Source organism: Lissotriton vulgaris, chromosome 1_1 (genome assembly GCF_964263255.1).
Source record: "Lissotriton vulgaris chromosome 1_1, aLisVul1.2, whole genome shotgun sequence".
Classification (NCBI taxonomy): domain Eukaryota; kingdom Metazoa; phylum Chordata; class Amphibia; order Caudata; family Salamandridae; genus Lissotriton; species Lissotriton vulgaris.
Window position 1 is genome coordinate 795,892,067 of NC_141685.1, and position 72,089 is coordinate 795,964,155.

The following is a 72,089-nucleotide window of genomic DNA, read 5'->3' on the forward strand; positions in this document are numbered from 1 at the left end:
CTCACCCCGAAGAACCAGAATGGCCGGCGCCACCGCCCCCGGTCGCCCCCGCCGAGACCCCCGACCATGGTGTCCCCCTCGAACTTGCCCAACCTTCCGACCTTGCTAATCTTGACCAGTGGGCTCAAGAAGGGGGACCCACACAAGAACAATTTCGTCAGGAGCAGAAGACCTGTCCCTCCCTTGAGGGACTCCGACAACAAGCGCTCGCCCAAAGCGCAGGGGATACCTCCGGAACTCATTGGGTCTACTGGGACAATGACCTATTGTACAGCGAGCAACGAATCGCCGAGCTGGGGGCCAACCGAGTACTAGTGGTGCCCCTCCGCTTTAGAGACTTCCTGCTAAATCTGGCCCACGATGTCCCCCTGGCAGGGCACCTGGGACAAGATAAAACCTACAGCCGCCTAGTGACCCACTTCTTCTGGCCGAAAATGAGAAACGATGTGCACCAGCATTGCCGATCTTGCCCCACGTGCCAAGCCAGTGGGAAGAGCGGCCGCAAATTAAAGGCCCCCCTGCAACCCTTTCCAGTAGTCACGACCCCATTTGAGAGGGTCGGAATAGACATTGTGGGACCCCTAGACCCGCGTACAAGACAAGGCCACCGCTTCATCCTGGTACTAGTGGACCACGCCACCCGCTACCCTGAGGCTATTCCTCTCCGGACCGTGACAGCCCCAGTGGTCGGCCGGGCCCTGATGGGGATCTTCTCCCGTGTGGGGTTCCCCCGAGAAGTCGTCAGTGATAGGGGCACAAACTTTATTTCCAAATATATGAAGTCCCTCTGGCAACAGTGTGGGGTCACCTACCGCTTCACGACCCCCTATCACCCCCAAGGAAACGGACTTGTTGAGCGGTTCAATCGCACGCTAAAAGGGATGATCGGGGGATTGGAAGAGCCCCTCCGTCGCCAGTGGGATGTGCTGCTACCGTGCCTCCTCTTCGCCTACCGGGAGGTCCCACAGAAGTCCCTAGGCTTCAGCCCATTCGAGCTGCTCTATGGGCACCCAGTACGGGGGCCACTCAGCCTGATCAAAGAAGGCTGGGAGATGCCTCCGGCCAAGAGTCCTCCCGATGTCTTCCGGTACCTCCTCACCCTCCGCAACCAGTCCCGACGGTTCAGAGACCTAGCAAAAGCCAACCTAGAGACTAGTCAAGAGGACATGAAGAAATGGTATGACCAGAACGCCTCATCCATTGAATTCGAGCCGGGGCAACAGGTCTGGGTAATGTCCCCCACAGAACCGTGCGCTCTCCAAGACAAATGGACGGGACCCTTCAAGGTAATCGAGCGCAAGGGTCCTGCCACCTATCTGATCGATATGGAGTCCACCCGGAATCCGCTCCGAGTCCTCCACACCAACAGACTGAAACCCCACTTTGCACGAACAGAACTCAGTCTCTTGATGGCCACAGACAATGGGGTTGAAGACGACTCCGAACCTCTCCCTGACCTCTTGCGGACCCAGGAGCAAGACGGCTCCGTGGATGGGGTCCGACTCTCGGAGACCCTCACCAGAGAACAACGCCACGAGTGCCAAGCCCTCCTATCACGATTTGCCAGTCTGTTCTCCCTCACCCCAGGTGTCACTTCCTGGTGTGTGCACGATGTGGACACCGGAGACAGCCCTCCTATCCGCCACCGGGCCTACCGCGTACCTGATCGGGTACGGGCCTGCATCCAGGCGGAAGTAGCTAAGATGCTCACGCTCGGGGTCATCGAGCCCTCAGACAGTCCATGGGCCAGCCCGGTCGTACTGGTCCCCAAAGCAGCCGCCCCCGGAACCACACCAGAACTCCGGTTCTGTGTCGACTACCGGGGCCTGAATGACGTCACCAGAACGGACGCACACCCCATCCCCCGGGCAGATGAACTGGTCGACCGAATGGGCGCTGCCCGCTACCTCAGCATCTTCGACCTGACGGCAGGTTATTGGCAGATCGGCCTCACATCCCGAGCACAAGAACGTTCTGCCTTCTCCACCCCCGATGGCCACTATCATTTTACGGTCATGCCCTTCGGCATGAAAAATGCCCCAGCGACTTTCCAACGGCTCGTCAACCAGGTCCTGGCGGGGCTCGAAGAGTTCAGCGCCGCCTACCTGGACGACATCGCTGTGTACAGCCCCCATTGGACCGAGCACCTCCACCACCTCCAAGCAGTACTACAAGCCCTTCAGCGAGCTGGCCTCACGATCAAGGCCAGCAAATGTCAAATTGGACAAGGGTCGGTGACCTACCTCGGACACCAGGTGGGAAGCGGCCTAGTGGCCCCTCTACAGCTGAAGATTGCCGCCATCCAGAACTGGCAACCCCCTATCACTCAAACTGAGGTGCGAGCCTTCCTGGGCCTCACGGGCTACTACCGAAGGTTCGTGAAAGACTATGGTACCATCGTGGGGCCTCTCACCGAACTCACATCAAAAAATCAGCCCAAGAAAGTGAACTGGACCCCAGAGTGTCAAGCGGCATTCGAACAGTTAAAGGCCGCCATGTGTTCCGCTCCTGTGCTCCAGGCCCCAGACTACAGCCGGGAGTTCGTCGTCCAGACGGACGCCTCCGACCAGGGCATTGGGGCGGTCCTGTCCCAAGTAAACACCGAAGGCCTTGATCAACCGGTGGCCTTCATCAGCCGGAGACTCCTACCACGGGAACAACGCTGGAGCACCATAGAAAGGGAAGCCTTCGCCGTGGTATGGGCCCTCAAGAAGCTCCGGCCCTACCTTTTTGGCACCCACTTTCGGGTGCAGACTGACCACCGACCCCTGCAGTGGTTGATGCATATGCGGGGGGAAAACCCAAAACTGCTACGCTGGTCCATCTCCTTGCAAGGTATGGACTTCACGGTTGAACACCGGCCTGGGTCCGACCACGCCAACGCGGATGGCCTGTCCCGGTTTTTCCGCCTCGACGAAGAGAGTCCCCAAGAGGATGGGTAACTCTCCCCGCCTTCAGCTGGGGGGGACGCATGTTGGACAGGCCACATGACGGGCCGCTCTCCCCCGGTTCGACCAGGCCCGAGCCCAGTCACGCCAGCACCACACACCACCATTGTACGTCCTACGTCCCCTCAGGGACACCTGCCCTCGAACATGATCACCTCATGGGCCCGATCCACTGCCGACCCATGCGCTCAGCCTGGGCCGCCATCTTGGACACCTCATCACGAGGCCGCTTGGCCCCCGATCGACCTCAACCCTGGGCCTAGCCCGGCCTCAGACATTCCGGCACCACCCTCCACCCAGGAGGTGAGCGAGCTACTTGGCAGGTCAATGGGAGAAAGAGGTGTCGATGGCTCTCCCCCGGCCAGTGCCGCTCGCCCATCGCCTCCCCGGGCGCTGGCTCCACCCCCCTGCTGGGTGTCTGGACTCCCTCATCCCGGACCTCCCGACCTCCAAGTGCGAGGGTCCGGACATCAAAGCACGCCAGCCCTATAACTGGGGCAGCTCCAGAGCAGGAAGGCAGTTGTATCTTGGAGTCGAGAGACGTAAAGAGGAACTCATCCTGGACGGACTACTGGCGCTGCCGTAGCTCTGTCCTGTGCACCATCGTCCTGCCTGTTGGCGCTGCCACAGCCGTCGTAACCTTCATCCTTCATCGTCGTCCGGATCTGCTGGCGAGGCCGCGGACCGTTGTAACCGTCATCTGCATCGGGACCTGCTTGGCTTCTCCACGGCCCGTCGACCACCCGTCATCCATCCCGGGACCTGCTTGGCTTCTCCACGGCCCGTCGATCATCCTTCGTCCGTCTCGGGACCGGCTTGGCTCCTCCACGGCCCGATCAGCAAACACGCCGAGCTCGAGGATTGAGAGCTATTTTACCCATTGGCAACTAAGACTGTCCCGCTACCCCTTTTCCTCAACCAGAGATCAGAACCGAGGGGACCCCTGAGTCCAGACCTCCTTGTATCATATCAACGTAACCTAAGAATTGCCTATAAAGTCTCGTTAACCTTCAATCTTGTGTGGTGTCCGTCTGTGGGGGGGGGAAGTTACTTATCTGTACAGTCGTTGGAGACGGCTCTCCCTGGAGACCTCTCCCCATAATCTCGGCCGACCCTCCCGGTCCGTCTAACAGAAAGTATGACAACTTGAACATCCAAATTGTTTGTACTTATCTTTTCATTGTCCTACATGGTAAACCACCAAATTATGGAGTTATTACGTTTGAAATATTGTGCTAGAAAAATACTGGAGCAAGAATATCAGCTTCAAAAATATTGTGAAATTACGTTTCTGTAGGTAAATATAGATTTCAGAAATACGCAGCAATTTACCTTAAAGATATGTGTATCTTTGAGGTACATCTATGTATAATTAATTATAGATATATATAGCATCAAGATACATCGATGTATAGATTTAAGAATTCATTGATGTACCTTGAAGTTCTACACATGCGTTTGCTATTCTTCACTACAATGTGTATTGAAGAATAGCACATTTCCACATACCTAAGTATATTTACCTTTTAATATTTTTTAGTCAGTATTCTAGGTACAATATCTTTGGCATCCCAATATTTGTGTCCTCGACATTCTGTCAGCCAAGCTTTTACGAATGCACATATATATATCTACATATTTACTGGTAGTAATTCATTCTCCTGCTTCCGGTATGTCATAGAGTCTACTTATAAAATGCATTTCTCTTCGCTCTTGCTTCCAAGATTTTATGGGGATCTACACAAACACACGCCCAACGATAAACAGGCAGACACACACACACACTCAAAATTATGATAGCAGAATCCCCACACACCCGTTGATATTTTACGCAAAGAAATCTCATCAGGCCCTCTTAGTTTTGCCATTTTTTCCTGCTTGCTTCTACTTCATAGAGAGAGGAAGGACTACCAAGGCACTTTCGCTGTCTTGGGCAACCCTGTTAACTGTACAGAGACCTCAGACAAGTTTTTATTCTTGATCTGTGATTTCATTAATCGTAAAAACATCACAAAATGAAGCTTAACGTCATTTATTGAGTTTCCTTCTTAACTGATGAACAAAAGAAAAGTAGGGTCACTTTGAAACTGGGGCAAGTTCGAGTCCGTAGGGGATGGATCATGGTTGGTAAGTTGAGAGGGGATAAACTAGTTCATGGGCCATACATGCGTGTGAAAGATATGGACGGTTGCCCTGAGCAGACCGCAATACGGCAGGCATATACTTCTTGCAATAAAGGGCATACCTCTTTCAGTGCGCCCATTTCATCTATTTTCAAGCCCTTATTCTGGGTTCACAGTGCGGGGTCTTGGGAGTCCACCTGTTGGTTTAGTGAACAGCAGCTTATTTCACTGTGCCAGTTAGAGGGGCACGCATTGTTTCGGCATTTGTTGAAGCACATTTGCCTTTCTCAGGGGTTCGTTCCCTGTGCATCCCTGCAAAGGTAATTTGCGAGATATGTGTAGTTCTCTGAGCTTGCCACAGTTGATGGGCCGAATAAAATAAGTGCAGTGCTCAGCAGGTCCTGGAAACGGCCTATTGCAGCGCTCGACACCCCTCTCTCTACAGCAGTGGTGCAACAAGGTGGCCAGAGGCCAAAGAAAACATGCCCCTCCACCCACTGCTTGAGTAGTGAAAGCCAGTTATACACAGGGCACAAGTCCTAAAAAAAGAAGTGGGGGGGACGCTGACGTCACGAGGAAGTGACATCATGAAAGGTGGCTTGCACCATCAGACGTATTGCCTCACCTGGCTCACCCCTAAGATGCGATTGCATCAGAGAAGCCAGCACGTGAGCAGCGCTCTGAATGAGCTCCGATCTCACCCTAGAGAGGCCAAAGAGTGAATGTGTGACTCTATTTGCTCCAGTTATCGAGCTACGGTAAAATAAGTGGGGGGACGCCTTCCACCCGCGTTGAGCCCTGGTTATAGCTAGGTATGTATGCCTGGACTGCTGTTGCCCTGGGCCTCGTGCCACTGTAACAGCTGTTCCATTGAATGAAGCGTCACTGCACGGCAAGTGTTTGAAAGTGTGAGTACCTGCACTTCCGCCCAGTGGCGTAACACAAAATGACAAGGCCCCTTGCAGAATTGGAAGAGAGGCAGTTTCCCATATTTCACAGATATTTATTGGCCTTGAGGTAAATAGGGTGGGGGTAGGAGGGTCCTTGAAATGTTTGGCTGGTTGGGCCAGCTTTATGTTCCTGCTTCTGCTACTCTGCGGCTGCCCACGGCCCCCGCAGGGGGCCACCCTAAATGGGCGGCCCCTTTAGTGCCATTTGGGCACTTCCCCGCCCCCACTATAATGCAGGACTCCAGGAGGAGTCCCCTTACCAGACGCGTCACTTAAGGCACGCATAGGAAATGGGGAGGTATTTATGCCTCCCCCAGCCATCTTAGCGTCCTTTTTGCACCGGACACGCCGTCTGCAGGTCGTCTCTTGGTTCTGCGTTGCGCTTGGATTGGAGACATAGTTGGAGTTTTACGGGTGAGCAGTTATTAGCCCTTCTTTGTACGGTCTTTGGTGCTAGATACCCCGGCTCCCCCCACCAAGTGTTACAATTGCGCTCTTGCCGCTGACCGCGTGACCCGCAGGGGAACATGGGCGGGGCAGCGCTTTAGTCCCACCCGGCTAGCTCGAGCCAACCTATGGGGCGCCCCTCCCCGCGTCCACCTCTCACCGGCCAGGGGGAGGGCTTACCTGTGGGAGGGGCGACCCTGCTACTTATACCTCGGCGGCCGTAGCTCGGCCTCTTTCCTTCCCTGTTTCACCCGCGGCTCTGCGCTGTTCCCACCCTGAACCCTGACCCAGCGGCTAGAGCGACGGAGCTAAGTTTTAGAATGTTGTAATGGTCTTCTTTGTGTTGCAGGGGGAGTTACAGGGCGATCTGGAAGCAGACAGGTACAGTAAGGGTACCTCTGCGGCAGAAGGGTACAGTAAGGGTACCTCTGCCTGGCACAGTAAGGGTGCCTGAGCCAAGGACCAGGAGCCGAAGGAGGTTCCGGGAAACCGCGACGGTGCCCCGTTAGTCCTTCGGGCAGTCGGGGGGCTTGAACCGATCGGGGGAGTGCCACACCGCTCCGCCCTGACAGGGGGGGGCGGGAGTATAACGAAGATGGTAATGTGCTGCACCGTCAGAGCATCGACTCGCCGTGCAAGATGGCTCCTTAGGCATGTGGGACAGCGAGGGGCTGCCTGCTTTGGATCGCCCGTAAGATGACCCACCATAAACGTCATACCTGTGTTGTATGAAATAAACCTGCAGCAGTTCTTTCCCACAAATATGTCTCCTGAGTTTCCTTTGGGTGGGAATTGTAATTGTGTATTGTACAAACGGGCGGGAGCGCATGGTGGTGTGGGCACTATGCTGTGTGGCGCGGTACGCCCCCCTTAGTGGAGTAAGGTTGCTTGGGTGCCGGTTGAACATATGTCAAGCGTGGGGGGACCTTGGAGCGTCCGGAGTTGTTTTGCAGACTGGTGTGTTTGTGGGATTGTTGCTGCTATATCACCAACTACCCATACTAAATAGGGTGCTGGTGGCCTTAAAGAGAATCACAGGCCCTGGTGTTGTTTGCCATGTCTGGAGGGACGTGCCCCCGCTACCACGGACATCGTTGCGGTAACATGGGAAACTGTCAAACATTGTGAGCTCTAACGATGGCTGTCCTTGAAAGTAGGTGCATGTCTTGCCTGGCTTCCGGTGCCCTCTTTACGAGGGGCAGCAGCTCCTGGCTCAGTCTAGCGTGTGTGCAAGCTGGGCACGGACAACGCCGCCTGAGCAGGTTAGCTGGGGTTGTCCTCGTCGCGTCGTCGAATTCGGCTGGGAGTGTTGGCCTGAAGAGTCCAGGAAGCGACCTTTGTCTGGGCCGGCCAGGCCCCTTGTTTTGGATCTGGTGGTTGAGAATGCCTAGTTTTCGGGTCAGATCATATGCAGGAGTTGGGGTCAGCCGGGGATTGGGGCCGCCGGATTGACTCTGGTTCTGCCTGCGATGAGACAGGAGAGCTACATGTACTTGGGCCCAGGCCCTACTTGTTTGTGGGAGGCCTGGGCGGACTGCTGAGGTGGAGCTGGTGCCCCGTAAGAAGGGTATCTGGGGGCTCATGCCTTGACAGGGGCCTCAGAGGCTATTGTAGCGTTTCTGGGAGCTTGCGCTATACCTAGCGGCCCCGCGGCGCTAATGAATACAGGAGCCGGTGTTTGAGTTTACACGTGGCTCCGACTGCCGTCCGGTAGCTCCGCCTCTTTATTTATATTCCCCGGTGCACTACGGCAGCGCGGGTAAGCTAGAATGCTACCACGCGCACTGGAACACTACATTCCTTCTAACCTTTATTAAACATAAAAATATCAGAGACATAATAAAAGAACAACAATGAATCTGTTACCAGTCTGCCAGTGTCCACACTCGGGATTGTCACACCAGATAATCGGCTAGCTGGGAGGAGGGTGCGGGGTTTCTTCGCAACCCATATCTGGATTGACCTCCTCGTGATGGAACCACCTCCGGCGTCATTCAGATTGGGGTGTTGTCTCCCGCCGCTGGTGAGAGAGAGCTTGGCCACCCCCCACGGGGTGGTGGGCAGGGATTGAGTGTCTTGATCCACTTGGTTCTCATCTTCTGAGAGACACAGGGTTGTCTCTTCTTCCTCACTCGGCAGATTGGGGCTGGCCCGCTCGGGGGCCCGCCATGGATGAGTTGGTGTACTGGGGTGTGCTTTCTTAAAGAACAAAACGTCTCTGGTGACGGTTTTGGCTCCTCTCTGGGCAGACACCATGGTGCCCGTCCGTCGAGTGACTGTCCACGGTTGGTGTTCGAACGGGAGTCGGAATTTGCTTCCTGGGTAACGATCTCTAACGTACACCTGGTCTCTGGATTGTATGTTGGATTCTCGGGCTCCTCGCCGTTTGCTGGCTTGGTCATTAGAGCGAGCTTGGTTCGCTAGGGTCCTCCCTTCATCGGCTTGTGCCGGCTTCCACGTTGGGTGGTTTGGAATTGTGTCATTCACTATCCTGCCCATTGTTGCGGTTCCTGGCGCTGCCTCCGTCGTGACATGTGGGGTCATCCTGTACTCCCTCAGGAAGCGGTAAATAGCTCTTTCCAGTGGTGACCCGTCTGCCACCGCTATACAAATGGTCTTATTGAGGGTGCGCATGAACCTTTACACTTCCCCATTTGCATGGGCCCAGCGGGGTGTTATTTTGCGAAGGTGGATTCCCCAGCTCTTTAGATATTCAGCAAACTCTTGACCCTGAAACGGGGGCCCATTGTCCGTCTTGACAACTTCGAAGATGCCATGGGTGGCGATAGTCTTTTCGAATTTGGCAATCACTTCCGTGGCTGTCTGGCTCCCTGCGATCTCTACTTCCGGATACTTCGTGAAATCGTCAATGATCACCAAGGCATAGCGTCCATCAGGGAGATGCCCAAAGTCGGAGCTCACACATTCCCACGGTCTCTGAGGGTTATCTTCAGTCGCAACGGGGTGAGGACGATCTGACGGCCCCGCCGCTTGACACCAGTTACAGGTTCTGATGGTTTGCTCGACTATGACGTTTATCCCGGGGAACCACACCTTGGCTCTCAACCTGCTCTTGGTTTTCACCATGCCCTGGTGTCCTCGGTGCGCCAGTTCCACGGCCTGGTGTGTTAGGCTAGCGGGCATAACGAGTCGGGGCCTCGTAGCAGGCATCCTTAACTGTCGAGGGACAGTTCTTCCTTGATTTGCAGGATAGACAATTCGGGCTTGCGGGGTCCGCCTGCTTAGAGAGTCTTGGATGTGACGCCAATTGCCTGACCGGACTGCATCTGTGACTAGTTGAAGGCACTCATCGCCTCGGGAGGCTTCAATGATGGCGGCTAAGCTCATGGGTAGGGGTCGCGATCTTTCTGTTACTAGCCGGACGTATTCCTCGGTGTCCTCAGCCTCCTCCCTCTCTTTTGGTGTGGCTTCTCGGTGGTGCCTCGACAGGTAGTCCGCCGGATTCGTTTACCCTGGCTTGTATTCCACTCGTTAATCGTACCCTTGTAATTGGAGTATCCACTTCTCGATTCTGGGTGGCGGCTTTGACACTGAGCCCTGGAACAGGGGTATGAGGGGCTTGTGGTCCGTGGATATCGTGAAGGAATGGCCATACACATACACATGAAAATGTCGGCAGGCCCAATGGATGGCGATCGTCTCTCTCTCGATCTTCGAGTACCTCTGCTCCATGTCGGTCAAGGAACGGCTCTCATAGGCGATGGGCGCCCATTCTCCGTTGCTCTGAAGTTGAGCTAGCACCGCTCCTAAGCCGTATGGGCTGGCATCCACGGCTACATTAGTGAGCTTGGACGGGTCGAAGTAGGATAGGGTGGTGTCCGCTGACAAAGCTGCCTTCGTGTCTCGGAATGCTTTCTTTTGTTCCGGGCCCCATTGCCATGTGGTGGCGGATTTTGTCAGCTCCCTGAAGGGTTTGGTGAGGTTGGACAGGTCAGGGATGAAGCGCCCACAGAAGTTCACCATACCCAAGAAGCTTCTCGCTGCCGAGACATTCGTTGGGGCCGGGGCTCCCTGGACATCCTTCACTTTGTCTGGGTCAGGTGCCACTCCTTGGCTCGAGAATGTATACCCGAAGAAGCTGATTTTGTTCTGCAAGAATTGGCACTTCTCTCGGTGGAGGGTTAGGCCGGATTCTTTAATCCTTTGGAGGACTTCTCTCAGCCTCTGGTGGTGTTCCTCAATTGACGAGGCGTAAATTAGCAGGTCATCGCTCACGTTTAGGACTACTGGAAGTCCACTGAGGACCTCTCAGATGGTATTTTGAAATACTTCTGCGGCACTCGATATTCCAAAGTTGAGGCGCCAATATCGTCTGAGGCCGACGTGTGTGGAGAAGGTGGTTATGTACCTCGAGTCGGGGTGGAGCGGTAGCTGATGATAGCCAGAACGAAGATCCACCTTTGAGAACCATTTTGCTCCGTTGAGTTCCCCTAGGATATCGTCTATTGTGGGGGTCAGGTGTCGCTCTCTCTTTACTGCCGCATTAGGGAGACGCATGTCCACACAGATGGGGACCTGTCCCAGCTGTTTTGGTTTCCGGGCGACTACGATTGGGGATACCCAGGGGGTGGGTCCACTGACTTTCTCTATGATACCTTGTCTCTCCAGTTCGTCCAATTCCTCCTCGACTTTCTTCCTCAAGTGGAATGCAATGCACCTGTGCCTCAGCGCAACGGGTTGGACCGACGGGTCGATGTGGAGGGATACTTCTTTCCCTTTTAGGCATCCAATGCCTTTGAATACTTCGTCAAATTCCTCCATGATGGTGTCTAACTCTTCCTCCAACACTGCCATGGCAAAAGAGATGAGCTTCAGATCTTCGGCTGCCTGTCGACAGATTAAACCCAGATCTTTTGACTGGGTGTGAGTGTTTGATTGATTCAGATGCTCCGTCCATCACCACCCCCTTTTGTCCACTCAAAAGCATGCCGCTGCCTTCTTTCGTGACGTAGACGGTGGTGGGTACCGTAGACTCTTGGTGTTGCAGTTCCATCTTGAAACACCCTATCAGGGGAATGGGTGTCTTCTGTCCATACGCGAATACTCGGATCTTTGCCTCGCGTAGGGGAGGTCTTTCGCGTAGTTGGTTGTACAGGTTCGCGGCCATCAGCTCAATGGACGCCCCTGTGTCGCTACTGGCTCTTACTTCTTGTTGGTGAATTTTGATGCGGCACTTCGGGAGGCGGCGTTTTTTCCTTTGTGGCTGGTCGATGGCGAACACATAATGCACTGGGTAGTCTTCTGTGTTGTCGTCCATGTCTTCACTGTCCCGTTCATCCTGTACCGCGTGCGCAGCCTTTTTCTTGGCTTTCATGGACCTGCATACTGCTGCGAAGTGGTTCATCCACCCGCATGAGCTGCATTTCCTTCCTTTCGCCAGGCAATCCTGCATGCGGTGTGCCTGGCCTCCACAATATCCACACTCCTTCTTCTTGTCTGCTGCCTTTTTCCTCCGCTTGGCCTCGCTCTGGGCCTTACTACATTCGCCTTCTCCTCCGTATTGACTTGTTCTGTTTTGATGGGGCGGTGTAGGGCTGCTTCCATGTGGGAGGCTCTCACTTGAGACAGTTCCTTGGAGAGGCCTAGTTTCAGTATGACCTCGAGGGGCTTGTAATCTTCTTGGAGGATGGCGACTCGGAGTTTGGATGAGAAACAGCCTTGGATGATCTGTTCTCGGATTTCCTCTTGTTCGTCCCGGTATCTACACGAGCTGGCCAGTTCCTTCAGCCTGCCATGGAATGCATCTAAAGACTCTTCGGCTTCTTGCTTTGCTTGGCGGAAAATGAACCGCTCATAGTCCTTGCTCGCCATTGGCTCAAAGTGTGCATTCAGTGCAGTGAGTATTGTGTGATATGTCTTTGGCGTTGCTTCTACTAATGTCTTGTAGATGCAGTGGATGTCCTTACCACCTAGGTGGAGCAGTAGGGCCATGCGCCTCTCCCGGGATATTCCTGCCCCCTCAAAATATATTTGGAGGCGATTGACCCAGTCCTTCCAGCGTGGAGCCAGGGACGATGGGGTTCCATCGACGACGAATGGTTCAAGGGCGGGAATTGACGCCATCTTGGCACGTGTTAAGCGAGCCGCGCGGGCTATTCGACAGTCTCCTCTTTCGTGGGACGGTAGTGGCCTTCCTTTGTGTTGCCCATCTTCCTGTCTTCTCCTGAGCACTAACTGCCAACCAGGCGCCTGACCTCGGAGTCAGGATAGCTTGACGTGCTTCCGAGGTCTGTGCTGCCTCGTGGCGTGGTGTGACCGCGTCTTGCGCAGTTCGCACTCCCCCTTTTACCTGGGGTGAGCATTGCTGCAGTCTAGCGAGCGTTGCTTCAGCTCACCACAGGGTCCCTTCCCCACCGTAGGGCCTCTGAGGACTGTTGCCAGCCTGAGCACTGTTGACCCCTGTGACCAAACGTCTGCCGAGTAGTGGGGCTCGTGCATGCAGCAGGGTGGGCTCTGATAGACCCTCGTCGCCAGTGTAGCGTTTCTGGGAGCTTGCGCTATTCCTAGCGGCCCTGCAGCGCTAATGAATACAGGAGCCGGTGTTTGAGTTTACACGTGGCTCCGACTGCCGTCCGGTAGCCCCGCCTCTTTATTCATATTCCCCGGCGTCTGACGTCACACGTCAGCGCCGGCATACTCCGGCAGCGCGGGTAAGCTAGAATGCTACCACGCAAGCCGGAACCCTACAGCTATGCTGCCGAATAGGGAGGCATTGTATTGTAAGTGTCTGCATTGCTGGCTATCCTCGTAGCACCGCTTGGTAGCGGTTAAGCAGCCAGGCCCCAAAGGGGGGCAATGGATGGTACCATGTGGCCAGGAACGCAAAGCGGCACTCACCCCCTAAGTCTGCGATGGTTTGTACGATGACTTCCCAAGATTACTAGGGACGCTCCCCTTGCATCGCCATCTGATCAGTAGATGTGTCCCGGCTGAGCTGGGTCGTGTGTTGTGGATGCTTGGCCCCCCGAGTCAGCCCGGTCTTGAGCGTGGACCCCCACTGGTGTCGCGGACGTTCAAAGTCCAGGTTGTTTTGGGACCGCGGCCTGCCTGGTTGGCCGTGGGTTGTAGGACTTCCCATGTCTCGTTTGGTGGGTTGCCTGCGGAATTTGTGGGGGAAGAGTTACAGTGCGCAAGGGATGGGCTGGGCCGACTAGCACTAGCCTTGAACTGGCTTGGAGTTGGGCTCTGCTCAAGACAGAGTGGTTCTGTACTGGGGGCATTCTGGTGTTGGCTGCCTGCGCATTCCTGGACCTTCTCCCTCACTACCCCATCCCTTTCCCTAGCTACCGCCCGGCGGGTGCCCGTGGCTTCAGAGCATTGTCCACGATTGTTCCGGGTACACGCTACGGGCAGTATGGCGAGTCGGTGTGTCGAGGGCCAATGTAGGGGAGCAGGCCTTGGGGTGGGTTGCCTTCATTGCTGGAGGAGGTTTTCGGCACTAGACCGACCTGCCATCGCGAGGCCGTAGGCAGATGATCTCTGTTGGGCAAGTGTGCGCATGGTCCTGATCACGGGTACCCCTTTGTAGTGGCACTTAGTTTGGGCAGGAGCCTAAGTGGCAGGCGGGCAACTAGAGCCACATTTCGGGGCGGCTGAAAATATATTTTGGGGGGCTAATTCTTCAAACCAGAGACAGAGGGGCTGTAAGAAGGGGTGACCACACAACAAAAGCCCCATTTACATGTAAATGGTCTTTAAAGACCTGTTCAGTACTCGGTGCGGCTGCAATTTAGATGGTCGCCAGCCCGCGAAGCTGTGTCAGCTGGGGCTGACACACACGACGGGGGGGGGCTGAAGCCCCGTGAGCCCAATGGGTGTTGCGCGCCTGCTAAGTGGACACCATCCATCTTAAGTCAGTAGCCATCTTGGGGTGTATGAGCATGCAGTCGGGGTTTGGGCACCTCCCCTCCCAGCAACAGCTGGTTCAGGCCAGCCGTGAGTTTCTGAGGCACAAAGCAGTGTCAGCGACGCCTTAGTCCAGCACATGGTGCTACAGGCCTGCGTGCGTTGTTGTTATTGTGCAGAACGGGTCTGGCGGGGGCACGTCCCAAGAGCAGGGATCCGGACTGAGCGTCGGCTGCCTTTCAGATTCATTGCTCCGGATCGGGTACATGCCGGAGTTCAGAGTTTCATCTGTGCCTCAAGGGAGCAGAGTGTTCGCAACCTGCCTGAAGATATCAGACTCAGTTTAGTGACCTGGCACTATGTTTGGTGCAGACCCCCTGCAACTAGGCCAATGGTAATCATCCAAGCATTACCTCCCAGCCAGATGCGGACCCAGGTGCCGGCCTGCATTGAGTAATGTCTATAAATGTATTTGGGATATGGCAGGAAGCCTGCCTAGTTCAATTGGCCAGTTAGATCTAGGTTTACATACTGCCATAGCGTGGGCCCTTCTGGAATGAACAGATTTATTAGAGGGTCCCGGGAGATTGGACTCATTGAGGAGGCAATAGTTTTCATGGAATGGGGCATTATGCACCCCGGCTTGGCACAGACTGTGCGCATTGGTCCTGGCACTCCAACACGGTGTCAGCAGCTTGGCTGATGGGAGGCGGATACGTTCTGTTAAATTCAGCACTCTCCGCTGGCCCCCCTTCTTAAATAATGTAAGGGGGAGAGGGTGGTCCAAGCAGATTGGTCATTGCAGCATTTAATATTGTGGACCCCTGGGCGCAGCACGTTGTCTGCTATGTGTGGTAGCTCCAGGCAAGGGTTTGATTCATTAGGCGAATGGTGTTACTTTCGCAGAGCAGTGTGGTGCCTGGACAATATTTTGACCATCCTACCTACCCTTTCTGGTGTGAGCTGGCTGCCCCAATCTCAGTGTGAAGTTCGTCAGTTGTTTATTACATTACGGTTTCAATTGCACACAGTAAGAAAATGACAGTGCGTTCCTTTCTACACTTTACCATGGATAGAGCTTCGCATTGTAAATTCCAGCTAGAGGTATCCCTAGGTATCATAGCTGAGTCAAATAGTAGATAGGAGTGTCTTTAAGCACCCTCCCACCTGAACTCGACAATTATGTTCATTCTTTTATTTTCAGAGACGAGTTTCAAGCCATTGTAGATAGGGTGAACCTCTTTACCACTTAATTTCAAACAAGCATTGTGCAGTGCCTAGGGGCCAGTATGCCATTGGCTGCATGGAGGGAGTTGCGGTTTAGACTGTGGTTTGTACTGTGGCGGTCAGGAGGACCCGTAGCCCTCCTGCAGTGCCACAGGACAGGGGCTGTACGACACATGGCCCAAGCGGCGCATGGCGATGCTATGCGGGCATACCAGGATTGGTAATCGGAGCACTGTGGGTACGGTACTGCGCCTGGCATGGTGCAAATATGTTGCATGTGCTCTGCCTCCCTGTCCTCGTCAGGGGTGCGCGCACTTAATTGGAGCCAAAATCAGTTTGGCCTTGGGCCCGGTGGATGCATGCTGCGGTTTGTGCAGCACAGTTTTGTGTTACGGTGTTCAAGCGCAGCAGATTGTTGGCTCCGCCATACAAGAAGAAGAGTGCCAGGCACAAGGTTACACCTTTGATTTAGAGAAGATAATGGTTGGGCGGAATTCTATTGTGGAGAATGCGGCTGGGGTACAGATGGAGTCACGGTTTTCCTCCCGTTTCGTAATCTTACTCTGAGGTTTATTTTGTACATGCCCTTCACACGGTGCCAGAGCCCAATTCCAGGAGCCTCAGGGGAGAGTTCTGGAGTAATTACATCGGTGCCCCGTTAGTCCTTCAGGCGGTTGTGGGCCTGAACAACTGTGATATTGCCTTGCTACGCCCTGCCCTGAAAGGGGTGTGAGTAATAACCGACCAATGTGTCACATGATCCAGTAAGGTGAGCGCAAAAGGCCCCCCCACTAGGATAACAAATGGGATGGGGTGGATGGGGATGGAGTGGAGAAGGGTGACTGTGGCAGGCACCAGATTTTGGTTTGCCCGGGTCGCTGTCATCAAGAAAGGCCGCTGCACAACAGTGCGGCTTAATGAGACAGTGAGTCAATAAAACTCTTAGGTGCTGGATTGTAGAGACATTGATTGATTTCAGTACCTCTTTGCATGAACTGTGATACAGCCCTTGTTAGACGGACCGGGAGGGTCGGCCGAGGATAAGGGGAGAGGTATCCGGGGAGAGCCGTCTCCAGCGATCGTACAGACAAGTAACTTCCCCCCCACAGACGGACACCACACCAGGATAAGGTTTAACGATACTTTATAAGCAATTCTTGAAGTACGGTGAAATGGTACAAGGAGGTCTGGACTCAGGGGTCCCCTCGATTCTGGTCTCTGGATTTGGGAAAAGGGTAGCGGGACAGTCTTGTTACCAATAGATGGAATAGCTCTCAATCCTCGAGCTCGGCGTTCTAGATGGACGGGCCGCGGCGGAGCCAGCAGGTCCCGAGATGGATGAAGGAAGTGACAGTCCGCGGCGGAGCCAGCAGGTCCCGATGAAGATGGTGGTTACAAACGGTCCGCGGCCACGCCAGCAGGTCCCGACGACGATGAAGGTTTACGAAGGTTGCGGCAGCGCCAACAGGCAGGACGATAGTTCGCAAGGCAGAGCTACGGCAGCGCCAATAGCCCGTCAAGGATGAGTTCTTCTCTGCGTCTCTCGACTCTAGGATACAACTGCCCTCCTGCTCTGGAGCTGCCCCAGTTATAGGGCTGGTGCCCTTTGATGTCCGGACCCTCGCACTTGGAGGTCGGGGGGTCCGGGATGGAGGAGTCCAGACACCCAGCAGGGGGGTGGAGCCAGCGCCCGGGGAGGTTGTGGGCGAGCGGTACCTGGCGGGGGAGAGCCATCGACACCTCTTTCTCCCATTGACCTGCCAAGTAGTCCGCTCACCTCCTGGGTGGATGGTGGTGCCGGGATGTCTGAGGCCTGGCCAGGCCCAGGGTTGGGGTCGATCGGGAGCCACGCGGCCTCGTGGTGGAGGGTCCAAGATGGCGCCCAGGCTGGGGGCGCGGGCCGGTAGTGGATCGGGCCCACGAGGTCGATATGTTCAGAGGCAAGGGTCCCGGAGGGGACGGAAAACGTGAAGTGGTGGTGTGTGACACTTGAGGGGCCGGGCTCGGGCCCGGTCGGGCAGAGGGGGAGCGGCCCTTCACGTGGCCTGTCCAACAGGCGTCCCCCCCAGCTGAAGGCGGGGAGAGTCACCCATCCTCTTGGGGACTCTCCTCGTCGAGGCGGAAAAAGCGGGACAGGCCATCCGCGTTGGCGTGATCTGGCCCAGGCCGGTGTTCAACAGTGAAGTCCATCCCTTGTAGGGAGATGGACCAACGTAGTAGTTTTGGGTTCTCCCCCCGCATCTGCATCAGCCACTGCAGGGGTCGGTGGTCGGTCTGCACCCGGAAGTGTGTGCCAAAGAGGTAGGGCCGGAGCTTCTTGAGGGCCCATACCACAGCGAAGGCCTCCCTCTCGATGGTGCTCCAGCGTTGTTCTCGAGGTAGGAGTCGCCTGCTGATGAAGGCCACTGGCTGATCAAGGCCTTCGGTGTTCAATTGAGACAGGACCGCCCCAATGCCGTGGTCGGAGGCATCCGTCTGGACGACGAATTCCCGGCTGTAGTCGGGGGCCTGGAGCACAGGGGCGGAGCACATGGCGGCCTTCAGTTGTTCGAAGGCTGTTTGACAATCTGGGGTCCAGTTGACCTTCTTGGGTTGATTTTTGGACGTGAGTTCGGTGAGGGGCCCCACTATGGTACCATAGTCTTTCACGAACCGTCTGTAATAGCCCGTGAGTCCCAGAAAGGCGCGTACCTCGGTCTGGGTGATGGGGGGCTGCCAGGACTGGATGGCGGCAATCTTGAGCTGCAGAGGGGCCACCAGGCCGCTTCCCACCTGGTGTCCGAGGTAGGTTACGGACCCCTGGCCAATTTGGCATTTGCTGGCCTTGATCGTGAGGCCAGCTCGCTGAAGGGCCTGTAGCACCGCTCGGAGGTGGTGGAGGTGGTCGGACCAATGGTGGCTGTACACAGCGATGTCGTCTAGGTAGGCGGCGCTGAATCCTTCGAGCCCGGCCAAGACCTGATTGACGAGCCGCTGAAATGTTGCTGGAGCATTCTTCATGCCAAAGGGCATGACCTTGAAATGATAATGGCCATCAGGAGTGGAAAATGCAGATCGTTCTTGGGCCCGGGGTGTGAGGCCGATCTGCCAATAGCCCGCCGTCAGGTCGAAAATACTGAGGTAGCGGGCAGCTCCCATGCGGTCGATTAGCTCGTCTGCCCGGGGGATGGGGTGTGCGTCCGTTTTAGTGACCGCATTCAAGCCCCGGTAGTCGACGCAGAACCGGAGTTCCGGTGTGGTGCCGGGAGGGGCTGCTTTGGGGACCAGTACTACTGGGCTGGCCCAGGGGCTGTCTGAGGGCTCAATGACCCCGAGCGTGAGCATTTTGGTTATTTCTTCCTGGATGCAGGCCCGTACCCGATCTGGTACGCGGTAGGCTCGGTGGCGGATAGGGGGGCTGTCCCCCGTGTCCACGTCGTGCACACACCAGGAAGTGACACCTGGGGTGAGGGAAAACAGGCCGGCGAACTGCAACAGAAGGTCTCGACATTCTTGGCGTTGTTCCAGGGTGAGGGCCTCCGAGAGTCGGACCCCATCCACAGAGCCATCTTTCTCCCGAGTCCGTAGGAGGTCAGGGAGGGGTTCGGAGTCCCTTTCGGCTCCATTGTCTGTGGCCATCAGGAGGCTGAGTTCTGAACGTACAAAGTGGGGTTTCAGTCTGTTAGCGTGGAGGACTCGGAGGGGGTTTCGTGAAGATTCCATATCGATGAGATAGGTGACGGGACCCTTGCGCTCGACCACTTTGAAGGGCCCCGTCCACCTGTCTTGCAAGGCGCATGGTTCGGTGGGGGACATCACCCATACTTGTTGGCCGGGTTCAAATTCGATGGAGGAGGCATTTTGGTCATACCACTTTTTCATGTCCTCTTGACTGGCCTCCAAGTTTGCTTTCGCCAGCTCTCTGAACCGTCGGGTCTGGTTGCGGAGGGTGAGGAGGTATTTGAAGACATCTGGAGGGTTCTTTAGAGGGGGCATTTCCCAGCCTTCCTTGACTAGGCTGAGCGGCCCCCGTACGGGGTGTCCATACAACAGTTCAAACGGGCTGAAGCCGAGGGACTTCTGGGGGACTTCTCGATATGCGAAGAGGAGGCACGGCAGTAGCACATCCCACTGGCGACGGAGGGGCTCTTCCAACCCCCCAATCATCCCTTTGAGCGTGCGGTTGAACCGCTCAACGAGTCCGTTTCCTTGAGGGTGATAGGGGGTCGTGAATCGGTAGGTGACCCCACACTGTTGCCAGAGGGACTTCATATATTTAGAAATAAAGTTCGTGCCTCTGTCGCTGACGACTTCTCGGGGGAAGCCCACACGGGAGAAGATCCCCATCAGGGCCCGGCCGACTACCGGGGCTGTCACAGTTCGCAGGGGAACAGCCTCGGGGTAGCGGGTGGCGTGGTCCACCAGTACTAGGATGAACCGATGTCCTTGTGCTGTGCGGGGGTCCAGGGGCCCCACAATGTCTATCCCGACCCTCTCGAACGGGGTGGTGACCACGGGAAATGGTTGCAGGGGGGCTTTTAGTTTGCGGCCGCTCTTCCCACTGGCTTGGCACGTGGGGCAAGATCGGCAATGCTGGAGTACATCATTCCTCATTTTAGGCCAGAAGAAGTGGGTCACTAGGCGGCTGTAGGTTTTATCTTGACCCAGGTGTCCAGCCAGGGGGACATCGTGGGCCAGGTTTAGCAAGAAGTCTCTAAAACGGAGGGGTACCACTAGCACTCGGCTGGCCCCCAGCTCCGCGATCCTTTGCTCACTGTATAGCAGATCATTGTCCCAGTAAATCCAATGCGTTCCGGAGGTATCCCCTGCGCTCTGGGCGAGGGCTTGTTGGCGGAGTCCCTCGAGGGAGGGGCAGGTCTTCTGCTCTTGTCGAAACTGCTCCTGAGTGGGCCCCCCCTCTTGATGCCACTGGTCGAGGCCAGCGAGGTCCGGAGGTTGAGCTGGTTCTGGGGGGACGGCACGGTCGGTGTCTTCGACTGGGGCGACTGGGGGAGGAGGCGCCGGCCATTCGGGTTCCTCTGGTCGGGGATTGGCACGGGTGGCCATGGACCGGGTGGTGACGCACGCCCAGTCCGGAATGCCCAACATCCCCAGGTGTTCTCTTCGTTCTACGGCTGCCCACGGAGAGCTTTCAAGGTCATTTCCCAGGAGGCAGTCCACGGGGGCATCATCCCGGACCGTCACTTTCAACATGCCGGAGACCCCTCCCCATTCGAAAGGGACGCAGGCCATCCGGCACAGACTTTCCGAGTTATCGGCTGAACGGACAGGGCAGAGAATGTTTGGTAGGAACTGTTCTGGGGTCACCAGGTGACAGCGGACGGCTGTTACACTGGCCCCGGTGTCGCGGAGAGCTTCGGCCTGGCGTCCATTGATGCTCACCCATTGGCTGTACTTCCGGGTGTTAGCGGGTAGGGGGACCCGCGGGACCATGTCTTTCCCCCCTAAGCATGCTAGAGCCATGGCGGCTGGCTCCCATTCTTGATGCTCTTGCTCATATTCTTCCTGTTCCTCGGAGATCTGTTCTTCCCCCAGAGCAGCAGCGGCCACTTGGCGGGGTCTTGGGCTCTGGTACTGCGGGCAATTTGGGTCGTTTGCATAGTGGCCGACTCGTTGGCATCGGTGACACGTGACATTGGCTCTGTATCCCGGTCGCGCCGGGGTGCTGCCCCGGTTGGCCGGGGGGGTGGTGCTGGTAGCGGGGGCGACCGGAGCGTTGTCTCTTCCTCGTCCTTGGCCCCCTCCTCCTCCTCGGGGACGGTGCTGACCGTTGTTGTTCCGGTTCTGTTCATAGGATCCATTTCGACCCACTCTGGTGATTTCCCACCGGTCAGCCTCGGCTGCGAACTGCCGTGGATCAGTCAATTTGCTGTCGAGGAGGTGCTGCCGGAGCTCAATGAAGCAATTGTTTGATAGATGCTCCCACACCATGAGATTGAATAGTTGTTCGTAAGTTGTGACATTGCTTCCTTTGATCCAGCCCTCGAAGGCTCGGCTAAAATAGTTCACGTAGTCCACCCAAGTTGTACCCGGGATGCGGGTGCAGTCTCGGAACCTCTGACGGTACATCTCGGGTGTGAGCCCATAGCGGGTGAGGAGGGCAGCTTTCATGTGGTCATAGGAGGTCATCTGGTGGTCCGGGAGCTGTAGCAGGGCATCGCGGCCCTCATTGAGGAATCTCCCCCATAGACCGGCTCCCCAGTCGCTTCGATCGATCCGGTGGGCGGTCATAGCGATTTCGTAGGCCTTGAACCATTGCTGGATGTCGTCCTCTCGGAAGTATTCTCGGACGACATCCTTGGGGATGTGTACCTTCTTATCTGTTGTCCCTGGGGTGGGGGGTTGCTCGGGCACCCCTAATTCTTTGTTCTGCTTGCGTAAGTCTATCTCAGCTAACTTGCGCTCGTGCTCATATGCCAGTCTCTTTTCCTCGAGCTCCCTTTGTCTCTGTTTTTCCTCTCTTTCTTCTCGGAGACGCAGGTGCTCTAAGCTCAGTTTTTGTTCGGCCAACTTAAGTTCAACATCCATTTTGAGCCGGGCCATTTCTAGCTCATGTAGCCGTGTTTTTTCTCGTTCCTGGATCTCGTCTTGCGAGAGACCCTTTCTTTGCTCCTCGGGGGCCGTGGTGTTTTTTTCTACTGCTGCGATGCTTTGGTCGGTGGTTCCGACGGCCCCGGTTTCTGCCCAGGACTCTAGGGCATGCTTGAAATCGTCTTTGGTACTTAGACCGGTGGTAGCGATACCTAGTTCGATGCAGAATTGTTTTAATTCACGATGGCTGTACTCGTCCAATTTCTCCATCTGAAATTTCTCGGTGGATCCGCTTTCTTTGGTTGTCATCGTGATTTCGTCGTGGGGTGAGCTACTTTCTGTACGATTATGCGGTGATTCGGATCGCGCCGCTGGCCACCAATGTTAGACGGACCGGGAGGGTCCGCCGAGGATAAGGGGAGAGGTCTCCGGGGAGAGCCGTCTCCAGCGATCGTACAGACAAGTAACTTCCCCCCCACAGACGGACACCACACCAGGATAAGGTTTAACGATACTTTATAAGCAATTCTTGAAGTACGGTGAAATGGTACAAGGAGGTCTGGACTCAGGGGTCCCCTCGATTCTGGTCTCTGGATTTGGGAAAAGGGTAGCGGGACAGTCTTGTTACCAATAGATGGAATAGCTCTCAATCCTCGAGCTCGGCGTTCTAGATGGACGGGCCGCGGCGGAGCCAGCAGGTCCCGATGAAGATGGTGGTTACAAACGGTCCGCGGCCACGCCAGCAGGTCCCGACGACGATGAAGGTTTACGAAGGTTGCGGCAGCGCCAACAGGCAGGACGATAGTTCGCAAGGCAGAGCTACGGCAGCGCCAATAGCCCGTCAAGGATGAGTTCTTCTCTGTGTCTCTCGACTCCAGGATACAACTGCCCTCCTGCTCTGGAGCTGCCCCAGTTATAGGGCTGGTGCCCTTTGATGTCCGGACCCTCGCACTTGGAGGTCGGGGGGTCCGGGATGGAGGAGTCCAGACACCCAGCAGGGGGGTGGAGCCAGCGCCCGGGGAGGTTGTGGGCGAGCGGTACCTGGCGGGGGAGAGCCATCGACACCTCTTTCTCCCATTGACCTGCCAAGTAGTCCGCTCACCTCCTGGGTGGATGGTGGTGCCGGGATGTCTGAGGCCTGGCCAGGCCCAGGGTTGGGGTCGATCGGGAGCCACGCGGCCTCGTGGTGGAGGGTCCAAGATGGCGCCCAGGCTGGGGGCGCGGGCCGGTAGTGGATCGGGCCCACGAGGTCGATATGTTCAGAGGCAAGGGTCCCGGAGGGGACGGAAAACGTGAAGTGGTGGTGTGTGACACTTGAGGGGCCGGGCTCGGGCCCGGTCGGGCAGAGGGGGAGCGGCCCTTCACGTGGCCTGTCCAACAGCCCTGGAAACGCAACTTATGCTCCAGCTGTTAGGACACAAGTCACTCGTTCCCCCCTTCTTGCTAGTGGTGAAGACCTCAGGTCAACGTGGCATGCATAGCAGGAAAGGGGTCAGAGGTGGGCAGGAAGAGAAGCCGGTGCTGATTAGTCACCAGTAAAGCCACTTAGCCCAACATAGCCCTAGGGTGCGTTCTTTAACTTTGGGCTCCGTCCTAATTGCTTCGAGTGCACTCTAACACACAGCACATCCACCCCCAGCAGGAGCACTCTCACACAAGCGTTGTCACTCCCTGCAGTCTCATACCCAGTGCTTTAAATGGGCCGGTAGAATGTATGACGTTACAACGCATGCATTTACAATGCATGCCTTTACAACACAGTTTTTACATCGCAACATCCTTTACAACGCATTCTTTTACATAGCATGCTATTACATTGCATTTTCAGAAACTACCTTTACAACACATTCCATTGCATCGCATTATACCTTTGCAATGCATACCATTGCAATGCATACCTTTACATTGCATTTAAGGTAAGTGTTGGATAGCATAGCGGTAATAATTACTATTCTAACCGCAGTGAGTGCAACAGTAGGGTAAGTGTTGGATAGTGTATGGGGTAAAAATTACTGTTCTAACTCCAGTGAGTGCAACAGTAAGGTAAGTGTTGGATAGTGTAGGGGTAAAAATTACTATTCTAACTCCAGTGAGTGCAACAGTAGGGTAAGTGTCGGATAGTGTAAGGGCACTATGTGTTGTAATGGTATGCGTTGTAATTACTTGCGATGTAATGCCTGCATTGTAGTGACATGCATTGTAATGACGTGTTGTAGTGACGTGTAATGTAATGGCTGCGTTGTAATGACATGCGATGTAAAGGATGTTGCGATGTAATGACTGCTATGTAATGGTAGTGCGATGTAATGAATGTGTTGTAAACGTAGTTTCCCGGGCCGGTACTCTCGGGTACGGGGTACCAGCACTTTTTTATTTTGAGAGGGAGAGTACCAGCACTTCTCAAGAGAGATGTAATACTTTTAATTGGAGAGTACCGGCACTTCTCAGAAACAAGCAGGTACTCTGGTATACACAAAACCAAATCAGCTATTTGCCCTCAGACTAATTTTTCAAATAATTATACTGTCATTTCTCGGTAGTACAAGCGCAATAACTGTAAAGAAAAATGAGGAGTCGATTAAGTATGAACTGATTTCACCACTTGTATTGAGATGATGAATACTCTTGCAATGTTTAAAATAGATATTAAAAAAATGAGCGGTTGATATAGAGTGTATTAATTGAGCAAGGGAAGAAAGGCATGTCTCATTTGAGGCAAAAGAATTTTAGTTTTTGTCATTTGTGGATTACAATTCTGTTCGGGTTACTTTGGATTAGAACTGCTTTGATGTATGGACTTTTGTATAAATAATACAAGCTAGGAAACGGAAACAGATTATAAACTTTTGTACTTTGACGATCTATCAAGTAAGAATTAAGTACTTTTGGTCATTATTATTATAACTGTTTAAATTGTCAATACCCATGTCATTAGGGAATGAAATTGTTACCTTTAACTTAGAAAAGTATGTATATTAGGTTCAAATTGCAATTAGAATATGGCCGATTCCATAACAAATGAGAAGTGCTGCACACTGTTTTGTTGTCCACTTTTTATGTTTCCCACTGTGCACATTGTACGTAACTTTGAAAGTTTATGTAATCATTAGAAAATGTGCTAAAATTACCCGTGATCAAGGCGATTTATGCCGAAACGCATTGGGTTTTCCGCCTTGGTACCGTGAATTAAACTGTTCCCAAGCACTTTGTAATTGTGCCTTACTTTGCAGAAGGAGTGTGCGTGTGCAAGTGTTTGCGTGGTGAGTTGGAATTCAGTCGGGGCTGCCTTGGACCCTGGCGTGCACCGCTGCTGTGGTGTCCTGGCTCACGAGGATGTGGAAAGGTGATTGATAAATATATATATATATATATATATATATTCAAAACAGGTTGCCACAAGTTAGGGGGCAACTGCTGAGGATATCTTCTGCCAACACGGGTTCCACAACACTCTGCCTTTCACCATCCGTCTTAATATATGGCTTTACGCGTTTCAAGTTTCCCCTTGTTCACAAGCCTTGCAGTAGAACACAGCCACCTTTGATTGGAAACACCTGCTTTATTTAAAAGATTCCGCCCCCAATGGGCGTCTCTTAGCGTCATACTCAGCATGTGCTCGATGATGTATTATGGTAATGGTAGTCCAATCGATACTTTTTACCCCAGTGGGTTGGTAACAATGTTCAAATTATGTACTATGAACACCCCAGTGGGTTGACGTGAGGTTAAAACCAGAATCCGTGGAAATTCATAACCCCTGTGCTTTTGAAGAACTCAGCTCCACAATGGCACAAAGAAGTCCAGTGCCGGGATCCGCAACCATGAGGCGGACCTCCTCGCCACCGGCAAAGACCGCTCAAAATATTCATAACAGGTTGCCACAAGTGAGGGGGCCACTGCTGAGGATATCTTCTGCCAGCACGGGTTCCACAACACTCTGCCTTTCACCATCCGTCTTAATATACAGCTCTACGCGTTTCAGGTTTCCCCTTGTTCATGAGCCTTGCAGTAAAACACAGCCACCTTTGATTGGAAACACCTGCTTTATTTAAAAGATACCGCCCCCAATGGGCGTGTCTTAGTGTCATACTCAGCATGTGCTCGATGATGCATTATGGTAATGGTAGTCCAAACGATACTTTTTACCCCAGTGGGTTGGTGACAATGTTCCTCTTATTTAAGGTTTTTAGCCCATCTGAAGGTTACAAACACCCACAAGTAACCTTCAGACGGGCTAAAAACCTTAAAGATAGACTAGTACATAGTCATCATCAAGATCATACCAAGAAAAAGAAAGGAATTCAATGGATGAAAACAAAAGGTTTTATCAAATGCCAGCACTGTAAGGTGTGCCAGATAGCAGTAAACAAAAAGGAAGTACTGATGCCAAACAACAAAAAATGGAAAATCAAGGAATTGATCACATGTTTAAGTACTCATGTGGTATATGTGTTAGAATGTCCATGTCTTCTCAAATACATCGGAAGTACCAAGAATGAATTAAAAAAGAGAATTCTAGAGCATGTAAGAGCGACAGTAAATAAGGACAGAAGTAATGCTGTCGCGAAACACATGGAGACCACTCACAACGGGGATTGGACATTGTTGAAATTTTATGCCTTAGAAACAATTATCCCACATGAAAGGGGTGGAGATAGAGAAAGAACTTTGAGATGCAGAGAATCACGTCAAATACTCAATTTCAGGACAATGACCCCGATGGGTCTGAACCAAAGTGAGGAACTGTATGTACATTTGTAAATATGATGTGGATTAATGATGTATGGCTGTTTGAGTAAATCGGAAAAGGACAGAGGGATAGTAAGAATATGAAAAAATTTGCAATACAAAAAAAAGGTTGGAAATGTGTTTAATACATATATACAAACTTCATGATAAAGCAATAGCGGAAATAACTGGCATGTTTCTCTTCTGGTGTATAAATCAATGGGACATCCATGAACAAATATATAAAGTTTATTATGATTAGGGCTCCCGGTTTTCCGTTTTTACGGATTTTTACATATAAATACAGACGGAAAACAAGTTTTCCTTTATCTGTATTTATATATCAAAAACGGGAAAATACTAGTGTATTTTGCTTTGCTGCCGTCTGGTGTCTCACCTTACTTAGAGGGTTAAGAGGTGACAGCTTCCCCAGCTTCCCTTGTGCACACAGAGCTGCCAGCCGCACCCAAGTACTTCACAGGTCTTTGAAAGACCATTTATTTGTTAATGAGGCTGCTTTGTTATTTTACCTCTTTTAGAGCCCCTGCCAGAGTCAGATTAGGACAGACTTCATAGCTGCCAATGTTTCAGATTGCTATGTAAATAAGAGTGACATTTCAGCTACCATGAGTGATACTTTCACAAGCAAAATAAAGCACTGCATAATAGGAAGACAGGATATAAGTATTAGAATTTACATCCATTTAAGCAACTAGAAAAAGAAGATTTTAAAACTGCAGCAGAGCACCAGAAATTGAAGGGCACTTCCCTTGTAACCTCGAACAGAAGTTTTCAAATACATTTTCCACATTGCTTTGCAGAGACCTCTAACCTGTCCCCATAGCCATTGATCAACATCGACATTGCAGTTTCATAACGAGCCCAAAAGAACTGTCTAACTGTGAAAACAGTTAATGAATTGCAACGTTTAGTCAACCATACACTGTCAGCTAAAATAATTCACCATCATCCTGTGCATAAGAGAACCTTGTGTCTACCTTTCTGTTTTAAAAATATTATGATGTGATGTTCATTTTATTTATAAATCGCACGTGTGCGGAAGCTTAAAGGCGCTGCAGCTGAACAGGCCGTAACAAAAACTTTTTTTTGTTGCTTTTTCTTTTTAGTTTTGAGAAGTTTCCTGCTTTTCAGCAATGCCGGATCAGAGCGGTGGCAAAGGGATGAGTATTGCAGAGCTTGGAACCGATATTAAACATTTTAGTTATTTTACCCAGGTGACATTCATGGCTGGCCGCACAATGCAGCAAAGATAACACAACCTCATTGAGCTCTAAACAACGCCTCCAATATTCACACTAACACCTTACAAATAAGATTGGGTGTCACACAGAAAATGTTGCCCTGTCAAAGGTTTTTAATGTATTCTAACAATGTCAGGATGGAGCTGAACATTTTTTTTAAAGACTGTCTGCAACCAGAGCGGAGCGCGACTCTGGGAGACTCTGCTGCTCTGTGGGGGCCTAAAAAGAGGTGAAATACAAAAGCCCCATTAACATGCAAATGGTCTTTTAAAGACCAGTGAAGTGCTCAGGGCGGCTGTGTCTGCGTGCCCGGGAAGCAGCCTGGGCTGACACACAAGCAGATGATAAAGGGAGGGAGACAGAGGGAAAGGGAGTGAGGGGAGGGGAGTGAGGGAAGGGGAGTGAGAGAATGAGGGAAGGGAAGTGAGGGGAGGGGAGGGAGAGAAGGGGAGTGAGGGACGGGGAGTAAGTGAGGGAAGGGGAATGAGAGAATGAGGGAAGGGGAGTGAGGGGAGGGAGAGAAGGGGAGTGATGGAAGGGGAGTGAGGCGAGGGCGAGAAGGGGAGTGAGGGAAGGGGAGTGAGTGAGGGAAGGGGAGTGAGAGAATGAGGGAAGGGGAGTGAGGGGAGGGAGAGAAGGGGAGTGAGGGAAGGAGAGTGAGGGAAGCTTACAGAAGCTGCTACTTACTTGGGCCAGGGCCGTAAGCAGAGTCCCAATTTGGAGTGTGGCGAGGACGGCTCCATTAATTACTAAAGCAGCGTCTCTCTGCAAGGCAATGGCTGCAGGCTCATGAATTCAGCCACGAGCCACCGCAGGCTACCATAATTCGGGGGTTTGTCAAGGTGTATCAGTGATAGGATCCCTCTAGGCTTGCGCCAGTCCAGTGAGTAGTCCCAGGCGCAGCACGGCCGTCCAGTGACACACAGACCCAGGGCTAATGAACGCGCGCTGGGTCTGCATCAATCTCAACGGACGCTGTGGTTATTCACTGAACGCAGCTCTGCACGTTTGTATCATGGGAATTCAAGCCAATAGGCTTAAATCTTTTAAACAGGAACAAAGAGTGGGGGTTAAGTTCTACCCAACAGCAATCTTCCTTTCTCCCCAAGCAGGAATCTAATGGCCCAACATGACCTGTGTCCTGCCTGCCTCCAGGCCTTCGACAGAGATCACAGATTGGGGCTTATTTACAAGCTCCTCGCGTTGCATTGTCAATTTAAATAAACGTGGAAAAATACCAGCTGTAGCGTCATCTTTTGCTTGTGGCAAAAATAAATGTGGATAAATACAGAAAAAATGCCAGGAAAATAAATATGGATAAATACAGACGGAAATGGCAAAAAAATAAATACCATAAAACCGGGAGCCCTAATTATGATTACTATAATTGATGATAGAATCCGTAAGAACTGTGGAAAATCCTCGCTATAATTAACCCACTAGAGGGCATGAATTGGTGGTAAAATAATTAAAATAAATTAGGTATAATACCTTCCTTGTCAAATAATATATAGAATGAAATTCCCATAAAGAGTCAGGATCTCAGTTAATAATTAAATAAATACTAATGCCCACTGGAGGGCCAAAATGTTTTATTTGAAAGAAATAAACTTGTAAACAATACAATACGGATACATCTATCGAATTTTATAAAATATCTGTAATTGGCTGTCCATGGGTCATTTAAAGAAATATGGATGTCCCTTAAGTATATTTAAATGTAGACCACAGAGTAAATATAATACACTACACACGAAAAAATAAAAAAAATAGAGAATAATTTGTGACTAAATGATGCCAGACTTGTCAACAGAATTTGTTAGTCAAATGATGCATAAAAACTATATTTCCCAAGTAACTTTCGGTATTGTGAAACAGGAAGTGATGCATTGAGAATAGAATGTTTGGCGGGGCCTCCATAGAAATAGGAGGAACTCAGAAGTATCATAACATTAACTGTGAGCATGCTACACATTTGTAGCGAAACGCGTCGGATTTACTTGCTAATATGCTGGAAACAACTGCGAATTAAACTTTGGGAAAAGAAAGAACTTTGTGAGTGCGTACTCATTTCTTCTGTCGAGAGGTGTGGGAAATAAATTAAGGCGTGGCTCTGCTGAGGAGTACGGCACACCGGAGATGAGAGCACCAGGGGTCTGCATTTGAGAGCCGAATATATATATATATATATATATATATATATATATATATATATATATATATATATATATATATATATATATATATATATACAAGCTCCAGGATGTGTCCATCAGTTTAGGTTTGCACTCGACCAACAGCAACAGAGAGTTGGACTCTCTTAAGGCACAGACGGTTGCCGCTTGAATCACTCCGTGCAGGTGTGCCTGACGCGTTTCGAAAGCTCCTCAGCTTTCTCTTCAGAGGCTTTCACGGAGATTCGCGCTCCCAATTTCACAATGCACGCCATCCAATGGGATGATGATGTTGGCTGAGCATTGTGGGAGCGGTAGTTCTTATGAATACAGATATAGACTCAGGCAGGGGGTACCGTCTTGATTCCCTGCTGTTACCCCACATGTTCGATGAGGTGTCTCCTCCTCGAGTGGTCCCCTTCTTTCGGGGAGGTGCAGAACCCCGCGGCAGGACGGCCGCGTTAATATGCAAGCTCCAGGATGTGTCCATCAGTTTAGGTTTGCACTCGACCAACAGCAACAGAGAGTTGGACTCTCTTAAGGCACAGACGGTTGCCGCTTGAATCACTCCGTGCAGGTGTGCCTGACGCGTTTCGAAAGCTCCTCAGCTTTCTCTTCAGAGGCTTTCACGGAGATTCGCGCTCCCAATTTCACAATGCACGCCATCCAATGGGATGATGATGTTGGCTGAGCATTGTGGGAGCGGTAGTTCTTATGAATACAGATATAGACTCAGGCAGGGAGTACCGTCTTGATTCCCTGCTGTTACCCCACATGTTCGATGAGGTGTCTCCTCCTCGAGTGGTCCCCTTCTTTCGGGGAGGTGCAGAACCCCGCGGCAGGACGGCCGCGTTAATATGCAAGCTCCAGGATGTGTCCATCAGTTTAGGTTTGCACTCGACCAACAGCAACAGAGAGTTGGACTCTCTTAAGGCACAGACGGTTGCCGCTTGAATCACTCCGTGCAGGTGTGCCTGACGCGTTTCGAAAGCTCCTCAGCTTTCTCTTCAGAGGCTTTCACGGAGATTCGCGCTCCCAATTTCACAATGCACGCCATCCAATGGGATGATGATGTTGGCTGAGCATTGTGGGAGCGGTAGTTCTTATGAATACAGATATAGACTCAGGCAGGGGGTACCGTCTTGATTCCCTGCTGTTACCCCACATGTTCGATGAGGTGTCTCCTCCTCGAGTGGTCCCCTTCTTTCGGGGAGGTGCAGAACCCCGCGGCAGGACGGCCGCGTTAATATGCAAGCTCCAGGATGTGTCCATCAGTTTAGGTTTGCACTCGACCAACAGCAACAGAGAGTTGGACTCTCTTAAGGCACAGACGGTTGCCGCTTGAATCACTCCGTGCAGGTGTGCCTGACGCGTTTCGAAAGCTCCTCAGCTTTCTCTTCAGAGGCTTTCACGGAGATTCGCGCTCCCAATTTCACAATGCACGCCATCCAATGGGATGATGATGTTGGCTGAGCATTGTGGGAGCGGTAGTTCTTATGAATACAGATATAGACTCAGGCAGGGGGTACCGTCTTGATTCCCTGCTGTTACCCCACATGTTCGATGAGGTGTCTCCTCCTCGAGTGGTCCCCTTCTTTCGGGGAGGTGCAGAACCCCGCGGCAGGACGGCCGCGTTAATATGCAAGCTCCAGGATGTGTCCATCAGTTTAGGTTTGCACTCGACCAACAGCAACAGAGAGTTGGACTCTCTTAAGGCACAGACGGTTGCCGCTTGAATCACTCCGTGCAGGTGTGCCTGACGCGTTTCGAAAGCTCCTCAGCTTTCTCTTCAGAGGCTTTCACGGAGATTCGCGCTCCCAATTTCACAATGCACGCCATCCAATGGGATGATGATGTTGGCTGAGCATTGTGGGAGCGGTAGTTCTTATGAATACAGATATAGACTCAGGCAGGGGGTACCGTCTTGATTCCCTGCTGTTACCCCACATGTTCGATGAGGTGTCTCCTCCTCGAGTGGTCCCCTTCTTTCGGGGAGGTGCAGAACCCCGCGGCAGGACGGCCGCGTTAATATGCAAGCTCCAGGATGTGTCCATCAGTTTAGGTTTGCACTCGACCAACAGCAACAGAGAGTTGGACTCTCTTAAGGCACAGACGGTTGCCGCTTGAATCACTCCGTGCAGGTGTGCCTGACGCGTTTCGAAAGCTCCTCAGCTTTCTCTTCAGAGGCTTTCACGGAGATTCGCGCTCCCAATTTCACAATGCACGCCATCCAATGGGATGATGATGTTGGCTGAGCATTGTGGGAGCGGTAGTTCTTATGAATACAGATATAGACTCAGGCAGGGGGTACCGTCTTGATTCCCTGCTGTTACCCCACATGTTCGATGAGGTGTCTCCTCCTCGAGTGGTCCCCTTCTTTCGGGGAGGTGCAGAACCCCGCGGCAGGACGGCCGCGTTAATATGCAAGCTCCAGGATGTGTCCATCAGTTTAGGTTTGCACTCGACCAACAGCAACAGAGAGTTGGACTCTCTTAAGGCACAGACGGTTGCCGCTTGAATCACTCCGTGCAGGTGTGCCTGACGCGTTTCGAAAGCTCCTCAGCTTTCTCTTCAGAGGCTTTCACGGAGATTCGCGCTCCCAATTTCACAATGCACGCCATCCAATGGGATGATGATGTTGGCTGAGCATTGTGGGAGCGGTAGTTCTTATGAATACAGATATAGACTCAGGCAGGGGGTACCGTCTTGATTCCCTGCTGTTACCCCACATGTTCGATGAGGTGTCTCCTCCTCGAGTGGTCCCCTTCTTTCGGGGAGGTGCAGAACCCCGCGGCAGGACGGCCGCGTTAATATGCAAGCTCCAGGATGTGTCCATCAGTTTAGGTTTGCACTCGACCAACAGCAACAGAGAGTTGGACTCTCTTAAGGCACAGACGGTTGCCGCTTGAATCACTCCGTGCAGGTGTGCCTGACGCGTTTCGAAAGCTCCTCAGCTTTCTCTTCAGAGGCTTTCACGGAGATTCGCGCTCCCAATTTCACAATGCACGCCATCCAATGGGATGATGATGTTGGCTGAGCATTGTGGGAGCGGTAGTTCTTATGAATAGAGATATAGACTCAGGCAGGGGGTACCGTCTTGATTCCCTGCTGTTACCCCACATGTTCGATGAGGTGTCTCCTCCTCGAGTGGTCCCCTTCTTTCGGGGAGGTGCAGAACCCCGCGGCAGGACGGCCGCGTTAATATGCAAGCTCCAGGATGTGTCCATCAGTTTAGGTTTGCACTCGACCAACAGCAACAGAGAGTTGGACTCTCTTAAGGCACAGACGGTTGCCGCTTGAATCACTCCGTGCAGGTGTGCCTGACGCGTTTCGAAAGCTCCTCAGCTTTCTCTTCAGAGGCTTTCACGGAGATTCGCGCTCCCAATTTCACAATGCACGCTGAGGAGCTTTCGAAACGCGTCAGGCACACCTGCACGGAGTGATTCAAGCGGCAACCGTCTGTGCCTTAAGAGAGTCCAACTCTCTGTTGTTGTTGGTCGAGTGCAAACCTAAACTGATGGACACATCCTGGAGCTTGCATATTAACGCGGCCGTCCTGCCGCGGGGTTCTGCACCTCCCCGAAAGAAGGGGACCACTCGAGGAGGAGACACCTCATCGAACATGTGGGGTAACAGCAGGGAATCAAGACGGTACCCCCTGCCTGAGTCCATTTCTGTATTCATAAGAACTACCGCTCCCACAATGCTCAGCCAACATCATCATCCCATTGGATGGCGTGCATTGTGAAATTGGGAGCGCGAATCTCCGTGAAAGCCTCTGAAGAGAAAGCTGAGGAGCTTTCGAAACGCGTCAGGCACACCTGCACGGAGTGATTCAAGCGGCAACCGTCTGTGCCTTAAGAGAGTCCAACTCTCTGTTGCTGTTGGTCGAGTGCAAACCTAAACTGATGGACACATCCTGGAGCTTGCATATTAACGCGGCCGTCCTGCCGCGGGGTTCTGCACCTCCCCGAAAGAAGGGGACCACTCGAGGAGGAGACACCTCATCGAACATGTGGGGTAACAGCAGGGAATCAAGACGGTACCCCCTGCCTGAGTCCATATCTGTATTCATAAGAACTACCGCTCCCACAATGCTCAGCCAACATCATCATACCATTGGATGGCGTGCATTGTGAAATTGGGAGCGCGAATCTCCGTGAAAGCCTCTGAAGAGAAAGCTGAGGAGCTTTCGAAACGCGTCAGGCACACCTGCACGGAGTGATTCAAGCGGCAACCGTCTGTGCCTTAAGAGAGTCCAACTCTCTGTTGCTGTTGGTCGAGTGCAAACCTAAACTGATGGACACATCCTGGAGCTTGCATATTAACGCGGCCGTCCTGCCGCGGGGTTCTGCACCTCCCCGAAAGAAGGGGACCACTCGAGGAGGAGACACCTCATCGAACATGTGGGGTAACAGCAGGGAATCAAGACGGTACCCCCTGCCTGAGTCCATATCTGTATTCATAAGAACTACCGCTCCCACAATGCTCAGCCAACATCATCATCCCATTGGATGGCGTGCATTGTGAAATTGGGAGCGCGAATCTCCGTGAAAGCCTCTGAAGAGAAAGCTGAGGAGCTTTCGAAACGCGTCAGGCACACCTGCACGGAGTGATTCAAGCGGCAACCGTCTGTGCCTTAAGAGAGTCCAACTCTCTGTTGCTGTTGGTCGAGTGCAAACCTAAACTGATGGACACATCCTGGAGCTTGCATATTAACGCGGCCGTCCTGCCGCGGGGTTCTGCACCTCCCCGAAAGAAGGGGACCACTCGAGGAGGAGACACCTCATCGAACATGTGGGGTAACAGCAGGGAATCAAGACGGTACCCCCTGCCTGAGTCCATATCTGTATTCATAAGAACTACCGCTCCCACAATGCTCAGCCAACATCATCATCCCATTGGATGGCGTGCATTGTGAAATTGGGAGCGCGAATCTCCGTGAAAGCCTCTGAAGAGAAAGCTGAGGAGCTTTCGAAACGCGTCAGGCACACCTGCACGGAGTGATTCAAGCGGCAACCGTCTGTGCCTTAAGAGAGTCCAACTCTCTGTTGCTGTTGGTCGAGTGCAAACCTAAACTGATGGACACATCCTGGAGCTTGCATATTAACGCGGCCGTCCTGCCGCGGGGTTCTGCACCTCCCCGAAAGAAGGGGACCACTCGAGGAGGAGACACCTCATCGAACATGTGGGGTAACAGCAGGGAATCAAGACGGTACCCCCTGCCTGAGTCCATATCTGTATTCATAAGAACTACCGCTCCCACAATGCTCAGCCAACATCATCATCCCATTGGATGGCGTGCATTGTGAAATTGGGAGCGCGAATCTCCGTGAAAGCCTCTGAAGAGAAAGCTGAGGAGCTTTCGAAACGCGTCAGGCACACCTGCACGGAGTGATTCAAGCGGCAACCGTCTGTGCCTTAAGAGAGTCCAACTCTCTGTTGCTGTTGGTCGAGTGCAAACCTAAACTGATGGACACATCCTGGAGCTTGCATATATATATATATATATATATATATATATCAGCAAATAATCCCTGGGTCCACCACAAGGAAAAATGCCTGGGCACAGACTCCAATTGAAGTGAAGAAGTTATTTTAGCAAAACAAGGTCAAAATAACGCGTTTCCGCCGCCGACCTGCAGCCTTGATCACATATAGATACACAAAGGGCAAACCCTTCAAATCGCCTGCCAGTTCTAAAAAAACACCATTGCGATATTGCCAGCAGGTTTGTGGCTGTTTATTGGGGCATCCGTCATCGTGAGTAATGGATTTGCACTGTGGGGGAGCATGCTGTAGCCTTCGTATCACACAAACTTACCTGTTTCCTAACAAGCGACCCACATGGGGTTTGAATGAAAAACTACCAGTCCCATGATGCACCAAACAGGCGGAGAGTGAGCTGTCGGCCCACAAGGGTGTGCCTTGACTAATCTAATTAATTGAGGGATTCACCTGGCAGGATTGTTTGTTCATCTTTGTGTTTGCTGCCAGGAAGAGGGGCGTAAGGCCCGAAACGCGTCGCAGCATGAACTGCTTTGTGACTGACTGCAGCGGCTCCCTGGTGCGATATAAATCTGTATCGAGTGCCTCCAACAAAAGGCAAATTCACCTGGCAGGATTGTTTGTTCATCTTTGTGTTTGCTGCCAGAAAGAACCAAACAATACCCTGCCCACGCTCTCAGGCAGAGAAATGTATTAAATTGCTCCCATCCCACAGGAGCAAAGAACATCGCTCCCACAGGGATGGAGCAAAGGGTGCACGCAGTGGAGCCAGCTGGGCTGTGGGGGACCTGAGGGCCTTGTGACCTCCGAAAAGAATAATGTTTGTTGAGCCCCAGTTGGGCATCGGGGAACCCCGTAAATTAGAAATAAAGTTGGCTCCTGTGCAGGTCCATATGGCCACTCGCAGAGAGCCGTCAGGCTTGTGAGGGCCCTAGGGCTCCCCCCAAAGCCCCTTATATAAAAAAACTGTGGGTGTCCTGTGTGGCACTGGGACACCCAGAATAAACTATTTAAAAAAACCAAAAAGTGAATAATTAATAAGCAGCCACAGCAGCTCATATATCATTCACTGCTTCTTCAAGGAGCACCCTATAATGCCCTGGGGGGCTATTTACATATATTTTGTTTTTGGTGATGTCCCTAGAAGGGGCAGGGACATCACCAATTGTTTTTAATGTTTTAGAGTGGGGCTGCCGGAGTACAACAATGAAGTGGTGTAGAGTGGAATAGTGGAGTAGAGTGGATGTAGTGGAGAGTGGGCTATGCAGTAGAGAGGAGTAAAGTGGCGTGGAGCGGCATAGAAGAAGTTGTGTGGAGTGGAGTAGACTGGAGTAGAGAGGCATAGAATGTAATAGAGTGGAGGAGATTGTCGTACAGTGGCCTAGAGTGTTGTAGAGTGGAGTTGTGGTCAGTGAAGTAGAGTGTTGTAGAGTGGAGTGGCGTAGAGTGGAGTGGTATGTTGTAGAGTAGAGTGAAGTAGCATATTATAGAGTAATGTGTTGGAGAGGGTCTTACAGTGAAAGGGCACAGAGTAGAGTAGCATAGAGTTGAGTGACATGTTGTAAAGTCAAGTGACATATCATAGAGTGAAGTGGCATGGCATAGAGTGTAGTGTCATAGAGTGGAGTAAAGTGACATGTCATAGAGTCGAGTAGTATGCCATAGAGTAGAAGAGAGTGGGTTAGAGTGTAGTAGAGTGTCATAGAGTGGAGTGGTATATTGTAGAGTAGAAGAGAGTGAGGTAGAGTGGAGTAGAGTTTCATAGAGTGGAGTGGCAGGTTGAAAATTAGAGTGTAGTCGTGAGTCATGTGGTGGGTCATAAAGTGGAGTGGTATATAGTAGAATGGAGCGGTTTGTCATAGAGAGGAGTGAGGTGTCACAGATGGTAGTGGAGTGTCGGGTCATAGAGTGTTGTCGATTGAAGTAGAGTGGCATAGAGTGGAGAGTCATACAGTATAGTAAAGTGTTATAAAGTGGAGTGGCCTAGGGTGGAATGGCATATCATAGTGTAGAGTGGAATGGTGTGTCATAGGCTAACATTTTATAGAGTGTTTTTAGAGGAGAGTGCTGTAGGGTGGGGGTGTTGAGCGAAGTGACATGTCGTAGGCAGAGTGAAGTGGGGAATCATTGAGTGGTGTGTTGTAGAGTGCCTTACAGCAGAGGGGAGGTGAGTGAAGTAGAATATAGTGTAGTAGCATGTCATGGATTGGAGTAGCATGTCATAGTGTGGGGTAGTGTATTGTAGAGTGGAGTGGCATTTCATAGACTAGTGTGTTGTAGAGGGTCTTCGAGTGATTAGGCATAGAGTGGAGTGGCGTAGAGTGGAGTGGTATGTCGTAGAGTAGAGCAGGGTAGTGTGTTGGATACCTCACCCCTCTACTTGCCTCTCTAACTTGTTTTTTGCATTTCAAAAGTACTAGGTACTTTCTCAATACTTTCAAACAGTACTGCAGTACTTTACAAACTTGAAAAAATATACATCAACAAAAATATTTTGCACTGCCACTAGAGAGTTTGCTAAACTGCTTCCCATCTCCCTAAAATTTTCAAAAACACTAATATCTTAGATTTCACATTAAAATACGGAAACAATACAAAGTGTGGTCCAAACAAAATCGCTGTCATTCTAATTTTGTAAGGGCTTTCATTAACTAATAGTATTGTGTTTCGTCATCACCATGGACTGCTGCTATACTGTGAAGGTATGAAGGTATATCACTGCCCAATATATCACTCTGGGGCATATTCTCAAGGAGTTATCGCTGAATTAACAGCACTTTAACGCAGCCAAAGTTGCGATAAAATCATCACCCCATTCACAAGCAGGCGCTAACAGCCGACACCACTAGTCTACCTGTGATAGCAGCCACAAAAAACATCACCACAGACGACCCCGTCAACTATCACTAATGAGATGCAGAGTAGGCGTTCCTGTGCCAAAAGCCGTGACAACACCAATCCGCAACATTCTCAACGACCAGCCATATCGGCGATAAGGTCACAAAACATGCGATATGGCGCGTTAGCAGCAGGAAAGTAACACCTGCTCTGACCTGGTGCAAAGTCAGATGACAGCGTGCACCACAAAAGGGAGCCCAGCCCAGAGCCACACCTGAAGGGCAACAGATGCCATGGAGCCACTTATCATGCGGGCTGGACACCCAAAAGGGCCACAACACCCACCGCCACCACCCCCTGGACCAACCCCCACACCCACCGGGTCCTACCCCGGGCACATCCCACCTCCCCTGGACCAAGACACTGCACATCAAAGGTCCGAAAACATGAAAAATGCACCCGCCTGATGTCGCACAATTACAGCAATCAACATACATGTGAGTACAGAAATCCTGATTCATTCATGCATTATTGAAAGACCAAAGAAAATGTCACATACTGATTCATCTCCAAACAACCAATATGAAGAGTCCTGGTGGGGCATCCCTGGACATTCTGCGAGTCACAGCCCGCCAGACAATATAAATGATAAGAAGGCGTGTCAGGCACTCATCAAAGGACAGGGAGAGAAAGAAAGAGAGAGAGAGAGGGAACGAAAGAGAGAGACTGAACAAGGAGCGCAAAGCCAATCGGGCCCTTGGCTCATGCAAACCGATTTGGTGCACCCCAAATCACAGGCCTGGCATCAAAGTCAGCACGATGGCCACATCAGAATTCAGAAAAGCAAGCAGTAGTCAGACTAAAATTAGGTATGAAAGCTCCTTTGTCTCAACGCACGAGGCGGAAGGCTAACCGACCCTCCGACCTTGGTCCTGAATGCGGCTGGCACCCCCTGAGTGAGATACCAAACCAGCCTCCGATGACTCCCACACCACGAACTGCGCTAATGAAAAACCAACGTGCCCCCACCCCACACACACTTGTCCCTGCACAACCTACACCTGCAAGAGATACCCTTGACACATTAGTCAAAAACTACCCATACTTCCAAACGTTGCACACACAAATGAATCATTGCCCTGAACAGCGGCATATCGTCCACAGAACTGGCGCCTGTCTGAGGAGTGCTGGTGCTACGAGACTAACAAACACAATGGCAGGCAATCTGGGCACATGCACAACCCCTGTCACATGGAACTGTACTGTGCACAAATGCCTCATCTGTTGGGATCACTGCCAATGGCGGTGTTGCGAATCAGGTACAGTCTTTCCTACGTCACCTGCGTCCACCCACGGTTCCACTGTCGATCATGCACATTTGAGTGTCCCATGGAGGTCTGCCTATCCAATGCAACGGTAGCAGAATTGGATTATGACCTGACAGTGCGCCCCCTGTTGGCCCATGAACAGGAGTGTCACCGGGATACCCGAGCATGGGATGCACTGATCTTTGGCGTATGTGCTGGCAGTTGTGCATGGGAGATTGCACAACTCCTCGTGTGCAGTGACCACATCGAGGCGCTACCCTATTTGGCTGTGTTGCGGATTGGGGAAACGGAATGGACTGAGCACATCTGCCTGGACCAGTTAATGGATTGGGTCACCCTGTTGTTCCTTGAACCCGACAACAACGTACTATTGGAATACATTGCCCATGTAGCTGCGCTGGCATTCATGGAGGAGGAACTACGTTCCAGCAGCCACATCAGATTGTCACCCACAGCACAGGTCCCAACACCTTGTTGCATCGTGGGCATTGCTCACATATCCCACCAGAATAGTTGACATGACTGTTTTTTTCGGGACTCTGAATGCATGTGCATGGAACTATGCGTGTGTACACACACCTGTGCAGGGTGATGCAGTTCCATGGTCCGAGCAGCACAGCATCGTTTGGCAACGTTCCCAATTCAGACATACTGCTGGGGAGAGAGTACACACATGGCAATGCAGCACAACATGTGACTTTGTTGGACCCTTCCACCTGATCACTGTCAGCAGAGCAGATAGTCGGCGCAGTCTGGTAGCACAGCACTATGCAGACCCCATGGGCTGTGAGTTTTGTCCCCTCACACAGGGCAATGGGCAGACGCCAAACATCACCTGACTCGTCCTGCAAGGCAAGGTGGGCTGAGAACGTTGCCATCCGTAATGATTTAGTGTACATTTCTGCCTCCCCATGTGTTGCACCTGGACATGTTCCCATGCTGCGTGTAAGTGTCTCAAGCATGTCCCTGCATGTTGTGGCCGTTGCCTTGTCCTATACATATATGGCAATAAAATCTACGCAACTTCACTACTGTCCAACTGTGATGAGTGTTGATTAGATTTAAAAATCATGTGCCACAACGAGCATCGTCCCTACACAGGGAGGGACTGAGTGACACATATACAAGGGGGGGTGGGTCCCTTTGGACTGCTCCACCTCTGTGAGCCAAACACTGTGTGTGGGATAGTTGCTGGCCAGTCTGTGCACTTACGTGTCTCCAGCTATGTGATTATGGTGTCCCAGCTCTGACCATGTGGAGCAATGCTATGAATCTAAACAGAATGTGTCCACACAGATGAGTGTGACAAGGTATGCGAAGTGAACTTCTGTTGTCACATGTGATGTAGGACACCACTTCTGGCCTGCTACCGATTTGGTCATTCCTACACACAGCCCTATTCAATACATGGAGGTGTGCCTACATTGGTGGGTTGCAAGATTGTCGTTCATGTGCAATGAGGCCACAGCTAGTACTCACCTTCACAGTCATCCTACTGGCCATGTGACTCAGGGTTCAACATGCGCATTGATTTCATTTACCAGGGTGTACATACTTGTGCAATCATTGTTCATACATACATCCATACGTTCATACTTGAGTGAACATAGTCATGACACATCTGTGTGATTTTGAATGTTTGAGGAACAAGCTATTCTTTCAAACCTCCAGGCAGGGTTCCGGCAATGCACAAGTACTGTGGACCAGGTTATGAGGTTTATTTTGATATATTAGCACACTGTAACTATAGGGAGGGGCACCATCTTTGCAGCGTTTCTGGACCTCAAATCAGCGTTTGACTTGGTCCCACGTAACAAGCTGTGGTGTACACTGAAAAGGCTAGGCATGCCGGCAGACTTGTTAGCCTTTGTGGTGAAATTATATACTGACAACTTTTCCCTGGTTAGATGGGACGCAGCAGGTAACACCACAAAAAAAATTCCGGTTGAAAGGGGGGTGAGACAAGGGTGTGTCCTTGCTCCCACTCTCTTTTCTTTATACATAAACAGGGTGGTTCAATACTTCAAGGACTTCCCTACCAATGCTCCAAACCTAGCGGGGACTAGGATCCCGCTATTAATGTTCGCCGACGACACCCTTATACTCTCTAAAACCAAACAGGGCCTTCAGTGTGCCCTGTCCAGATTTGAGCAGTTCTGTCAGGACCATGATCTTGTTGTCAATGTTGACAAGACCAAGTACATGGTCATGACCAACTCCCCAAAGGCTAATGGTGTCGTCCGGATGAACGAGGGAATTCTTGAACAAACTGAGATATTTTCTTTTCTGGGCATTCTAATCGATAGAAGGGTAAGCTGGAAGCCACAGGTTAATTGTCAAGCCTTTAGGCATGCACAACTCGCGGGAGCTTTAGTGAAGGAACACAGACAGTCCCATATAAAACCTATAGTACCCGTGCTTCAGCTCTATAACTCCAAAATTGGTGCCTTGTTACTTTATGGGGCTGAGATGTGGGGTTATGCGAATGTGGACTGCCTAGTTATGGCACAGAATAAATTCCTATGTTCTATAATTGGTCTTCCCCAATCAACCCCTCTAGTCCCCCTGTTTCTGGATCTAGGGTGCCCTAAAATAAGGTATGTGGCACACTACAGGTGGGTTGCCTACTGGAGAAGACTATTGGTTACCCCAGAACTCACCCATTATGTCCAGGCTCTGATGGAAGCCAGGGACTTGGACGTAAACATGAAACTGGGGTGGTTCAGGAGTGTCAACAATATTCTTACAGAGATGGGGTTGGCCCACTTGTGGAGTTCCCCAGCTGAAAGCATATTTCCATTAAAACCCGAGTTCAAAGCCGCTTACTGGACTATGGTTAATATGAAATGCATTGTGGCCTCCCCTAGCTCTTCTCTGTCTGGTGTTTTCCTGGACTTCAAGCAGGAGTCAAAATATGAGGGGTACTGGGATATCATTTTATCAACCCGCGATAGGAAGTTATTCCACCAGTTCAGGGTGGGCACGCTCCATATCAATAATTTTGTATCTAAGTGTGGTAACACACAAACCAGTAACTGCCCATTCTGTGTGGAGATGACAGAAACAATGGGTCATATTTTTTCGTCTGTCCCGCGTACAGCAAACCAAGATCTTGGTGGCTGAAACCCACCTGTGCCAATATGGGCATTAGGTCCAGCCTTGAGGCACTATGAATCCTTAAAACATCAGTGGCTGGACCGGTTGTGGTTGCAGTAGCCAAGTATCTAAGCTGGGTATGGGTGCTCCGCTAGAAAGAGAAGAGGCAGAGGCATTGATCCACCCCCAGATAAGCCCCCTTAAATGTCTAAACATTTATTATGTATTACCCCCCTTGGATAAAGTCTATTTATTGTAAATGCAGAGCACCAACTTAAGGACATCCGTCATGTTTTTTTTATTGTTTATTTTTCCTTTTTTTTACCTTCTTAAAGCTTTTATATATATTCATAAACAAATTTTAATGAATAGACAAGGTGCATGATTGGATATATTGTATTAGTCTTCTCAACTATAATGTGTAGCTCCATTTTGTTTTTTAATATATACTATGTACATGTGTCTTAACTTTTGTGATTTTCTGTAAATCGAAATAAAGTTATAAATGAAATGAATGTTTTATTCACATTCTTGTGAAATCCAGAACTAGAGCTGTACTTGACCTTGCCAAGCCCACAGTACATGGGAGCCCAGTGGTGGGCCAACCTGAGTCCTTTGGGGACTGAAAAATGATTTGGGAGAGGGATAGTGCAGTCCGCAGCAGGAATGCTGTGTAATTGTCAACCAGTGAAGATATGGCAGTCAATGTCGGGGTCCAGGTGTATGTCGCAGAGTGTTCTGGGGGTCAGTGGAAGGTGTTGTCCCAGGGCCTGATGCATAGGGCAGAACCAGGCAGGGACAGGTCATATGGCGGTGATGGATACTACTACCTCCTTCCCCACAGAGTGATTACCATCCGCATCTTAGTCCTCTGATACTACCTCTGTGTCGGTGTGTCCGGTGTGTGTGGTGGGGTAATGGCTGCATCACTGTGTACCACAGACACATCATGGTGTGATGGTGATAGGGCTGCATCACTGTGTGCCACTGACACATCAGGGGTCGGAGAGGTGTGTGTCAAAGTTCCCCCTGCAGTCATCTGGGAGCGGCTCAGTGGCAGCAATGGCAGGACGATGAACTGCAAGGCATGAAAGATCCCAGCTACATCTCTCTGGTGTTCAGGCGTGGCAGCCATACTTCCAGCCAGCATCTGCTCCATGGTCTCAATTGTCATGCGCATCTGTGCTAACCCTGTGCTGTCATCGCTGGTGCCTGTCTGACTAGAGAGTTCTTGTATCCAAGAGATGGCCCCAGTGATGTCGGCCAAGGATTGTCGTGGAGCACGGTGCGGACAGTGTGTGTCCGTTAGGGACTGCAAGTGGTCCCTGATGGGACGCAGACACCCATGGCTGCCACAAGCTCAAAACCCACCCACAGCTGATCAGCCAACTCCACCTGGCAACCCAACACACCGCGTTGAAATTCCATGTGTTGTTCGTGGGGGTCGTGGGAGACAGCTGTGGTGGTGTATGTTTCCTGCTGTGAGGTCTGTGCAGGTGATGGGGTCACCTGGAGGTAGCTGGGCTGCCTTGCTCCTGGGGGTGGGGTGCGGAGTCTGTCCATTAGCTGTTGGAGGGTGTCTGTACATATGTGCAGGTTGTCCTCTTCATTATCACTGATGGGTATTGTGATCTGCTCTGCAGAAAGTGTTGTTTATCCCCCTGCAATGTTATGGGGAGATGCAGGTTAACAGAGGTTCCCATTAATGTTGCCGCTTTGCAGATGTTTACATACAGACTGCATGACAATGCACATAGTGACTGTTTTGGTGGAGCTGGCTATTTGATGGGAGACCGTGGATTTTTCGAGTACATGACGGATGTGTGGTAGTACCCATACATTGTCATCACACAGTGTCAGGCAATGCCAGATATGAGTGGCCAGTTACTACGCACAAGCAAAACCTGTTATGTCCTCTGTCCTGTGGTGTAGGTGTTGCACTTTGTCCCACATTGCCATCATTGGTGATGCACTGTGGTTGCTATGTGTGCTGCATTATGGGGTAGTCGCCCCTGCAGCTCTGATTTCGTGGACCCTTGTCCTTTTGATGTGGTGTGCTTTTGTAATGTGTGCTTTTCGGGGGCTGACATGTTTGTGACTTGGGTCATTTGTGCTACTGGACAGATTTTGTGGCCTTGTGAAGTGAAGTGAAGAAGTGTGGCTCACCGGTTAGAGGAGGCAGTCCCTGATGCAGAAGTCAGACCAGGGTTCAATCCCCGACGCGGCAGGGCCTTGAGCTCAAAATGTCCACGGACTCGATAATTTTTGCCTCGGTGCCTACTCGAATCATGGGTTCACACTCTGCAACTCTGGGCAATAGCTTGCTTAATCTCCACTACGGCCCACCACGATGGGATGCCTGGTCTTCACCTTGGGGATGCCCAGTAGGGGTAATCTCGCAGGGAAAGGCCAGAACGGGTTCCCAAAGCAAGCGCCTTGAGACCTTACGGTGAAAGGCGCTATATAAGAACGTATGATTTACGATTTATTTATTTGTGCATTGTTTGTCTGCTGCGTGTATTGGACGGCATGGGCTGTGGGTGCACGTAGATATGTCAGAGTGTGACCTGCTCCTTTACAGATGTGATCCACACTGGCCCACCTCCATGTTGATTCATGCACCATGTCATGTATTTTGGCTGCTGCCATGCTATCAGTCAGTGTGCCTCACACAGCCGCTGCTTTTCTGGATTCATCACACGTGTCGTTGGGTATTCGAAGGGGGGTCATATGTGCACATGGTGGACAGGGACTACTTGGTGTGGTGCAGTGTGCCAAGGGTATCAGGGACATGTTCCACAGTCATTGTGCATGTGCAGTGTGCTACACATCATCAGGCATGTTTGCCATTGTGCCAATCTCCCCCGTCCCCCCAGTCCCTGGTCGTTACTCACCCTGTTGCTGTTGGGTCAGGTCATAACATGCTGTGTCCAGGCCCTGGACTCCTGCCACAATCTCCACATGGTGACTGTGGCCACTATTTCCTCCAGGTCATTCAGCTCCCCCTGTGGTGCAGGACTCCCACCTCCAGTCTCCGTTGCTGCATTCCTGTTAGTGGTGAGTTTCTGTTTGGTCTGGCTTTGCACATCATGCGAGCGCCTCTTGACCTCCTCCACTGACCTCCTCGACAATCCTACTGCAATGACGTTGGTGACAATGGTCTGCCATATTTCCGTTTGGGTTTCCTGTGCACCAGTGGAGGTGATGAACAGTTGTTGGTAGTGTTCTATCACCTCCGTGACGATGATCCCGTCTTCCAGCGGACTGACCCCGTCTTCATCTTCCTCTTCTCCTTGACCTTTCCCGAACATGGGGTTCCATGCTGGTCCTCCGTGGGGCTTGTGGGGTTCGGCTTGTCCTCTGCACTCGGTCCGGGTGCATCCATGGTGCCTCGCAGTTTGAATAGGTTTTGGTTTGTTTTTTTGTTTTGGCTTTTATAGGGCATTTTCATGCATGACGCGTGGGAATTGCAGGGCTGCAGCTGATTTTCGGTGAATTTGGAATCGCACTTTGGGGCATCGCAACCTTTTTGGTGTTCGTGTTTCCCATTTTTTGTTAGTCGCGTTGACTTTTGCACAGTCATTTGGAGCGTCATCATGCTACTATCGGGGAACATCCTTTACAACGCAACTTTTACCACGCAGTGCCTTTACGACGCAACTTTTACAACGCAAACCATTACAACGCATTGCGCTGGGGGGCGCTCTAGGATAGGGAATAGGTTTAATGTACTATCCAACACCTTCCCTACTATCCACGGGGACTGGAGTTGGAATAGTAAATTAAACTATTCACTATCCAGCGCCCCAAAGCACTATGCGTTGTAAAGGCATGCGTTGTAAAAACCGCGTTGTAAAGGCATGCGTGGTAAAAGCATGCGTTGTAACGTCATACATCCGCTACTATCGCATGGTGCCGCCGTGTTGGGAATTGGACGTTACGACTGTGTTATTTTCTCGCAGTATACTGCGATATGCAAAGTTGCATTAAGCTAAATTTGCGATGGTTATCACACGTTATTGAGAATATGCCTCTTTGTTTTTCTCCCTTACAATTTAAAAACAATAGAACCAAATCAGATCAATTCCAACAAGGCCCCATACCACACCATATTCTATATTCTTGCCACATTTCATGTAAATCCTTTCACCCATTTTGTCGCTATGTCTGTCTGAAAAATCTAAAAAAAACTGCATTGGTGGATAAAAGTATTTTGGGCCCCCTTTTTTTTCTTTTCACTCACTTAACTAATCACCATAAAACTTTGCATCATTAGCCAATGTAGAAAAAAGAATAAGTCTGCAACTTTACGTGGAGATTTATTAAATGGTGACAACGGTATTAAGGAGCTAAAATCTGAGGAATTCCTTTCTCTGGAAATCCTAACTATAACATCGGAGTGACTACTACCACACTGTAATGTAGATATATAGATATTTGCACCCACATACATACAAAGTCACATCTAAACATTTTAAGAAAAAAATGCTGCTTTGCAATAAAATGTACATGAACAAATTAATGTGTGGATAACAAGGTGCTTTGTTTGTTCTCTTTTCTGTGTTGCATGTGGGAGGGCACCACACATGGAAAGTGGCGACCACTCGGTCCCCCCGAACGTATGGTTGGGTGCCCCGATCCTCCCGGGAAACCATTTTGGGCGGGGGCGTGTCTCGGCTGGTATGCCCGAAGCGGCGTAGCCGGGGCGCGCCTTTTCCCGCCCAAGAGGGGTTGTCCTAGACACCTACACCGATGGCCACGCCCAGTAGGCGTACCGGAGGAGGGTACACGCCCTCCCGCAGAAGAATAAATAGAGCGGGAATCCGAAGAAGCGTCCTCTTGTTCCTGTGCTCTGGAGGCTGCACCCACTCGTTGCTCGTGAGCCCTCGACGGAACAAGCAGCAATTTTGAGAACTTGTAATCTTGTTGTTTCTCTTTCAGTTATTCGGAGTCGGAGAGTCCAGGACCTCGTTGATCGGCTAGGAGCAGAATACTCGAAACCATGGCTGGCAAGAAAGCAGGAAAGGGTTCTGAGACGGATAAGGTGCTACGCCTGTTGATGAACCGAATGGCTGGCATGGAGCGGAAACTCGGACAAGTCCCATCGATCGGTCGAGGTTTGGCAGACGTCAAAAAACAACTGGCTGCACTGAGCAATCCTGGTAACCCTAAGAAGGTAATAGGCCCAGCCTTGCCGGGAATGGTCCCCGAGGGTAGAGGGAAGCGGGTCAAGAAGAGGGCGGTTTCAGGGGAGGTTCCGGTCCCTGAGGTACCCCCGGCCACCCCTGTCACACCAGCAGACGACCCGGTACCAATCCCAGACGTGGGTCAACCGATCCCGGTAGTGATTACCCCCGCTAACGATGAGGATATGCCTCCTGAATTGGCCACCCAGTTGGCCGCATGGCTCAATAAAAAAGCAGGGGGTGCCAAGGCGCCTGGAGACACGGCCGAAGAGGCCAAGCTACTAATCCAGCAATTGCGGCAGTCGAGAGATGCCGCAAAGGCGAATCTTCCTTTTGTTTCCCCACAGGTGACACCGTTAGGACCTACAGTTGGTCTCGAGAAAACGGCCGGAACAACGACCGAACCGGGTAAGCTCGCTTTGCCAATGGCGGGGGGGGGCTCATTGCCCTCAAGGCGGGAGAGGGTGGCACAGCACATCCCTATGGCCACAAAAGAGTTAATATGGGGAGACAAGTATGTCAATATGTTTTCGTTATTAACTGGCCATCGCGAGATGGAGTATGCTAAAACCCAGAAAGATTTGTGGCACCCGAGCGTGTGGCGCGCCAAGATGGCGGAGTTCAGGGTGGATGAAACGATAACGAATTGGGCAAAGGACTTTGCAATATTTACTGCAGTTATGGGGGAACGTAAACCCGAGGTATTAACTGAACTGTCTTGCTATCAAACTCGTATTATGGATTTCTATGCAATGTATGAGGGAGAGGAATGGAAAGGTTATGACATGAAATTCCGAAAAGCGAAAGAATATGATGCCTCTCTGACATGGGACTGCCTCGACTCGGTCTCATGGCATAAGCAGCTCCTGCCAGGGGCGGCAGGTACATCCTCGCCGGGCGGGAGTGGGTCAGGGGTCTCCCGCCAAAAGCCCGCGGTGCCCTTTCGAGCAGGCGCTGGTGGCGATCACCAGCCGAAAACCGGCGGGAATGGTGGAAAGCGGGGGGTCAGTTGGGGCTTCAATCGAGGCAACTGTAACAGACCGCAAGGAACATGTAGGTTCAAGCATGTGTGTGCGGGCTGTGGGAATTCCTCACACCCGGAGAGTTCATGTAGATCAAAAAATAACGGGGCGGGAGGTAAGGGAGGGTCCAAGCAGGAGTGAGGTAGATCGTTGTGACCAATTGCCTACACCCGTTGATCTCATGGCTATGACTGCTTGGTAAAAACAAATACCCTGATCATGTCTCCGCTGGGGTGTTGAGGAAGGGATTCTTGCACGGCTTCCACATCCCGGCGGGGGATTTTCGAGGGGACTCCTTTTGTAAAAACCAGTTATCGGCGCAACATAATCCAAGTGTGGTAGAGAGAAAAATTGCAAAAGAAGTCAGCTTCGGGCGAGTGGCAGGGCCTTTTCATCGCCCACCGGTGGCGGATTTCATCTGTTCCCCGTTAGGGGTGGTCCCGAAGAAAGACCCGGGGGAGTTTAGGCTTATCCATAACCTGTCTGCTCCAAGGGGTTCCTCGGTGAACGAGGCCATTGACCCAGAAGTCTGTTCGGTGCGGTACGCATCATTCGATGATGCAGTTGCCATGTTAAATCGCCTGGGCCCCGGGGCGCTGATGGCGAAATCAGATATCGAATCAGCGTTCCGGTTGCTCCCGGTACACCCACAGGATCAGCGCTTGCTAGGTTTTGCATTCCAGGGGAGTTATTACATGGATAAATGCATGCCGATGGGTTGCTCCATTTCTTGTGCCTATTTTGAAAAGTTCAGCTGTTTTTTAGAGTGGGCATTCACCAAGGCCACAGGGCATAGGCATGTTATGCATTATCTAGATGACTTCCTGTTCTTGGGAGCAGCCAGCAACACAAAATGTGCGCAGGCGCTACATGACTTCTGCATCCTCATGAGGGAGTTTGGTGTCCCATTGGCACCAGGTAAGACGGTTGGACCATCTACTTCACTGGAGTTTCTGGGAATTGAGCTCGATTCTGTGGAGGGATGTTTCCGTTTGCCGGTGGGAAAGGTAGCCAAATTTAGGGCTTCCCTGAAGCTATGCCTTAGTAAGGAGAAAGTGACCCTGCACCAGTTACAGCAAACAGTGGGTCAGCTTAACTTTGCCTTGAGAGTTATACCAATGGCCCGCCCCTTCTCACGCTCTATTGCACAAGCTATGGTTGGTCTTAAAGAAGGACACCACCGTACGAGACTGTCTGCCGAGGTTCGCCAGGATATGCGCATTTGGTTGGCATTTCTGGCGGACTTCAACGGTCGAGTAGTATGGAGCAAGCCGCCAGCATCTTCAGACGAGCTAGGTTTGTGGACGGACTCGGCGGGGAGCGTGGGATTTGGCGCCATTTTTGGTAACCGATGGTCGGCGCAAACATGGCCGGCGTGGTGGCACTCCAGCGGTCTCACAAGTAACATTGGGTTCCTGGAGCTATTCCCTATTTTTGTTGCTCTGATGGCATGGCCAGACGATTTCAGAGACCGCTCTGTGGTATTTTGGTCTGATAATATGACTGTTGTCGAATGCATTAACCAACAGGCAGCACGCTGCAAATGGATCTTGAGATTGTTGAAAGAAGTTGTGCTGCTTTGCATGAGACTGAATGTACAGTTCAGGGCAAAACATGTGCCGGGTGTACTGAATCATGCGGCTGATGCACTCTCTCGTTCACATATGCAGGCGTTCAGGGGTTATCTACCTACAGCGGACCTAGTGGCGGCACCATTCCCCGAAGCACTTTGGCTAGTCGGTGCCCCGGATTACAAGACCTCGTGGCAGCAAGCTTAGCCCCCAGGACAAGGAAGGCATACGAAGGAGCGTTTCGTTCCTATTGCACATTTTTGGGTCCGACAGGGAATCAGAACTGGGGTCAGGAGGAATCCTTCCTGGTGTTCTTGGTAGCACTTCACAGAGAAGGCCGATCAGCGGCAACGGTCAATAGGCATAGGGCGGCCATTTCATTCATGGCGCAGGTGCATGGCATAAAAGACCCAACCGTTTCCTTTTTGGTGAAAAAAGCCCTTCGCGGCTGGCAGCGCCTCGAGGGTCGCAAGCAAGATGAGAGGCGCCCGATTGGCTTAGAAAGGTTGTCCCTACTCATGGCGAAACTAGTCGTGACATGCTCCTCCCAATTCGAAGCAGTTCTATTCCGGGCAGCTTTCGCATTAGCATTCCATGGGGCTATGCGGGTGAGCGAGCTGGTCGCAAGGAATAAGAAAGACGTTGAGGGAGGCTTGTGCAGGGATCACATCCTAATTAGGGGTGATTCGATGGTAGTCACGATAGCCAGGTCCAAGACCGACCAGGGGGCTACAGGAAATAGTGTTGTTGTGCAGCGCGTGCAAGGGTCCCCCACGTGCCCGATAAGGTGTATAGAGGAATACTTGGCACTAAGGGAGGCTACATGGGGGGGGAGTTTGCTGAGGCACAATGATGGCACCCCACTGACGAGGTTTCAGTTCCAGAGGGTGCTAGCACTGACAATCGCTGCTGCGGGCATGGACCCGTGCGATTTTGGGACCCACTCCTTTAGGATAGGGGCTGCTACTGAGGCTACGGCCAGGGGTCAGAGTGCGGATGAAGTGAAACAGTTGGGACGATGGTCCTCGAATTGCTTCAGAAGGTATGTGCGATTGCACATGTTGTAAAGTCAATTGACATGCACTCACGCTTCTTGTCTTTTGTTTGAATTACAGTTTCGCAAGCCTGTCACGCGGGGCGGAATTTGCAGTCGACCCAGTACCAGAAGACCAGCGGTAATGGATCACCGTCTAGAGAGAGAGTGGTATGGGTCGTGGGCCACTCATACGTGAGGCGCGCCGGGGACGTATTCAAAGCAGGTGACGCGACTCGCGCTGCTGGGGAATACGGGTACAGAGTGACCTTCCATGGGAAGGGCGGGCTCTGTTTTGACCAATTCGAGTCATTTGTTGAGGGTCTCTTAGGGCGGCAAAGGTCACCGCCATCTGTAGTCATAGTACACCTGGGGGGCAATGACTTGGTGACACTGGGTAGACGAGTGTTGTTTGAACAAGTCTTGTCTGCTGTTAGCTGGTTGGCAAAAAGAATCCCGGGGTGCACGATTGCTTGGTCCCACATGATTCCCAGGAAAGTATGGCGGGGGGGCCTTTCGGTGTCAGCACTGAACCATTCGGTGAAGAAGGTAAACAATAAAATTGGTAGATTGTTTCGCTCTGCGCAGTTGCATAGCATTCCTCATGGGTGTATTCGGGGTGATCACATGTATCTGAATGATGGGGTTCACCTGTACCGGGAGGGGAATGTTTTACTCATAGGAGACTTCATAGCATGGCTAAGGGGTTTGAGGAAGCATGACCTTTAGGAGGAGTTGGGGGGGCCGGATAGTCGGTCAACTATCCGGCCTGTGGCGGTAAGGTCATGATCGGTGAGCAGTAATTTCAAGGTCCCTAGAGGGGGGCGCCACCCAGAATGGATGGGAGCGCCCGGGGGGAGGCGGCCATTGGCCCCTCCCACGGGGAGGCGGCACCCACTAAGGATGGGTCGCCTAAGGGGAGACGGCCATAGGCCCCTCCCAGGGGAGGAGGCGGCTATATGCCCCTCCTACTAATTTCCCGGGGGCCGGATATCCGCGACGGCGGATAGAGAGTGTGGGGATGGGGGGGGGAGTCCACGCTGTCCTTCCTACAGATACCTCACACGGGAACTCGGGCGACCTTTAAGATGGCGTCGAGTGGAAAGGGGGCCCCCACCAAGACAAGGGAAATTACAGTTGGCAATGAGGGTACAGTCCTCTGCGCATGCGCCACTCACACCGTGAGGGCGAGAGTTTTGGTAGTAGGGATCTGACACCGGTTAAGACCTTGCCGTTGGCCCTTAATGCTAGGATGTACAATTTTAATTTAGAATGTATGCATTTGCAGGATGTTAGACTCGGCTAGGAAACCTTTGTATTAGAGATCTGTTAAGGTTAGCCAAAGAACATGTCTTCATCGAAATGTAATAAATGTAAAATTGTACATGATTATGAAACTTTTATTTAATGTTTTAAATTTTGTTTCATATTTTAATAAATACGGCCGGGAGGGTGACTCCCTCCCGCCTTCCAAAAGTTCAAGCCTGCTTCCGACTTCCCATCCTTGGGGATTGTGTTGGGAGAGGGTGACGGGCATCCCGGCCATATGGAAAGGGGCGACCACTCGGTCCCCCCGAACGTATGGTTGGGTGCCCCGATCCTCCCGGGAAACCATTTTGGGCGGGGGGCGTGTCTCGGCTGGTATGCCCGAAGCGGCGTAGCCGGGGCACGACTTTTCCCGCCCAAGAGGGGTTGTCCTAGACACCTACACCGATGGCCACGCCCAGTAGGCGTACCGGAGGAGGGTACACGCCCTCCCGCAGAAGAATAAATAGAGCGGGAATCCGAAGAAGCGTCCTCTTGTTCCTGTGCTCTGAAGGCTGCACCCACACGTTGCTCGTGAGCCCTCGACGGAACAAGCAGCAATTTTGACCCACCCACCAGCCCCTTATGGCAATGTTTGTTTTGTAATAAAGTTTTGCTGTGTTAGGCCCTTTTTCCTCTGCATAAAAGTAAATGAATGTTTAGGTTGAGGATGTGCCTTCTGTCTGTAGGATACTGTTTTTCTTTTAGAAGTAAACAGTCTTGATACAATTAGACATGCTGAATATTTTCCTTCCTTAGTAGGTGAACAACTGTCGTATTTATTTTTTGGTCGGGCGGTAAGGTCATGATCGGTGAGCAGTAATTTCAAGGTCCCGAGAGGGGGGCGCCACCCAGAATGGATGGGAGCGCCCGGGGGGAGGCGGCCATTGGCCCCTCCCACGGGGAGGCGGCACCCACTAAGGATGGGTCGTCTAAGGGGAGACGGCCATAGGCCCCTCCCAGGGGAGGAGGCGGCTATATGCCCCTCCTACTAATTTCCCGGGGGCCGGATATCCGCGACGGCGGATAGAGAGTGTGGGGATGGGGGGGGAGTCCACGCTGTCCTTCCTACAGATACCTCACACGGGAACTCGGGCGACCTTTAAGATGGCGTCGAGTGGAAAGGGGGCCCCCACCAAGACAAGGGAAATTACAGTTGGCAATGAGGGTACAGTCCTCTGCCCATGCGCCACTCACACCGTGAGGGTGAGAGTTTTGGTAGTAGGGATCTGACACCGGTTAAGACCTTGCCGTTGGCCCCTAATGCTAGGATGTACAATTTTAATTTAGAATGTATGCATTTGCAGGATGTTAGACTCGGCTAGGAAACCTTTGTATTAGAGATCTGTTAAGGTTAGCCAAAGAACATGTCTTCATCGAAATGTAATAAATGTAAAATTGTACATGATTATGAAACTTTTATTTAATGTTTTAAATTTTGTTTCATATTTTAATAAATACGGCCGGGAGGGTGACTCCCTCCCGCCTTCCAAAAGTTCAAGCCTGCGTCCGACTTCCCATCCTTGGGGATTGTGTTGGGAGGGGGTGACGGGCATCCCGGCCATATGCCCTTTGTGGGTAGCCCCACAAGTTATCTGATATCCTTCGGGATCAAGTTTGCGCTATATAAAACTTTATAAATAAATAAATCTGTGAAACAAGGTGTGCCCAGGGCCGGACTGGTCATAGCAGGCACCGGGCGTATCCCCGGTGGGCCGCTAGGGTGGGGGCCTGTTTTGGGCCCCTGGGGGACGTTTCTGTTACCGGGGGTCGGCAATAATGCCCCCTGTAACAAAAATCGTCCGAAACTGCTCAGCTGCACTCCCCTTCACCCCAGGGGGGCCGGCTGAGCAGTTTGCCAGGGCGGGTTTCTGTTCCCAGTCCGGCCCCACCCTAAAAATCAATTGTAGCCATGCCACTGTCTTAGTTCCACATAAAAGATGCAAAAAAGCTCAAAGTATCAATGTGGCGACAAAACAGGGAGGAAATTGGAGGAGGAGAGTTGGTTGTGTAATTTTCTATGCGTCCACCTAAAATCAGGCAGTTCAACATCGTAATATTAATCCCGTAAATATCGCCCGTTCTGCAGTTTAAGTGAAATTACACACGTCTGCAAGTAGTGTGGAAATATTTTAGGTATGTAATAACAAGTAAAACCTCTACTAAGCAATATTGTGGGGATGACATAACGCAGGGGCAGCCAGCAATAAGCATTAAAATGACACACTCGCTTAAGATATGTGCATTTTCACTTTATCAGCAACGCTAGATTGATATAAATAAACATCTTCTCAAACAGCACCCTGGTACCCTAACCCTAGCCATAGTTCACTAACACCAAACTATGGGGGTCATTAGGATCGCGGACAGACTTGAGTCCGTCCGCGACCCCAGAGCATGAGGGAACGTCCGCATGGGCTGCGGCGTTCCCTCTGTGCAGATTAGGATGTGACCGCCAGGGTGGCGGTCACATCCTCTATTTTTAACATTGCTGCGGGTGGAGCTTCAAGCTGCACCCGCAGCAATGTTAAAAATGCATGCACAGCATTTGCGTGCACAAAGCGGCAGGCACCGCGCGGTGCCTGCTGCATTGTGCACGCAAATGCAGGGGGGTACCATAGGTACCCCCCATGTGCACCCCCCACCCCCCACTACACCTAGGGGGCCCGCAATGGGCCCCTGCAGTGCAGTTACACATGCTTTTCCACGGCGGAAAAGCCGCCGCGGAAAAGCATGTTTTCATGCACATCCTAATCTGGCTGAAGGTGTCTAAGAGACACCTTCACCATTTTAGTGCTTTTCCGCCGCGGTTGTAAGCCAGCCTCGGCGGAAAAGCTGCGGACCTAAACCATGACCCACCAGCCATCCTAATGTGGCGGTGGGTCCTGGTGGGTCCGCAGAGGATTTTCCGCATCCTCCGGGCCGGTGGTGGCTTCCGCCGGCCCGGAGGATGCGGAAAATCCTCCATCCTAATGACCCCCTAAATCCTAAAATGCATAGCTCTGTTCATATAGATTACTATAAAGTTCACTTTCAGTCTTGAGTTCTCTTAACAAAGAAAAATAAAGATTTCTTGGCTCGGGCTTTCTCTGGTTTATATGTTCTTCCCTGAATTATAAATAGAAGCTTTACATGGTTTCAATGTAGTTTGACTTTCACTTAACAGTGGCAATAAATGCGTTTCCATTTTGTTTATAAACAACACTCTCAATACCTTCTTTTCGTTTAAAATCTATTGCTTAGTCTCTGTGAGCGCATGACAAATTATCCCGTTAGTTTCTATATTTCAGTAAATAACGCAGAATCTGCCAGGCTTTCAAAAATAGATCTAGTGTGGCTGTTCAAAGCAGCGATAATTTTGCCTATGGAGAGTTTCAGAAAGGTAATATTAAAATTGAGTAATTTCCTCTCTTTTTGCTGCTGGGGTTTGCAGAGTCATCTGTTCTGTACACTGAAGAAAACGTTTTCGGTAAGGGCGCATAAGAAGAAACCTGTGAAAAAACCCTGGAATTAAGATTGTGGCAAGAAGCTTTCACTTGTCAATTGTGTATCATGTGCCAACTGCGCGGCAGGAAGTGAAAGATGCTACTTCAAGGCACTTGCTAGTTTGTCAAAGCGATGTAGTGACTGTCTGTGGTGCTATCTCCTCACCAAGGGAAGGACATGAGCTGAAGGGCAGGAGGCCATAGCGAGGCCTGCAGTGGTTCTTGAAAAAGGGTGGCACAGTGGATGCTTTTACATCACCTGCACTACTACCCACACTAGGGCAACCCTAGACTAAAGAGAGGAGAGTGGAAGGGAGCAGGGACGGGAAGGGCGACAGCCTTACATGGACATATTAACCCCACGCTTTTGTGTGTAGTATTGAGTTATGTCGTGAAATAAAGGACCTTCAGCGACAGCTCGTGGAGGGAGTTACGGTGGGGCAGGAGGGTGGGGAGGGGGAGGGGCAGGGTGAAGGTTGCTAAAAACCGGCATATGGATAATTGCAGGTAAGTAAACAATTTAATTAATAAAACGAATTTCGTAGCTCGCACTGCATTGCATTTTGCGATGCAAGGCGCACTACGAAATTCGTTTTATTAATTAAATTGTTTACTTACCTGCAATTATCCATATGCCGGTTTTTAGCAACCTCCACCCTGCCCCTCCCCCTCCCCACCCTCCTGCCCCACCGTAACTCCCTCCACAAGCCGTCGCTGAGTACCTTCCAATTTATAAAGATAAGCACATGGCTGCACAATCACTCAATTGCAGTGCTGGTAGTCTGTTAAGTACTGAGCGTGTTGTACTCCTACACTACCCTCCCTGAGAAGCCTGTGACTGCTCATCATTGCATCCACCGAGAGTCAAGTGCTCAAGGGGTTGTACTTCGCCGAGTTTGAAGAGCCATAGTAGTACGGAACTCGGGAGGCAAACAACGCTACCTCTCACAGCTGTGGCCCAGTAGCCCCTGCTTATCCCGTAGCCCACCACACAAGGTCTGAAAATATTACTCAGCAACGACTTCATTTCTCACAAGAGCACACGTATCCCTGTGTACAGCAAGACAATAATTCGGAAAACAAATATTAGCACATTATGAAAACATAATGTTGAAGTCATCTTTCCTGTATATCAGTAAACACTGTGCAAGCTCCGTAGCACAGACTATGAATTCTAAACTACCAAAATTTAGCTTACAACATATTCTCATGCTCATTTTCATGGGTGAGATTGTTTTATGATGGAACCTTGGACGCATTTACCCCTCATGCCTTTACAACACAGTGACTTCCCCAACCGCGAAGTTACCACGCTTTACTTTACCACTCAAGTCTTTACAATGACTTGCCTTAGGGGGCGCTTGACTTTATAACAGTATAAATTACTATTCCAACTCCAGTCTACACAACCGTAGGGAAGGTTGTGGACTTAAAATCCAACACCAGTCCACCAATGCCCCCCTAAAGCAAGACGACTTGCAGCTAAAGGAACGTTTGGTTGTAGGGCAGGTAGTTGTCCTGACTGCAGGGTAAAGGATGTTTCCCAGTTAGGATACATCTATTTAACCACATCCGTGCGGTACGATTTACTGCTGGGTGCTAAGCCCTAATGGAAACGGGCGTGGTCATGACCGAACGGTTCCGTCATGAGCACAGCTCACCCGATGCTCATGACGGAACCGTTCCGTCATGAGCATCGAAGGGGTTAAAGGATTCAAAAGAATGAGTAACAAATTGCCATCTGATACATTTGAGGCAGTGAGTAGCTAAATGCCTTCTCTTATGAATGAGACACAAGAGTAATGTACAAACAAAATCCACAAATCAGTCCAGCTAGATAGTAGGAGTAATTCTGAGGTATACATTGACATTATAAATTGATACTAAATCAGAAATATGAACTTTATTGTGTGTTGATACTCAATGAAGGATGAAACTGACCAAATAGGCAACAGGTTATCTTAGAGCTTTTGGACTTAGCTGATCTATAAGCTTATTAAGATGTCCCATCATCACTGGTGGGCAAGTAGCTGAAGTAACTACAAAATCAAATTAGGTAACTTCAGGTGTAAAGCTGATAACCTGGCATAGAGATGAAAAAAAACACTAGTGTATTGCAGTTAAATCATAAACAGATTCGGTACTTACGAGTAAGATTGCCTTTATTTGCCCTAAACATCCCACCCATGCATCTATAAATACTGACCCCCCATCCTCCAACAAGCATCTTGTAATCTGTATGGGCTTTGAATAAATCAATCACATCAGTGTTGGGAGACATTGTTAATAGGGACAGTTTGGCGGCCTTCATTTGAGGCCTCAAATGTGCAGTGGATTTAGAGACACCTTGGATCTATGAAAAACCACAAGATTAAGTGCTCCTCCCCCCAGTATGAAGATGAACCAACCACTGGCTGCTTGGAAGACTTACACCAGGTGAGACATCTGACGGTCTAATCTATCCCTAGATCTTTGCAGCCAGGCTGGCGAGAGTCAGTGAAGCGACTCAAGAACCACACATGGATGCTGAAATGCAGGAAAACCTTCCTGTATTTGTTGAAGTGAGCCTGCACCATCTATTTTCCTCCTCGTACCAAAAGTTTACTTTATCCAGCCCCTTTTACTTCCGAGAGTCAAACTCTTTTTCGTTGGTGCTAGATCCATTCTCTGTGGCCTTTCATCCTGATTCAGAAATAATTTGGACCATCTGTCTTGATATACTGTTTTGGAGTTTGTCCAACCCTATTTTCGAGTTTCCAGTTACAACTGGTTGAATTCTTATGCTTAGTCAGTGCCCCCATTCTGTTGATGTCCCCACTTCAAGACAATCTTGACCACAACTTTTTCTGTTTGAGATACCGATTATTAATGTCTGACACACAGTGCTGACTCATTGTTTCATCTGCACTGTTGAAAATATAGACTTGGATACCAGTTTGGTCCTTAACTGATCTCCGTTGACCAGTGACCAGACTGTAGACTAGTTAGTACATCCCTGATAATAACCCCACTGAACAGAGTACTGAGACGCTGGGCACTCTGAGTTCTTCACTTTTATTTTACTTCTGTTGGACCTCTGTTGAATGTTTGGGATGAAAGATTATTTTTGGACCACAAAACTGGACAATTGCCCACTGGGTATCAGACCCATTGATTTGATGTGTACCTACAACCAGAAACATTGAGACAGCTGAACAGACATAGTGTAGCAACCCTAGTACGTTGTTGCTTTCAATTTGGCAACACTGTTCTATTCACTGACCTTGATTGAGAAACATTATACTGCCAGAGATTACTGAGAGAAAACAAACGAAACCCCATAAAATAACATTGGATGATTGACTCAATGTGGCACGAAATCTATGAGTTAGGTTGTGTTAGACGGGACCTGGAGGGTCGGCCGAGGACAAGGGGAGAGGTCTCCGGGGAGAGCCGTCTCCAGCGATCGTACAGACAAGTAACTTCCCCCCCACAGAATAGGCACCACACAAGGATAAGATTTAACGTTCTTTATAAGTAATCTAGAAGTACGGTAGAATGGTACAAGGAGGTCTGGACTCAGGGGTCCCCTCGATTCTAGTCTCTTGGATGGGAAAGGGGTAGCGGGACAGTCTTATTACCAATCTGGTAGTTACGATGAGATGATGGGTAGCTCACAATCTTCGAGCTCGGCGTTCTTGAAGGACGGGTTGCGGCAGCGCCAGCAGATCCCGGAGCGGTCGAAGGTGGCAACGGTCCGCGGCAGGGCCAGCAGGTCCCGGCGAAGATGGTAGTTACAACGGGTTGCGGCAGCGCCAGCAGGTCCCAACGAAGATGGTAGTTACAACGGGTCGCGGCAGCGCCAGCAGGTCCCAACGAAGATGGTAGATTGCAGAGGGCCGTGGCAGCGCCAGCGGCAGGACGACAGTTCACAAGGCAGGGCTGCGGCAGTGCCAGCAGTCCGTCAAGGATGAGTTCTTCTCGGTGTCTCTCGACTCCAGGATACAACTGCCCTCCTGCTCTGGAGCTGCCCCAGTTATAGGTCTGGCGCCCTTTGATGTCCGGACCCTCGCACTTGGAGGTCGGGAGGTCCGGGATGAGGGAGTCCAGACACCCAGCAGGGGGGTGGAGCCAGCGCCCGGGGAGGCTGGGGGCGATCGGCACCTGGCGGGGGAGAGCCATCGACACTTCTTCCTCCCATTGACCTGCCAAGTGGTCCGTTCACCTCCAGGGTGGATGGTGGTGCCGGGCTGTCGGGGCCTGGCCAGGCCCAGGGTTGGGGTCGAGCTGAGGCCACGCGGCCTCGTGGTGCAGTGTCTAAGATGGCGGCCGGGCCCGGCAATGGTGCTGACGGTGGCCCGGGCCGGTAATACAGAGATGTCCGGGAGCAGGGGTCCCGTAGGGGACGGTTTGCGAGTTGCTTCTGTGGGTAGCACCTGGAGAGCCGGTGCCCGGGCCCTGTCGTGCGGGGAGGGAGCGAGCCCTTCATGTGGCCTGTCCAACATGCGTCCCCCCCAGCTGAAGGCGGGGAGAGTCACCCATCTTCTTGGGGACTTTCCTCGTCGAGGCGGAAAAAGCGTGACAGGCCATCCGCGTTGGCGTGATCCTGGCCAGGGCGGTGCTCCACAGTGAAGTCCATCCCCTGCAGGGAGATGGACCATCGCAACAGCTTGGGATTCTCCCCCCGCATCTGCATTAACCTTTGCAGGGGGCGATGATCTGTTTGCACCCGAAAGTGGGTACCGAAGAGGTAGGGCCGGAGCTTCTTGAGGGCCCACACTACTGCGAAGGCCTCCCTCTCGATGGTGCTCCAGCGCTGTTTCCGGTCCAGTAGGCGCCTGCTGATGAAGGCCACTGGTTGGTCGACTCCCTTGGGGTTCAGTTGGGAGAGGACGGCCCCAATGCCATGGTCGGAGGCATCAGTCTGGACGATGAACTCTCGGCTGTAGTCGGGAGCCTGGAGCACAGGGGCGGTGCACATGGCGGCCTTCAGCTTCTCGAAGGCCGCTTGACAGTCAGGAGTCCAGTTGACTCGTTTTGGCTGGTTCTTGGATGTAAGTGCCCTGAGGGGCCCCACAATGCTGCCATAGTCCTTCAAAAACCGCCGGTAGTAGCCGGTGAGCCCCAAGAAGGCTCGGACCTCGGTTTGGGTGATGGGTGGTTGCCAGGACTGGATGGCAGAGATCTTGAGCTGGAGGGGGGCCACCAGACCGCTCCCCACTTGGTGTCCGAGGTAGGTCACGGGCCCCTGGCCAATCTGGCATTTGCTGGCCTTGATTGTGAGGCCGGCCTGTTGGAGGGCCTGCAGGACCTCTCGGAGGTGGTTGAGGTGGTCTGACCAGTGGCGGCTGTACACTGCGATATCGTCCAGGTAGGCGGCGCTGAAGTCTTCGAGGCCTGCCAATACCTGGTTCACCAGTCGCTGGAAAGTGGCTGGAGCGTTTTTCATGCCGAATGGCATCACTTTGAATTGGTAGTGGCCATCCGGGGTGGAGAAAGCGGATCGTTCTTGGGCCCTGGGGGTGAGGCCGATCTGCCAGTACCCCGCTGTCAGGTCGAAGATGCTGAGGTAGCGGGCAGCCCCCATGCGGTCGATCAGCTCATCTGCTCGGGGAATGGGGTGAGCGTCGGTTCGGGTGACAGCGTTCAGACCCCGATAGTCAACACAGAATCGGAGCTCAGGGGTGGTGCCGGGGGTAGCAGCTTTGGGGACCAGTACGACTGGGCTGGCCCAGGGGCTGTCCGAGGGTTCGATGACTCCGAGGGTGAGCATCTTGGAGACTTCAGCTTGGATGCAGGCACGTACCCGATCTGGCACGCGGTACGCCCAATGTCTGATGGGGGGACTGTCCCCCGTGTCCACGTCGTGGAGGCACCAGGGGGTGACCCCTGGGGTGAGGGAAAAGAGAGCTGCGAACTGCAGCAGGAGCGCCCGACAGTCTTGGCGTTGCTCTGAGGTCAGGGCCTCTGACAGCCGGACCCGTCTACCGAACCATCCTTCTCACGTGTCCTCAGTAGGTCAGGGAGGGGCTCGGAGTCTTCTTCTGTCCCACTCTCTGTAGCCATCAATAGGCTGAGCTCCGAGCGCACAAAGTGAGGCTTGAGTCTGTTGGCGTGGAGGACCCGGAGGGGGTTCCGGGATGATTCCATGTCGATGAGATAGGTGACGGGGCTCTTGCGCTCGACCACCTTGAAGGGCCCCGTCCACTTATCTTGCAGGGCACAAGGTTCGGTGGGGGACATCACCCATACTTGCTGGCCAGGTACGAACTCTATGGAGGAGGCGTTCTGATCGTACCATTTCTTCATGTCCTCCTGACTGGCTTCAAGATTGGCTTTGGCGATTTCTCGGAACCGCCTGGTTTGATTGCGGAGGGTCAGGAGGTACTTGTAGACGTCTGGAGGGGTTTTCAGGGGGGCCATCTCCCAACCTTCCTTGACTAGGCTGAGGGGCCCTCGAACAGGGTGCCCGTACAAGAGTTCGAAGGGGCTGAAGCCGAGGGACTTCTGAGGGACTTCTCGGTAGGCGAAGAGGAGGCACGGGAGAAGCACATCCCACTGGCGGCGGAGGGGCTCTTCTAACCCCATAATCATTCCCTTGAGTGTACGGTTGAACCGCTCAACCAGTCCGTTCCCCTGTGGGTGATAGGGGGTTGTGAATCGGTAGGTGACCCCGCACTGCTGCCAGAGGGATTTCATGTATTTTGAAATGAAGTTCGTGCCTCTGTCGCTGACGACTTCCCGGGGGAAGCCCACTCGGGAGAAGATCCCCATTAAGGCTCGGCCGACCACCGGTGCGGTTACAGTTCGAAGGGGGGTGGCCTCGGGATAGCGGGTGGCATGGTCCACCAGTACCAGGATAAAACGATGTCCTTGTGCTGTTCGGGGGTCCAGGGGCCCCACAATGTCTATTCCCACTTTTTCGAACGGGGTGGTAACCACTGGAAAGGGCTGCAGGGGTGCCTTGAGTTTGCGGCCGCTCTTCCCGCTGGCCTGACAAGTGGGACAAGAGCGGCAGTGGTTGAGCACGTCATTTCTCATTTTGGGCCAGTAAAAGTGGGTCACCAGGCGGTGGTAGGTTTTGTCCTGACCCAAGTGTCCGGCCAGGGGGACATCGTGGGCCAAGTTCAGCAGGAAGTCTCTAAAACGGAGGGGCACCACTAACACTCGACTGGCCCCCAACTCGGCGATTCTCTGTTCACTGTACAATAGATCATTGTCCCAATAGATCCAGTGGGCCCCGGCGGTATCTCCTGCGCTCTGGGCGAGGGCTTGTTGTCGTAGTCCCTCGAGGGAGGGACATGTCTTCTGTTCTTGACGGAATTGCTCCTGTGTGGGTCCCCCTTCTTGACGCCACTGAGCCAGGTCTGGGAGATCCTGGGGCTGAACGAGTTCTTCTTGGGTTTGTTCTGGGGGGTCGACGGTGTCGGCGTCCCCCACTGGAGCGATCGGGGGAGGAGGTGCTGGCCATTCGGGTTCTTCTGGTCGGGGGATGGTGCGGGCCGCCATGGACCGGGTGGTTACGCACGCCCAGTCCGGAAGGCCCAACATCCCCAGGTGTTCTCTTCTTTCTACGGCGGCCCATGGGGAACTCTCGAGATCGTTCCCCAGGAGACAGTCCACGGGGGCATCATCGCGGACCGTCACCTTCAGCATACCGGATAATCCTCCCCACTCGAAGGGGACGCAGGCCATCCAACACATGCTCTCTGAATTGTCGGCTGACCCGACGGGGCAGAGAATGTTCGGTATTATTTGCTCGGGGGTCACCAGGTGACAGCGGACTGCCGTCACACTGGCCCCTGTGTCACGTAGGGCTTCGGCCTTGCGCCCATTGATGCTCACCCACTGACTATACTTTCTGGTGTTGGTGGGTAGGGGAGCCCGCGGGACCATGTCTCTCCCCCCCAGGCACGCCAGGACCATGGCGGCCGGCTCCCACTCTTGTTGCTCGTGTTCGTACTCTTTCTGGTCCTCGGAGACTTGCTCTTCTCCGAGGGCGGCGGCCGCTACCTGGCGGGGCCTCGGAGTCTGGTTCTGTGGACAGTTCGGGTCATTGGCGTAGTGACCGACTCGCTGGCATCGGTGACACGTGACATTGGCTCTGAACCCCGGGCGCATCGGGGGGTTGCCCCTGTTGGCCGGGGGCGGGGTGCTGGTGGCGGGAGCGGCCGGGACGTTGTCTTTCCCCCGGCCCTGGCCTCCTCCTCCTCCTCGGGGGCGGTGATGGCCTTGGTTGTTCCTGTTCTGCTCGTTCGGGCCACCCCGGCCCACTCGGGTGCTCTCCCATCGGTCAGCCTCGGCGGCGAGCTGCCGTGGATCAGTCATTTTACTGTTGAGGAGGTGCTGCCTGAGCTCGACAAAGCAGTTATTGGAGAGGTTCTCCCACACAACAAGGTTAAAAAGCTGCTCGTAGGTCGTTACGTTGCTCCCCTTGATCCACCCCTCGAGGGCTCGGCTGAAATAGTTCACATATTCCACCCAAGTTGTACCCGGGATTCGGGTGCAGTCGCGGAACCTCTGGCGGTACATTTCGGGTGTCAGCCCATATCGAGTGAGGAGGGCGGCCTTCATGTGATCATAGGACGTCATTTGGTGATCCGGGAGCTGTAACAGGGCATCACGGCCTTCGTTGACGAACCTCCCCCATAGACCGGCTCCCCAGTCACTTCGATCGATCCGGTGAGAGGACATGGCGATCTCATAGGCCTTGAACCACTGCTGTATGTCGTCGTTTCGGTAGAACTCTCGGACGACATCTTTGGGAATGTGGACCTTTGATTCTGAAGTTCCTGGGGTGCGCGGTCGCTCGGGCACCCCCAGGTCCTTGCCTTGCTTACGTAGTTCTATTTCGGCTAGCTTGCGCTCGTGTTCATATGCCAGTCTTTTTTCTTCAAGCTCTCTTTGTCTTTGTTTTTCCTCCCGCTCTTCTCGGAGCCGTAAGTGTTCTAGGTTCAATTTTTGTTCCGCTAGTTTTAGTTCTCCATCCATTTTGAGCCGTGCCAACTCTAATTCATGCTGTCTGGTTTTCTCTCGCTCTTGGATCTCTTCCCGGGAGAGACCTGCTCTCCTTTCCACGGAAGGAGCGGGGTTAGTTTCCGGGGCTTCGCTGTGTTGGTCCCGGGGACCAGCGGTGTTTACCTCTGCCCATGATTCTAGGGCATGTTTAAAGTCCTCTTTTGTGCTCAGACCGGTGGTAGCAATGCCCAGTTCTATACAAAATTGTTTTAATTCTCGATGGTTGTACTCCTCCAGCTTGTCCATTTGGAATTTCTCTGTAGACCCGCTCTCTTGGGCCGGCATTGTGGTTTAGTCGTGGGGTGAGTTGCTCTCTGTACGATTACGCGTAAGTTCGGATCGCGCCGCTGGCCACCAATGTTAGACGGGACCTGGAGGGTCGGCCGAGGACAAGGGGAGAGGTCTCCGGGGAGAGCCGTCTCCAGCGATCGTACTGACAAGTAACTTCCCCCCCACAGAATAGGCACCACACAAGGATAAGATTTAACGTTCTTTATAAGTAATCTAGAAGTACGGTAGAATGGTACAAGGAGGTCTGGACTCAGGGGTCCCCTCGATTTTAGTCTCTTGGATGGGAAAGGGGTAGCGGGACAGTCTTATTACCAATCTGGTAGTTACGATGAGATGATGGGTAGCTCACAATCCTCGAGCTCGGCGTTCTTGAAGGACGGGTTGCGGCAGCGCCAGCAGATCCCGGAGCGGTCGAAGGTGGCAACGGTCCGCGGCAGCGCCAGCAGGTCCCGGCGAAGATGGTAGTTACAACGGGTCGCGGTAGCGCCAGCAGGTCCCAACGAAGATGGTAGTTACAACCGGTCGCGGCAGCGCCAGCAGGTCCCAACGAAGATGGTAGATTGCAGAGGGCCGCGGCAGCGCCAGCGGCAGGACGACAGTTCACAAGGCAGGGCTGCGGCAGCGCCAGCAGTCCATCAAGGATGAGTTCTTCTCGGTGTCTCTCGACTCCAGGATACAACTGCCCTCCTGCTCTGGAGCTGCCCCAGTTATAGGTCTGGCGCCCTTTGATGGCCGGACCCTCGCACTTGGAGGTCGGGAGGTCCGGGATGAGGGAGTCCAGACACCCAGCAGGGGGGTGGAGCCAGCGCCCGGGGAGGCTGGGGGCGATCGGCACCTGGCGGGGGAGAGCCATCGACACTTCTTCCTCCCATTGACCTGCCAAGTGGTCCGTTCACCTCCAGGGTGGATGGTGGTGCCGGGCTGTCGGGGCCTGGCCAGGCCCAGGGTTGGGGTCGAGCTGAGGCCACGCGGCCTCGTGGTGCAGTGTCTAAGATGGCGGCCGGGCCGGGCAATGGTGCTGACGGTGGCCCGGGCCGGTAATACAGAGATGTCCGGGAGCAGGGGTCCCGTAGGGGACGGTTTGCGAGTTGCTTCTGTGGGTAGCACCTGGAGAGCCGGTGCCCGGGCCCTGTCGTGCGGGGAGGGAGCGAGCCCTTCATGTGGCCTGTCCAACAGGTTGCAATTCTAACAAACTTCATTTGGACAACACCTCGGCTGTCGTACTTACTAGCACCATGATCTTTTCACTATGTATTATAATCTTTACTTTTCTTTTCTTTTCTCTACCTTAATATTGATTCTACTCTTTTAAGGCATTATTGCACTGGTAAGGCTTGGCTTCTATTGTGTACTATTTACTTTGGCATGATATATCTCTGCATCTCAAACCCACAGCACCTCCACAGGGGACTACGAAGTTGACTACTTAACTTAATTTCCCATGTATAGTCAAATGTCCAAAGGGAGTAACTAAAGGCTGATGTGAAAGTAATGTTGTAATTGCAAACACTAAATTCACCAAATCACAGTGTTTGGGACTTCAAAAGAGTGTCTTGAAATGCGCAAGTTATGAAATGATAAAGTCTTCTGACTCATAAAAGAAGCTTTCTGATCCACTTAGAATTACATTCATTATATTTGGGGTTCACAATGAAACTGGCAATGACTTGAGGCCAGATTGTGATTGCAAATCATTGATCACATACCAACACTTTAAAGGGGAATCAAGGTGGACGATTTTGGGGGAAACAGGTACTGGTTAAGAGGATCATTGATGCTCTTCTAATGTGTTACCAAATTGGAACTATTTTTAAAAGCACCCACTGTCCCATTAATTGAAAAATCAAAAGGATTCCCGTTTGAGAAAGCAAATTTAATGATCATAGTCTGTTGTCCCTTGCAAGCCACCATCTCTTCAGTCACAACCTTTCGGAAGAGGTCACAAATTGAAACTTGCCTAATTAATATTCATTAAGCAGGTCGCTTTTCATCCCCATACAAATGCACAACTTGTGAAACAACATATTAGTACCTAAGTCTCACTGCAAATTGCATACCCATTTGCAAAGCAGTTGGCATGTAAGCTGCACATTCTTGATGGTGAATGGGTGTTTGCACATAATGTTTTTTTGATCTAACTGGAATGCAATACTAGTGGTAGTTCTGAGAGACGAGTGGTTAGTGACAACACCGACACAGGATACAGTAACACCAGACTGACCCATGATCCCAAGAAAAGCCTTACAGAGGCTGACTAGGGAAAAAGCTGGAGGGAGGATAGCGTTCGTATTCTCAGTGAGGTTCGGGAACAGGGTGACCTCCTAGTTCAAGAGGTAGTTTAACAATCACACTGAGTGCCAAAGAATGACAGATGTATATCAACATTACATAACACATCCAAATGTTTACTGAAAAAATAGATGTTAAAAGATGTTCTAGTTAAGTCGAAAAAGCTACACATACTTGAATTGCCCATTTTATTAACCAACCAAATTATATATGCAGGCAACTCAGTGGTCATAAGTCATATTCCCCTTTGTTGTAATGGCTGCCAATGTTGTAAACAGTGTCAAATGTTTGAACTGTTTTTTTATACCTGTCTCTTTTATGTGTTAATGATTGATTGGGGAAGAGGGGACGAAGGAGCAGGACATACAGGATAAAGTGAAGTAGTGAAGGAGAATCAGTAGAATTAATGGATGGTCCAGGAGAAAATAGACTGTATAGAGGAAGAGGGCCTGCATGAGATGGACTGAAACAAGAGGACTTAGACCAGGGTGATAAGAAGGATGGCACGAAGAAAAGAAGGAGGACTAATAAGACCAGGAGGAGCAGGACTAGGATAAGGAGGAAGACCCAGGGCCATCAACATATTGGGTTATTAGTTGAGGGGGGAAGTACCTACCTCAAGTAATGATTACACTCCTTTTCGGGGTTAATCTTTAAAGTCACTTTAAAGACCCTGCATTGCATGTAGGAGAGTAGACAAACATAGCTTAGAGACAATTTGAAAAGTATGTATGCAGTACTATGTTATGTTATTGGATTTATGGAGTGCATAGCGTCCCAGCGATAATCCCAAGACAGACAGGGAAACAGGGGATCACAGAACTAGGCAAGAAAGTTAATTCGGAAAGAGATAGGTTTTTATAGCTCTCTGGAAGGACAAATGATCTTGGATATTTCTGATGTTGGCAGGCAGGGCGTTCCAGCGTCTAGGAGCAAGGGCACGAAAGGAACACCCTCCGGCCCAAGCTTTCCTGACACTAGGATTGCATGCCAGGTGTTGGCCAGAGGAGCGTAACTGGCAGTTAGGTATGTAGGGCGTGAGGAGATTGGTTAGGATATATGGGACTTAGGCATTCAGGATTTTGTGAGAAATGCACAGAACTTTTAATTGATTCTATTCTTCACTAGGAGCCAGTGAAGCCTACGCAGAAAACTGAAGGTAGCAAGCTTTTGGTAGGCTAAAGAGCATCTGGATGGTAGCATTTTGTGCCCTTTGAAGTCGATGTATCCCTGCTTTGTTGGCACCCAGATACAGAGAGCTGGCGTAATCCTGTTTCAAGAGTATTGTCCCTTGGATGATGTCCCTTGGTGTTGACGCTGAAGAATCCAAGCAATAGTTTAAGTCCGTGTAGGAGTCCAAAGAAGACTCCGGCTACTGACTTTGTTTGTACCTGGTAAGTCAGGGCGGAGTGAATCCAGACGTCCAGATTTTTTACAGTCTGTTTCGGCACAGGTGGTGATCCTAGGGTGGATGGCCACCAGTGTTCACCACAGAGGGGAGTGCTTTTGCCTAAGAGAAGGATCTCAGATTTATTGGCATTCAATTGTAGGGAGTTGGATGACACCCATTCTGCGATGGACATCAGGTCGTTTTAAAACTTGACAGCATCTTTTACGAAGACCACAGTTAGACCCCTATCCTTGGCCACTTCTGCTAGGGTTGAATGTAAACATTAAACATGGGGCTCAGGGTGGAACTCTGTGGGATCCCTTGACACAGGGCATGTGTCTGAGAAATGAAGGGGAGGAAATCACTTGGGGGGATTTGCAGATGACCTCAACCTTCTTAAGAAAGAAAGAGGCGAGTGCCTCACATTGATGGTTGGAGGTGAAGGAGGATTTATTGGGCTCCTCTGAAGTTTTGAGATATTTTAACAAGGAAAAGATGCATTTTGCTGGATTGCTGCTATTTTTAATTTTGTCTCCAAAATAATTGGCTCCTGCTTTCCAGATAAATTTATGGTAGTTCTTGAAGGCCACCCGAGATTGTGTTTTAAATGGCCAGGTCATATTGCCGTCTCCACGCCCGTTCAAGGGCCATGCAAGTTTTACTGGCCCCGGTCAGACTCTCATTAAACCACGGACTGGACTGGGTTCTACGGCTGTGGGACAATTTGGCAATGATGGAAGTATTGAGGGAGTGCGTAAGCCATTCAGACAGGATGCTGTTTGCCATTTGAATGCTGTCATGTTGTCTGGGAGGTTCGGCCTCTGACTGAGGAGGAGGTTACGAAGGTGGCTGACTTCTAGCTTGTGCCAGGGGGGTTTTAGGATGAGCTTCCAAGGGACATCCTGAGGAGGGCCTACACCCTGTAGTGTCATAAAAATGAGGTGGTGGTCGGGCCAGCTCATAGGAAGGGGCTGACTGACTTTTAGGTAGTTTAGTAAAAATGGGGTCTAACAGATGCCCTGCAGAGTGTGTGCTACTGGGGATGCATTGCGTTAGTTGAAAAGCAGTGAGATCCCCAAAGAAATTGCCAATCTCTTTGACTTGGATGGCTTCCAGATGTAAGTTAAGGTTGCTAATAATATTGAAATTAGCCGACCTGCTTGCCAGTAAGCCAGTCCTGGTGGTTAGTGTTTCCCTGAAATCTTTTGATGGCCTCGGAAGGCAGTAGATCAGTAACCCACAGGGTGAAGTTACAGTTGAGGGCACTAGAACAAAGTTGAAGTGCAAAACAATACCAATCCCAAAATGAGTTAGAAAGACAAAGCAAAATTTTATAAACAAAATTGCAAAATTAGAAAAATGAGGAACTGGAGGTATGAATTTTTAAAGTTAAAGTGGCAACAGTGCAAAGAAGACAATAGTGACGGTACAATAGGACCTAAGAACAATTAGACACTGACCACAATGGACCACTGTTCAGATACACCAAACAGGTTCATCCTGGGCAAAAAGATTTCACCTTCTGACTTTAGTCCTTTAAACCACAATTCCCCACACGAGTACACTTCTGAGGCTCAGCAGGACCTCAGGGTAGGCAATTAAAGACTCACTGAGAATAAGGCAGTGTCGGCTGGACCCTAAATATTTGGTGAGGCGACCAATCGCTGAAGATACATCGAAACATGATTACAAAGCACAGCACTCATTTAGTTATCTAGGAAACAGATGCGTTTCTCATTACATGGAAGCAAATAAAGATTTCTACTGACAATACATGACACATTCTTAGTGAAAAGTGCCCTCGCTGCCCGTGCGGGTGAAGTTAGTGAAGACTCAGTGGCGCTCACATGGAGAGCGAGCAAACAGCCATAATTGAGGCAGCATGGCCAGGCACTGAAGGGAAAACATGCCTTCGTAATTCGTTGATGGGATTGTGAAACTAAAAAGAAGGCAGAGGAGATCTGGCAAAGGATTGATGCCATCGAGAAAATACAGAGCAATTATACAAAAGAAGCTAGAAACGTGGTTTGGAGTCCAACTTGCTGACAATGGTGACCGGAGGTCAGGACTACTACAATCTTGGCTCCGACACTTGGCCAAAATACATAGTGTGATGTAAGGCAAATCACATTATCTCCCTGTGTCTCATGCTGTCTAGTACCCAGCACGAGCACGGCAGCACCCGCCCATGGGGCAGCCTGAAGGCACATGAATGACTTTTGCAAAACACTAAGGGGCAGATTTACAAGCCCCTTGCGCCACATTTGCATCATTTTCAACATGGGGAAAATGACGCAAAAGTGGCGCAAAGGGCTTGTAAATCTGCCCCTAAATGCCCAGACTAGCCAAGAATTTAGCAAGCTAATAACATTTACTCGTATGCCATTTTATTTAACATGTACACTTGTTTCATCAGTCATGCTTGGTAAAGACATGTGTGCACATATGAGAAACACCATAATAGCATTATGAACTTATGGAAACATTAAACATG